This window comes from Osmerus mordax, chromosome 14, assembly GCF_038355195.1.
Source record: "Osmerus mordax isolate fOsmMor3 chromosome 14, fOsmMor3.pri, whole genome shotgun sequence".
Classification (NCBI taxonomy): domain Eukaryota; kingdom Metazoa; phylum Chordata; class Actinopteri; order Osmeriformes; family Osmeridae; genus Osmerus; species Osmerus mordax.
In genome coordinates this window covers 3,532,402-3,603,326 of record NC_090063.1, presented here as the reverse complement: position 1 = coordinate 3,603,326, position 70,925 = coordinate 3,532,402, and the positions used below count along the sequence as shown (strand labels likewise).

The following is a 70,925-nucleotide window of genomic DNA, read 5'->3' as shown; positions in this document are numbered from 1 at the left end:
GGACACTGACAATTCAAGGCGATGTTTATAGAACCTGGCTCGCACACAAACACACAAACACACAATCCCACCCCAACGCGCACACAATCTCCCTCTGTCATTATGGGGCCATTACAGCTTGCGCTGTGGTTTGGGGCCACATCTGAGTCATGATGTTGTGGATACACGGAGCAGTGCAGGGAGGGATCCTGCCTCTCTCAGGCTCTGTCATTACAGCCGCTAGCAGGAAACGCCCTGCTCCCAACCAAACCAGGAACGACCAAGAACAGATCTGTCTGCAGAAAACAAAGATCGCATCCACTCTATAGCCAGTGGACCTCATTTCAATCGAGTTGACCTATTATTTGGCTGTGACTATGTACAGTTTCTAACATATACTGCGTACTGGAGTCTGGGAAAGAATGTCTGCATCACATAATAACCACCATATGGGTCTTTCTGGACCAGTACTAGAGAGGTTTAAATCTTACCTTACTAGGAAAAATGTTGTTGTTGGACCTTGCCCTTTTTCATTTAAGAAAAACATAGCAACGGTCAGACTATTCCTCCGACAAGCGGACGCAGAAAGGCTTATGCAGTCGCCTTGACAACCGCAGTAGCCTCCTCCCTGGTCTCCCCCAAAATGAGTATTAAAACAACAGTACGTTTAAAATGCGTCGTCAAGGGTTTTGACTTGCACAAATAAAAAGACACCTCGTTACCCCAGCACTCCTTACACTACGCTGGCTACCTGTGCATTTAGACCCTTATGTGTCTAGTAAAACCCTCCATTGCCTCTGTTCTAGTGATTCTGAAAGTGTCTGAAAGTAGGTGAAGCAGTAGTCTACCGTTATACGGCCCTAGGCTTTGGAACATCCTTCCAGGCAGTATTAGACTGGCAGAAATGTCTTAAAATACACTTATTTAAACTACTCTTCATTTATCCTGCTCTGCCGTTTAATGTTGTTAACGTTACTGATAGTGTTTGTATTGTCTGTTAACATTGTACTGTTTTACTTGTATATTATTGTTGGTCTGTTTGTACTTGGATGTTTACTCGATTTTTATGTGCAGTTCTAATCTCTGTACCAAAATGTGGCGATTTTGTGTCATTAGGTTGCTAAGGAGACCACACAAAATACAAGACATAGTAGAGCACAGTATACAGTACATCCAGTTCCGCGCGTCAACTGAAACCAAGCCTCTCCTAACCTGTACACAGTGAGCTACAGACTAACTAACCTCATTTAACCAGCCAATTATTACGAGAAGCTCTTAATAGATTAGGGTTGGACGACGGTAGTTCTCCAGAAACTGGTTTGGGGATCCATGACAAAGGTCTACTCTGCTGTCACACCCAGTCAAGACGAGGACTAAGTGAACCAAAAGTAAGCCTCTAGGTCGCACCTCAATAATTAACTGACCGGGGGACCCATTTCAGTTTTGATTGCTATATGAGGTACTTTCTGCTAATAGAAGGGCTAATGCTGTTTGTCACTGTGGTCACTATTACTACAGTCAACAAGTAAACCCATCCCAAATGTTCTCTTTCTTTCTTGGGTTGAGTCTTAGAAGAGTTGCTGTTATTTAGAAAGTCTCAAACCCTTGCTGAGATGGTTTGTTGTTCAACTGCAGCACCTGGTATCTATTAACACCTGTCAGGAAGAGAAATAAAGAGGTGCATTTCCACGTTATTATCTATCGTGGAAATGCAGTAATGTGGAACCCCCATGTGGAATAATGTTGCTGCCTTCCGGATTAGTGCTACCCATACACTCACAGGCATGCATAGACCCAGTTATGCACAAGTACAGTTTACATGTGTTGCACTGACCTCTTATGGTGAGTATGATGCACTGCAGGCAATTTGACCAAATATGATACAAGTTGCTGCCATGCCTCGAAGCAGCAAAGGATGTTAGTTAGGTAAGGTCATTTCTGTGTAGATAAACACCGCGTTACAAAAGACTATATGTAATAGACCTGCCTTCTATTTCTGTTTCTCCCTCTCTCTCTCTCTCTCTCTCTCTCTCTCTCTCTCTCTCTCTCTCTCTCCTCTCTCTCTCTCTCTCTCTCTCTCTCTCTCTCTCTCTCTCTCTCCGTAGAACTGCCTGATCCGGGTGACGTTACGAGGCCGGGAAGCGGTGGTGACAGACTTCGGCCTCGCCAGAGAGGTGGTGACCGAACTTCCTGCCAACAGTCCTGAAAGGAAGATGTCTCTGGTTGGCTCTGCTTTTTGGATGGCCCCAGAGATGCTGCGAGGTGAACCGTACGACCGCAAGGTAAACGGCCCTGACCCCTGACCCTAACCCACAGCCAGTGTTTTAACTGTGTCAGAGGTCAGAGTTGATGGTGAGGGTGCGAGGGTCGGGGAGTAACCCTAGCAACACAGAACCCCCCCAAGGTAAAAAAAAGTCCAACATTAATCCTTTTAATGAGGCCGTCTAGATGATGTTCAATGGCATTTTCCATCTAATCCATTCATTAACTTAGTGGAATTGTCAATGTAATTAGCCTACTGAATCGAAATGAATTAACCCCCCTTACTTGCATCCACCACTCTTAATTGACTTGAAGTTGATAAGATTGGCTTCTCACCTCCAGGTGGATGTTTTTTCCTTCGGGATCATGCTGTGTGAGATCCTGGGCCGAATCCCAGCGGATCCAGAGATTCTTCCCAGAACAAAGGTAAGACACACAAACTAGTCGAAGAATGGATCGATTCTGAGATCCTAGCAGAGCCTAAAAGGTCCTCGCGTGCACCGAGTCTCACTCAAGAAGTGCTGATCTGGACTCAATCTGGCCTCCTTTGCTACAGTTATGTATACAGACAGGGAGCTGATCTTAGATCTGTTTCTCTGGGTCACCGAATGAGCCTCGTGAGCTCCACTCCACGCCCCGACCGTGATCTCACGCTGGAAGCTATCACTCGAGGGGAGAGGAGCCGAGTGGAGCAGTTGATTCGTTTACATTCTTCCCAGTTTAGACGTTACACTGACCGTAATTCCGCATAATTCGCCCATTAGAGGGGCTAATAGAGCTGGTGACACTGCAGTTATTGGCTCGGCGTTGACAGGGACGTTCAGCCCCCTACCCACCCCCACAACAACCCTGGGAACACCATCAGAGCGGGGGGGTGTGGGGGGGGGGGGGATGACTCCACGGACGAAGGTCATTGAGGATTCAACTAGATTTATGTGATTACAGTAAAGTAAACAATAAGTGTTTAGTGCAACGGCCATGATTATAACATTAGTCTATATACAGTGGTTGGTTCTCTATCCTGTGTTGTTGTCGCACTAAAACAGTTGGTCTTCACAGCTGTGGTGTTTATTAATGCATGTGTGTGTGTCTTATCAGGACTATGGTCTGGATGTTGAGGCCTTCAGTGAGATGGTTGAGGGCTGTCCACAACGCATCCTGGAGCTGTCGGCCAGCTGCTGTTTGGTAAGCAGGAGCCTGTGAGAGAGACTCAAGAGAAAGAGAGAGAGCAGAAGAGGATGAGAGAAAAAGAGAAACGATAGAGGGAGAGAGAGAACCAAAGAGAACGAGAAAGAAAGAGGGCGTACGTACCAATACTATCAGGCACCATCGTGTTAAAGAGAACGTGTGAAAATAGTAAAATAACATAACAAGTACAAGAACCGAGAGGCCAAGCAAGTAGCCACAGTTGAGAGTCTCAGGGAATGATAGCTGGACTGTACTGGGGGGGGGGGTCTGTTTCAATTGTACGCTCTCCACGGTTAACGACCCCTGTCCTTGTCACTATCCCTGCTCACCAGATGGACGCCTTCCGGAGACCCTCATTCTCAGAGCTGCTGGACGACCTGGAGGACATCGCCGAGACCCTCGACCCCCCCGACTCGGACCTGACGACGGGGTGAAGGGGTCCCAACGGTACGCCGGCCCCCTCACCACCCCCGCCACCACAGCCGCCACCACCCTCCCCAACCCAAACCCTATTCCTCCTCCTCCCCCTAACTAGAGGACAATGTGGACTAGCGTACGCACAGAGGAGAGAGAGAGAGAGAGAGAGAGAGAGAGAGATATAGACAGAGAGAGAGAGAGAGAGAGTGGGGGGCCGGCCATCATCTGGTCTTCACAGGAGAAGCCACATCCTCTTCGTACACACACCAGAAGGGAAACACAGTGTCACACCACAGGTCTCTCGCGGAGCCGTGTCCGTGAGAGCAGCCGTGTTTCTCGGAGACAAGGGACACAAAAACGGACGTCGGGACGTTCTGTTCACCTTCCCTTTCCGTCTTTCCACAGTCCAAACCCAATTAAGGTGGGGCTGTCTGGAAACGTACCCGGGCGGAAGAGAAACCGTGACCAAAACGTTCCCTCAAGGACAATTCCTTTTCCTTAAATGGTACGCTTTTAATTCCGCTTGAAGACGATGACGACTTCTTTAAATGTACTTTAAATGTAACTTTAAATGTAAATATTGAATAGGACCGTTTTTTTCCTTCCTTTAATCCATTTCTTTGTTCTTTTTCCAAGTGGCCTCCTATTCTTAGATGACGTAAACGTAATGTTAAGGGATTATACGGTCAGCAAGATCAAATAAGAAGGAGCTACTAGCTGGCTGCAAGCGTCTCCAGGGAGACAACGTGCAAGAGATACTGTACTTTGCACTAGTATTGACTGTTACCTGGTAGAATAATATACTGTATGTAAGACAAAAGAAGTGTTCCACTATGTGGCTTAAGGACCAAACTACTCTCATTCCCCTCTGCCTTTCATTATTTCTCTCTCACTCATTCTATTTTTTCGGGGGGGGGGGGACGATGACGACATAACAGCCTTCATGTTTTTTATGAGCAGAGAGGAAGGGTGGATGTGCGACACCAGGGGAGAGCGGAGAAAGGATGGGCCCGTGCTCCTTCTTCTTCTCCTCCTCTCACCCCTCTCTCAGGATAGGGGATGATGGCCTACTGTAGAACGAGAACTTGAAACTCAGCGAGACTTCAACAGTCATATAATGTGACAGTCTTTTTTGTCTTGTCAGGTTTGTACAGTTACTGTCCTGTCCCCCCAACGGGGAAGGATATATGTTGTTTACCATATCCCGTCCATACAGGGCTATTCGTGTATATTTTGTGAATCTGTTGGATGTCTTGTGCAATGGGTAAATAGGATTTTGCTTACTTAAGAAATATCAATAGATTTCTATGGACAATTTGAAATGACTTAATAAAATGTGTAGATTCACTCACTCTGCATTGGCTTTGAGAGTGGCCTTTGGCTGGACTGTGTGTATGTTGTTTTCACGCAATAGGGATGTAGTCATACTGAATCCATGGTCTTGTACTCTACTTGCCTGATGTCCTTGACAGCACAAAGCTTTCTAAGAATTAAAAGGTCCCTCCAAACACACACACAAACTCCCCCACACACTGGTGCTTTAGAAGGTTCTACAAGGTCCTGAACCAGCTGCCTCAGGACAGGGTCTCTCACTCAGTTTCTCTCTCTCTTTTTTTCTTTCTCCCTCTTTCTCTCTCTCTCTCTCTCTCTCTTGAGCCGACGAAACGCATTAGTATTCGGCATGTACAGTTCCAAGCGCATGGTTTCGTAATTGCAGCCTGTAGGAGCTGGATTTACCGCCCTGTTGACAGCGTACGCCACAAGACTGACGTCCACCACCACCGTGCACCAAATGCAGTGTAACAGGAAGGTGGGGGGGTGGGGGGGGGGGGGGGGGGGGGTGTCTGTCCGCAAATTGATGAACGTAGATAAAAAATCCATAAGGAGCCGAGGGGAACCAGGGCAGAGAGTGATGAACTGTTGGGATCGTCAACGACGGTCACGAGTGCGACTGGACGGGGATGCTGAGGAATGGACCAAGGTGGATTCTCGGGAGGGCTCAGATGTGATGAAGTGTGGAGGTGGGGATAAACCAGTACAGGACACATGGTGCAGTGGAACCAAGAACGAAATTGGATGGTGGTCGTCCAGGAGGAAGGGATGAAGAGCAAGGAATGGGAGAACCGAGGCTGAGGATGATGAGGAGGATGATGATGATGAGGAGGAGGAGGGGGAGGATGATGAGGAGGAGGAGGATGATGAGGAGGAGAAGTAGGATGATGATGATGAGGGAAATGGTTTGGGGGCGGGTCTATGACCCTTCCCCCAGTTTCAGCGATAAGACCTAGAGAGATGTATCCTGGACGAGCACAACCTGGGCATTGACACACACCTGTAATATATAGTTTATACCTCCTCAATCCAGCTCTTGTTATATCTACTCTCACAAAACGTGGATGCCAATCGAATGAACATTCAGAGCCACGTCTGTAAGACTGTAAAACTCAGAGATTAGATATAGGCAGGGAAACGATTCAAAGGACAGACCGCGTTTGTCAGATCAGTTGTGCTACAATTGCTAAACAACAACATCATACTCTCCCAGAGGGGTCGTGTACGAAAGCTGATTTGGCCACACAAAGCTGATGTTGTGTGTACTGAGATCAAAGGCTATTTCGGGTCCAGCATTGTAGATCACCTCCCTGTGGCTATGCTCACACACAGACGACTGCGAAACCCCTGCATCAGCACCAAGGAAGTGCTGATTGTAAGGCTCGCCTTTACTCCTCATCCACACTTAATTGTTTACCAGGGGCTGGCTGGCAAAATAGAGAGAGAGAGGCAGAGAGAGAGAGAGAGAGAGAGAGAGAGAGAGAGAGAGAGAAAAGAAAACCAAATGCAAACAAACAATGGAGAGAAAAGCCCAGATCAGCATTCTTAGAACTGCACACTTTGATACTTCTGCAGGTGTGCTTTTTTTCCAGCCTAATTCTCTTGTTCCTCTCCTCTTTTCTCCTCCCATCCTGCCCTTCTGGGTTCTCCTCATTTGGAGAAATGGCAGTTTTGGCCTCCAAAGAAAAACAGGAAGCTGACCAAGCAGTCAAGGGAGGGATGGAAGGAGGGAGGAAGGGAGGGAGGGAGGGATGAAGGAGCAGAAAGACTGAGTGAAAGCGAAAATGATCAGTGGAGGGACTCGTTTGTAGTGCAGGTAGCGAGTTCATTTTACAAAGTGTGAAATATGAAACATTATCGTTCAAGTGTTTTCAATGTTTTAATAAATGTTTTTTGTATTTATGTATGTACTCTGTTCAAACCTCTGACGTTCTGGATGTTAAGGGGGGAAGGACCTGGAAGAGATGCCGGTGTTACAGTGAAATTAGTCAATGTGCCTTGTTCTTTGGCATACATTATTGATTCCAATCCCCTTAAGTGCTCCACGATGAAGAAAACAGTCACTCAGTTAGACCTTGTTTAAAAAACAAAACTATTCATTCCATCCTGTGTAGCTGCCAGGTACACAAAAAGACAGTACATAGGCATAAAGCATCAGAAATAAGTTTGAAAGAAGATTGACGTTGATGAAAAATGACAAGTTCCAGACAGTAGCCTACGTTTTAGAGAGCTTCATTTATTTCTGAGTAACTAATAAAGAATAAAGACTATTAACCTGTTTAGTTGTTTTGCATCACCAACGCCCAGTAATTAGGCCTATTTAATTTATTGATGTTTACTATACCTACAATGTCTCAAAAAGACATGCATCACAGCATCCATATTGTATTTTTAGGAGGAGGAAGGCAGAAGCAGTATGAAGACAGGAGAGGAAGTACGGGGGGGAATGTCCCTGTACTTACTGTAAGTCGCTATGGATAAGAGCGTCTGCTAAATGTAAATGTAATGTAACAGGGACCTCCGAGGCAAGGTCTGAAAAAGGCTTAAGCGATAACATTTTGTCTGCTGTAAACAGAGATGGCAGTGTTTGAGTATTTGTGAATATGCAAATCAGTGCTTTGAAATCGTACACGTTAAATGTTCAATCTGTGACAAAACCTTATTAAATGTTTAGCCTTTTTATTTTGTCGAGTCCAGTTCTGATACTGAACTATATTTTTGGGAGTTACTGGTTATGGTGTTATCTGAATGCTTGTGTTGTACATCATGCAGGATCATCAAATGGTTGAGACAGGCAGACAAAGAAAGAGAGAGACAGGAGCAGACCAAAAGGTAAGAGAGATGTGAAAATAATAAATTCTATCAAATATTTAGCATGACAGGGACTGGCCTTGAGAGGGGATGAGGATGAAAATAGTCATTTGTATCAGCTCTTGAACGACAAAGATGTCCTTTCAAAGGGTTGCAGAGGCACCAGAAAGAAAACATTAGTCCAGAGATCCTGAATGAAACTCTGTCCACAACAGTATTGGTTGTGGAATAGCTGACACAATCGTGAATCTACGCATTCTTCAGTATGTAATTATCATTGATGGAACACAAGACATATCTGGACAAGAACAAGAAAGCATATGGCTGCGTTATATTGACAATGACCTGATTCCCCATGAAGAATTCATTGATTTGTACGGTGTCTCAGATACAACAGGAACGAGTCTGGCTGAAGTTGCTAAGGATGTGCTGCTGAGATTAAATTGACCAATCCATGGTTTACGAGGTCAAACTTATTCTGGGGCACAGGCGCTGATAAAACAAGAGCAGCCACCAGCACTACGTTCACTGTGGTGCCCACTGTACTGATTTAATAGCACAGGAAGCTTGCTTAGCCTCCGTTTTAATCAGAGGCTCCTTAGATTGGGTCCACCAGTTAGGAGTCCTGTTATCTCACTCAGGGAAGTTTAAAGCGATTCATGCAGCGATTGAACATGCAGAGAATACATCTTAGTCCAAACACCAAAATCACACTACAAAATAACACCAAAATCCCCCTCTACACTGCTATCAGACGTCTATTCCAATTTTAGCCAATTGTGTTTGTGAATGATGAAACTAATCTATCTCTTATCTACCGCCTTGCAAAAACAGAAAGGATTTGTTAGAGGGCCATATAATGTGTTTTGAATGTAAGCATGATTCAGTTCAATTCCAAATCTTTGTGTTTGACGACACCCACGGGACTCACTGAGGAAAAGCACGGCCTAGGGGCACATTGTAGGGGAGAATGTTGGCACAGCATTTCCTTTTCTTCACTGGGATTTTTTTCTGGGATTCACTTCATGTTTTCTCACTTGGAAGGGTATCTAATTCATGTGTTTTTTCCCCATCAGAAAGGAACCTCAAGTTTATCCTATTGTAAGGGCACCTATATTGCACCACATCACATTTTATCCACAGGTGGGGCACATCATTCGACACCATGTTTTCTCACCAGTAGGAGTACCTTATACAGCAGTGCATCACATTTTCTGTACTGGAAAGGGAACCCTTTGGGACACTTTCATCAAGGGGAGGTATAAAGGGCATTTCATCACCGCACCCTTTCCACTGAAAGGGCATTTCCTCGCACATAGGGGCACCCAGAGGGCACTGCATCACATTTTATTGCACATTGGGCCATCTTTGAGGCCACTGTTATCATGTTTAATCTACCATTGGGGCATCCAAGAGGGCACTTGATTTTCCGTTTTTGTCTAACGCGGGGGCACCAGGGGGGCGATTGCCACTTAAATCCCTTTTAACTCATGGACTCTGGAACTGCTAACAACGTTTACATAAGTTTGCAGACAACAAAAGCCAGACGGGGGACTGAAGTGACTTTGACCTTGACGGATCAAGGCTACATCAAAACTAACGTTTTTCTGCTAAAGCCGTTTGTCTTCCCGTTGGCCTGACTGGTGAGCCGAAGAGGAGAGATTTATCGTTCTATTCATTCCCTTTCACAAAATGCTGAGTCAGATTCCCACCTCCAAGGCAAAGAGGAAAGGTTTACATCAGCCTAAATTTCAAGCTTTTGTTGAGCTTCTGTTGCCGTCACAGGACGGTAACTTCTTTTAGCTTTCCTCTGATTTACAAAGTAGTAGCCTACCAGGCTACAAAAGGTCTACAAGGCATCCACTCTCACAGCAACAAACTCATGAGGATCAGCAGAATAATCTGCTTTAATTTAGCTCCAGCTCGTTTTGAAACTTCTCTTCCAGAAGACTTGCAGTCTACAGAACAAGATTGGCAAGAATTGTAAATGCCATAATCATTATTATTTTTGAATCAAACCGGTCATAAAGTAAGCAAAGTCCAGTTCTGCAGGTTTTCAAAGGGTTAATAATCAGTATTGGTGAAGGTGGGTTAGAGAGTGAAGGAAAGGCACAGAGAAAGAGAGCGTGAGAGAGCAAAAGAACGAAGGGCGGATGTGTATTACTTGACCATTAAAGGTGGAGTTGTTCAGATTAGGGACGTATTGTGTCCCTGCGACGGGGAGATAAGGACACCTGAGAACAGGAAGTGAGAGAGGGGTAAGCACATCATCTCTTATCTCTCCCTCCTCGACATTGCAGACAGTGGACACCGATGAAGCGATGGAGCAATGGAGAAGATCGTCTGGCTTCAAAGCAGCTCTATTTACAAAGATGTCTTTATTCTTTCATTTCAAAAGGTGGTAGCAAACCTATCGGTCTGCATCAATGCTATCCGTCTCTATATGGGGGGGGGGGGGGGGGGGGGGGTTGCATGGTGTGTGTGTGTACATTATGTAGACTTTGCCTTTCAAGCAAGCACTTTTATTCAACTGACCTGTTTTCTGATCCAGAGCAGGATATGACATGGTGTTACTGGAATTCATCATTCCCTCAATAAACTCATTAGGAGCTGGTGGATTCAGAGAGTGGCATGGGATATGTAGTTTTAAGTAGCACAAGCATGCTTCCTCATTCAAAGTATGTGTTTCTTATTTGCTTTGTTACTACAAGACATGAAGAAATACAAAAATGCACACTTTATATTTCCTTTACAACAAAACTCTTTTACTGGAAAATTACGTTTTTTTTTGTTGTTGTTTTTTTTACAATTTGCTTGGATCAGTGTTACATTAGATTATTTGAATTGGTACAGTGATTTGTTTAATATTCTCCACAGTGGAGCCAGCCCTTGACTTGGCCAGCATAACTCAAAATGCAGTTTCTCCTTATAGAATAATATTAAAGTTCATAGAAATGATCTCTTACCAGTATTTACTTTGATGGTGGTCATTTGAAACAGATCAAAATCACCAGTAGAGATACAGCATGTACAGTATTTGACTATTTATATGTCTACAGTCATCTACCTCAGTAAAACACATTGACAAAGCTCAAGGATCAGACAATGGCTACATCACTCCCCTCCCCCATGTCGTAAATGGTTCTCATTATGAAATAAGTATGGATTGGTTCTACTGACAAATAAGCACTTAAAACGGCAATGGACTCCAATGGCACTAAATCATTGTGGTGTGCCTTTCTTATAGCTCTCCACAACACTTAGCCCATCAGAATGTAAGAAATATGTGACTAGGAGGGCTGTGAGGCCATTGGGGGCTGGACCTATCAGTCGTTATCCAAATGAGCCCTTTGGTAGCTGAACACCAGCCAGTTTTGCTAGTCTTGCAGTGGAAGTAGGAAGGCATGGTACAGAGGGAATGCAAAATGGCCTCATCCTCCTTCTTTCCTTCCTCCCTTCCTTCCTTCCTTCCTTCCCTCCTTCCTTCCTTCCCTCCTTCCTTCCTTCCTTCCTTCCTTCCTAATGCAGATCAAATGGCTCAACTGGCATCACCGATTATTAAAGGAGAACCATACTTATTCAGTCAAGTTGGATCAGAGACTGAAGAGAGGACAAAAGAAAGGCTATATTATAGTTCTACAAGAAAGTGTCTATGCAGCAGACTAAGCCCCCAAAATGAAGAAAAAAGGACCGAAGAGGCAGAAAAAAGCTGAACTCTTTGCTGTTGGTGTAACTATGGGACAGGCTTCAGTAAAAAGGTGATGGACAAACAACCAATTGTTCCCACTTGCCTTTGCAAGAATTCTGCAAGCTCTTGAAACTGCAATATGCTAGGTCAACCAAAGCCATCTCTGGTTGAAGAGCTCTTGAGTGTTATAGTCACTTGGCAAATCAATCTTTTCCTGTCATTTTTGAAGTGTTTCCCTTCCTGTTCTTTCCTCTGTCAGTTTAACAGCCATGCAAAATGGGTCCCATGGCAGAGCATGACCTTGTCAATGAAACGACTGACCCAAGTGAATTCACACATCCTTCCTCTGTGCATGTAGTCAGTGTCCTACACCAACACACCAAAGGCTCAAATATCTCAAACAAATTAGCAAATGAGTTGCCCTCCAAAACATTTATTTACATCCTTTCTGCCAGTATATCATTTTTATTTTTTCACATTAGTTTAGAAAGTAACAGTACAGTCATAAAGAATGATGTCACACAAGGTATCAGATGGTGGGGGAGGGGGGGGGGAGAGAAGAGATACAAGGTGGGAAGTTTGTGACTTTAATTAGATTCACCAACGTGACCCCATGTAGAGAGACTCGGTGGACTTCTGGCTCCACTTGCCTCGACTGCTGAGTCAGAGTCGCGGTTACATAAAGAGCTCAGAATGACTCAGCCTTCCGCCGGAGTAGCACATGCGCTTGATGACAGACTGTACGTCGGCAGAAAGGGGCGAGGTCATGGGAAGCTTGCCGGGGCAGGACCGCGCTTCTGCTATTGCTACGTCCCAGCGGGGAGGTGAGACAACCTCCAAAGTACAGTTTTATAGAAAGGAACGATACACAGGTCAACATCCACGCAAAATCATACGACAATGCAAAAAGAAGCACCCTTTTCTACACTTGCAGATGGGTTAATGCAGTGTGTGTGTGTCTGTGTGTGTGTGTGTAGCTTGGTTTCGACCGGCACTGCGGCTGCGTTGTTGCTGTTTCTTCTCTGTCAGCTGAGCAGCTGCTGGTTTTCGTTCTTCCCCTGAATGTCCTCTGGTTGTCTGGCCAAGTGTGCCAGTGTTCCTGAATGTGTCAGAGAATGGGATACCGACGCACACACACACACAAACGTGCGAACACACAGTCCCGTTCACCCGTCCTGACGCAAAAACACGCTCAAAGACACCGGCGTGAACGAATGCACACACACACTCACGCGCATGCACACACACTCCCCCTCAGTGCTTTATGGGACTGATCCTCTCTGACACCTAGCAAGAGCCACAGATGGCTCCTTAATGGGCAAGATCTCTGGCAGATCGAATTCATTGACCTGGCTTTCTGACTGGATCGCAGCCCAGTGGAGGAAAAGCTTCTGGACTCTGAGCTCGTTTGGCTGTCTTGGGGGCTGCAAGGCTGTCTAGCCGATGGTGAGAGCTGTCAACAGTTCTGACAGGGGCCATCTTATGTGCTCTCCCTGATGGAGACGGCTGGAGACTTAAAAAAAAAAAAAGGCTGGAGACTTAAAAAAAAAAGGGACTTGGCCAAAGAAGCTGGCGTTGACACAGGATGTGACACATGTGGAAGTGTGTGTGTGTGCCAGTGAGTGCCAAATAGCGCTTAGAGGTGACAAATGGTTCGGCTTAGCAAGATGAAGAGGCACCAAAAAAAAAAAAGACAAAATGGAGCACACACGCTTTCTTTTTCACTCTCTCTTTCATAGTCATAACTCAACGGTTACGCCCGTTACAGCTCATTTGGATCCGAAGAAAGTGGTTGAAGTGGCTTCAAATGTCAGATGTCAGATGATCCAATCATCCCAAATAATGTGGATGAGGATTACAATATCCGATAAAGACCAAAACAAACACAGATTACTATTTCATGGCTAAAACCTGAGTTATTCAAAAGGGTTCATACAGTATGAAACACTCCAACAATACGTTTAGAAAATGAACAATGTAACGTATTCTCCTTTTTGAGTATTTGCATGACTTATTGAGCGGGACTAGATATTTATGTGATGTATGCGTACACATCTATATATGGATTTTATTTATGCTTCTCCATGAAAGATTTTAGGAGAGAGGTCCGATCAAATCGCAGAACCCACAACAGGGAGAGTTCAGACAACCTACAGGTCATCATCCTCAGAATGTGCGTCGCAGACACGAATGGTGAGTACCGTATCTCTCAATTTCCATCAAAAGAACAGAGATCTAAGTCGCTCTGGATAAGAGCGTCTGCTAAATGACTAAATGTAGATCATTTATTTGTCCCTCTGTTTCCCCCCTCGCTCCTTTTTGAGAGAATTCTTTCGACATCCACTGCGCTTCTGTTTTCTCTCCTTTTCACCTTTGACCTGTGTGCCTGGCATAGGAAGTGAAAAGGGAGCAGATTCAATCGACAATGAAGTGGACACGCTTAGTGCCTTCACAGTCAGCATGTCACCCCTCCCTCCTCCTCCTCCTCCCTTTTTCCTGTCTGTCTTCTCCTTCTCCTCTTCATCCTCGCTGTCCTCCCTCTCTCCAGTTAGATGATGGGTCTTTACATTGGGGTTTGTTGAGAGATGGTGTTCGAGCGGCCGGGTCCCCTCCCCCCTCCCCAGGCCCAGTCTCCACAACCCACAGAAGCGGCCCAGAACCAGCCCTGGGGGTGGGGGAGGTGGGGGCGGGAGGTCCCTCACAGGTCCTCGTAGTCCAGGAGTTTGGAGTGCTGCCGGGTCTTCCAGAGGCGGTAGAGACGGAAGTCAAAATACTTCTCAATCATCTCTTTGCCTACATGGGGGGGGGGGGGGGGGGGGGGGGGGGGGGGGAATGAAGAGATGATGAAATTGTGGACAAATAGACTGTATTGCTGGTCTAGCTGCTCATTAGGAGAAAGCGAGATAAGGGAGGTGGGCATGATAGCAAAGGAAAGAGAGGAGGAACAACAAGTGTGTCCTGTAGCCAGTGTTGGGGAGTAACGGAATACATGTTGTACTGGCGTTACGTATTCACTATACAAATGATGACTAACTGTGTTCCGTTACAGTTTACAATTTAAATAGTTGGTATTTAGAATACAGTTACATTGTTGAAATCTATGGATTACATTACGATACTTATCGGTTTCACGAGTTTATTCACTCTCGAATTAAATTAAGGCATCTCCATGCGTTTCCCAGAACTTCGATCTGGTGGTTTCTACACTGTACGAACACAACTACATCTATCGCTCCCGTGTCAATGCCTCTCGTTCTTTCCTTCTGCAATGCTATTGGCTAAGCCAATGCATGGCCATCACATGCACGCGGGATGAAAACTCAGGTACCACGGTTGGCCAAAGCATGCCTCTCATCCACTCTCAAGTAGTTCTTAAGAGACACGTACGAGGGATCTCCTTACGAGCATGTTCGGGAAACGCACGTAAGAAATAACGATGGTTCGTTATTTTGCTAGTAGAGAACCCTCGTAACAACTAAGATCCATCGTTATCGGGAAACGCAGTTTAGTAAGCAGGATGGCCGCATTCCTACACTCGCAATTCAATGTGGAAGTAATCCAAGTATTCAATATACGTTACTCAGATTGAGTAACGGAACACGTTACAAAATACATTTTTGGGCATGTATTCTGTATTCCGTAACGAAATACGTTTTGTAAGTATCCTTCCCAACACTGCCTGTAGCTAAAGTAGGGGAGAGGAGAAGGCGAGAGGTCAGAAGAGGCAATAAAAAAGACAACTAGGTAATGGAGAGGGGAAGAAAAGAGATAGGGGACCAAGAGATTGAATGGGAGGACGAGCGCAACGAAGGCGTTACTATCAGGAAGGGAAACAAAATGGAAAAGCGGAAGGGGAATGAGACAGGGAGGTGGGGGGGTGGAGGGCACTGAAGATAATGACATTTTTAATTGAGAAGACAAGCAAAGGAAAAAACAAAGCTGAAGACGGAGCACAAGCCGGACAAGCATCATGTGTGTGTGTGTGTATTAATAGGCTGAAAGACTCACCCTGTGCGGACAGCTCAAGGGGAGACGCAAAGTCAATGGAGTAAGGCCTCATCAGGTTCTTCAGTTTCTGGAACAGCTGTTGGACAACGATAAGAACGCACACCAATTAATCTCTCTGTCTCTTTCACACACACACACACACACACACCGATTAATATGCAGGCGTGGCATCATCACCCAGCAGACTATCATCAGGGAAGGCTGGGCACCCGGTAAGACCCGCCCGTCACCCTTTGCACGCACACACACACACCAACGCACACAGACACACACTGATACACATACAAAGCTTTCTGGCTTATGGTACTTTATAGCCGAAACAAATTGTGCATTCATCCCAGATGGGTGACGGGGAAGGCAAATGAGAAGAAAAGGCAACTGGAGAGAGAGAGAGACATAGATAGAGGGAGAGAGAGAGAGGCATAGATAGAGGGAGAGAGAAAAGATTTTGTCAGGCAGCCAGCGACTGCTACTCTCCATCGACCTCTCTCCATCTCCTACTTCACATCCTCCTTCTCTCTAGTCCACACAATACTCCTCTCAACCCCCCCACCCCCCTTTGGAAACCCAAGCTCAGGGCCATCCAGAGAATCAGCTCATCTGTAATTTAGAAGAATCTGGAACGCTGGTTTGACGACTCTCATTTAGAGACTCTCACTTAATGTTTTATTGAAGCTCTTTTTGATTAAAAGTGCCGGTTTTTCTCCATAGAGAACACAGCAGACGGTCTCCCTCAGGACTTCGAACCTTCTAGGTTGGGTTTTTGGACCTGTCAGTGTCATGGCACATCAACGATGTAGGAACCTGGAGAGAAGGTTCAAGGACAGAGTTCAAGGCCCAGGAAATGCTAAGGCTGAGTCAAGGCAGTTAGCAACAACAAAAAAGAAAGGTGAACTGGGTACCAATTCCTGAGAATTGTCACGATGATGATGACAATGATGATGATGCTGAATATGAGGATGACGATAAGGAAGTTAATGACGATGATAAAGATGAAGGTGACTGTGGCGATGAGGACAACAAGGATAAGTACGTCACAGCGATGATGATGACGGTAACGATGACGAAGATGACGATAAGGATAATACTGCTGCTAGTGGTGACGACGACGATGATGATGATGAAACTGCCATTCAGCATGGTGTATGGCTAGGCTGTCCAGCCGGCCAGGGCTGGAGGACAGCTCAGGAGGCTGGAGTGGTACGGCTGTTTAATCTGGTCCAGCAGGACTGTGTTTACTGGGGCATGCGCCGAGTCGAACCCAGGAACGCTGGGAGTGGGCGGGGGAGAATCGTCCCGGTTTACACACCAAGGACGATGCTAATGTCGAGGCGACAGGAGAGGAGAGAGGGGGTTTATGTGGGTGGGGGGGTCTAAGGTTCCAAAAGGTTATCCTGCAGCTTGTCTGCACCTAGCCCCCCCCCAGCCCACCCACCCCCCACCCTCACACACAGTACAGGTACAGTACAACTTGCTTCATGGCCCCAAGGGAGCACTTCAGCTTACATAACCACGACAACCAGTTTGACAGACACGACAGGAGGCCAGCTAACACAATCAGGTGAGAAATCATCCCTCCGTGCATGTGACGGGGAGACATTCGGGGGAGAGAGAAACTTAGAGAGAGAGAGAGAAATAGAGACAGAGAAAGGGAGAAAGAAACGGGGAGAGATAAAGGCGGAGAGAGAGAGACAGAGATAAAAGGAGAGAAAGAAATGGGGAGAGAGAGAGAACGGGAGAGAGATGTGAGACTGAGAGAGATGTGTACTTTATGCAAATCAGTGTGTGTGTGTGGGTGGGTGTGCGTCTGAGTGCAGCGTACCATCCCGTCCCCTGTTACACTCACAGGGCTCCAGTGCACAGAGTCCAAAAAACATGACTCAGGGTGACATCATCAGCTCACAGGTAAGAGATGTTAAGAGACAGAGAGAGAGACAGAGAGACAGAGAGAGAGACAGAGAGAGAGAGAGGGTAATGTAGTGAAATGACAGACAGAGCAAGAGAGATAGAGAGACCAAGGACTGTGAAAGGGAAAGAGAAAGAAAGAGGAGATGGAAAGGAGAGAGATAAGGCAGACAGAGAAAAGGGGAGAGAAAGAGAGAGACGGAAAGAGAGAGAGCAAGAGATGGAAGCATGATTTTACAGAGAGGGACCTGATGAGAGTAGACAAATGTGTTTTCCATAGTAAGATAAGTCCATTAACTTGCATTATAGTATGTGTGTGGGTGTGTACCTTCTCTCCATTGGGGTTGCCGAGGACATAGCATCCCATGATGTGGATGAGGTTGGGCTCTGGATTCACTTTGCTCATAAACCGACTCAGCCTTCTCCAGAACCTGCACACACGGGAGGGTAGGGGGGTGATAGAGGGGAGAGTGTGTGTGTGGGGCGAGGGGGGGGGGTTAGCAACAGGCTGCAGAATCCAGAACAGTGGAAGAGAAATTACGTAGAAACCAACCACATGCCAGAGTTGGACTGAGAAGAGCCTGTGTAACACAGTATAACAGCACAGTTGCAGAGTGAGAGCAGACGGAGGTGTACGGTATGGACAGTGGAGGTGTACAGTATGGACAGTGGCGATGGAGGTGTACAGTATGGACAGTGGAGGTGGAGGTGGACAGTATGGACAGTGGAGGTGTACAGTATGGACAGTGAAGGTGGATGTGTACAGTATAGACAATGGAGGTGTACAGTATGGACAGTGAAGGTGGATGTGTACAGTATAGACAGTGGAGGTGTACAGTATGGACAGTGGAGGTGGAGGTGTACAGTATGGACAGTGGAGGTGTACAGTATGGACAGTGAAGGTGGACGTATACAGTATAGACAGTGGAGGTGTACAGTATGGACAGTGGAGGTGGAGGTGTACAGTATGGACAGTGGAGGTGTACACTATGGACAGTGAAGGTGGACGTATACAGTATAGACAGTGGAGGTGTACAGTATGGACAGTGGAGGTGGAGGTGTACAGTATGGACAGTGGAGGTGTACAGTATGGACAGTGAAGGTGGACGTATACAGTATAGACAGTGGAGGTGTACAGTATGGACAGTAAAGGTGGACGTGTACAGAATAGACAGTGGAGGTGTACAGTATGGACAGTGAAGGTGGACGTGTACAGTATAGACAGTGGAGGTGTACAGTATGGACAGTGGAGGTGTACAGTATGGACAGTGAAGGTGGATGTGTACAGTATAGACAGTGGAAGTGTACAGTATGGACAGTGGAGGTGTACAGTATGCACAGTGGAGGTGTACAGTATGCACAGTGGAGGTGTACAGTATAGACAGTGGAGGTGTACAGTATGGACAGTGGAGGTGGACAGTATGGACAGTGGAGGTGTACAGTATAGACGGTGGAGGTGTACAGTATGGACAGTGAAGGTGGATGTGTACAGTATAGACAGTGGAGATGTACAGTATAGACAGTGGAGGTGTACAGTATGGACAGTGTGATGCTGCCGTGACTCACTGGCTCATGTCCTCCTCTTTCTCCACCTTGGCAAAAGTGGCCACTTTATTTTTCAGCAGGTACAGATGCCCCGGGCCTCCCTGAGACACACACACGTGCACAGACACACACATTTACATGTATTCATTTAGCTGACACTTTTATCCAAAGCGACTTCCAAGAGAGAGCTTTAAAATAGTGCATAGGTCAATGATCATAAACAACGAGCCCCAAAACAGTGTGGGTAGCCAAACGTGAAGCATACATTGTGAAAAGCAAATAAGTGCCAATGGGAAAAAACATAAGAGCATGTAGTTAAACAAGTTACAATTAAACAGCATGAACCTCAAAAAGTGCAAGAGTGTACCTGTAGGAAAGCAAGCAACAATAATCGAATTCACAGAGAGTACAAGAAGTTAAATTAGTCACACACACACACACACACACACACACACACACACACACACACACACACACACACACACACACACACACACACACACACACACACACACACACACACACACACACACACACACACACACACACACAAACACTTAAGCCTTACAGCTTTCTCAGTCCAGGGTCATATCCATTAAGAATAATTCACACTTTACAATAAAGGCCCACTCAAATCAAACTCGAAAGGTACAATTATCCACTCCAGCTTCAAAAGTCCTTAATTAAACCCTGGCTCTCCTCCGGGAACTTACATCATCTACTACAAAAGCACCTTGGAGAATCTAAACCATAGTGCATTATATATGATGTGAGGTTAGCTCAACACTGGCTCCTCCTCCTCTCACTGACTTCATGTGTTGTTTTTTTCAAGGGAGCAACTTCCCAAAGATGGCTACAGTGGGGTTTCATGTCCGCAAACTCAAAAGGAAACACATGAATAAACTAGAGAGGGTACAATTTCTGGGGAAATTGTAGGGTGTGCTTGCTTGCGTCGGTTGCACAGGGTTCCGTTTTTGAATGACATTTTTAAGACTGATATTTCTGTATATTTTATATAAAAATGCATACTTATTATTTATAAAGATTACATAGATTTAAAAGCATTTTTTTTTTTTGCTGCTCATTTACAACTGAAAATACGAGTCAAGTGTAGAATGAAATAGATGTCTTCTCATTTCCCCTGCAAGAGGCTGCCTCATCGTTGAATCAAAACGAATAAATTTGTCAGACCGGTGTAAAAATTGACCTAATCTCTATGATTTAAACGTCATTTTAAGTTTTTACCTTCTCGTGATATTTTCAGGTAGCCTGACGTTGTCATACTCATAATTCTAGTCAGAATATGAGTCTGAGAACTCTCCGTTGGGCTGTGACTATGGGGCGTGTTTCAAACGAACCTGGAAAACAAATGCCTCTTCGCTCAATTGGATAGATCTACAACCAATCAGAGCAAAGTAGTAGTTGTGTCCCATCTTCTTCGCGACCATCGGGGCCAGCTGAAAAATTAAACTTTTACCGAATCCCGTAGGAAGGACGGCAAAAACATATTTTCCATCGACAAATGCCTTGATTGCGTTTCTCTGTTCCTCTTTCAAAATTAATGCGCTGTCGATGTCTTCTAAAACAGACTCGATGGCAGAATCATAACATCCCAGATCTCCAGCGGTAGCCATGTTTGTTCAAAACGAATTCAACTTAAGCGCTCTTTTGTGACGTGAGTGATTACGTTACTGTTGATCATCTGTCTATCATCGTATAAAGCCCGCCCTGGCAATTTCATTGGTCCGCCCAGATTCTGGTTTTCTGTAGTTGTCCCCAATACGAGACCCTCCAGACCCAACTTCCTGACCAAATTTTTTTGTGGGCGGGACGAAGTTGGGCTGGCAGCCAGGCAAATTTTCAGGCATTTGGCCTACTCATAGTGCATTCATTCATTAATAAAGAACCCCCTTTGAAGATTATTCTACGACGTTACCCGGCAGTAGAAGATGGAATCGCGATTCAAACAGTACAGTACCATCTGCTAACTGAAAATATGCCCCCCAAAACGTAAATAAGCTTGACATTTATTTAGTGGAAAATCGCTCATTCATAAAATGCTCACTGGTAGCGATCATTGTCAGTAACAACGCAAAATGGATATAGCCCTGTGTGGAAAAGCTGCCCCGGTAAATTGTACTACTACGGTACAGTACTAGACTACTGCTGTGTTCGTCTTGGTAGCGATTGCGTTGGTTGAATTGGATTTAACGTTCCGTTGTACGGTCTAGGCTGAAATTAATTATTTTCATGAACAGATTGACAACGTTTAGGCTGTGGCAATGAAGTTCAGGTTAGTAGTTAGATAGACTTTTGATTTAAGTAAGGGGAGTGCCGAACATGTTCTGTCGCCGTTTGACTTCCTAAACAGCTGTGTAGATGTTTTTGTAGTGTCTCGCGTAGGCTACAGCGTTGCAGTGAGCTACAGTACACTGGTTTGAAACCACAGGTAATGGTAATTTCAACAACAAATCGTTTACTAATGTCAGAATAAATCCTACAACGAAAATGTATATGTGAGGAATGTTTATTTTAACGATTGAAAACAGATAACGCTACATCATAGACCACTGTAGTATGTGTTGCCCGGGAAACACAGGCTAATGTCATGATGCTAATACTTCAGTGAAATAGTAGACTACTGTTTCCGAAAGTAGATGTACTTCCTTAATAATATCAGCTTATATTTTACATTACACATCACAATTGTGTGTCATATCACAAAGTAAAATGAGTAAATAGTTATCACCATGGCCTCTTTGCTTGTGGCGTTTCTGCAGCTGCCTTGCAGTAAAGCTATAGTTAGCCTAGCTGTCCCCCAAGTTAACAGATGCTAAACGAATTTTCTGCCAAAGGTAGTCACGCGTGTTTTCGTGACGTTAGTGACGGGACTGCCCTTACTGGGACTGCCCTTACTTGCACTGCCCTTACTGGCAACACCAAGGGTGACCGAGCTTACTCTGTTGTTGCTCCAACTCTCTGGAACCGTCTTCCCTTAGACCAAGAATGCAGAGTCAGGATAGTTTTAAGAAACGATTGAAAACCCACTTGTTCCAAAATCACTTTGTTTTTGTAATGATGTTTGCCTTCTGTGTAGTTTGTACTGTTTGGTATTGCATTTTATGATTTTATCATTCTATGCTGCATATTGTATAAACTGAAAGTTTACTCCCATTTTATTTTATTTTCAATGTTCTTATTGTAACCCTGGTTTTGAAATGCGGTTTATAAATTATATTTTACTTACTATAATTAAGTCAAAACCACGAGAGGGTGTGGTATGTCTCCAAATAACCCATGTGTTGTGCTGCGGTCATTGTCCACCAGCACAGCCCATGGGTTCTTTGGTGATATACCACACCCCCTGAGTGCTTTATTGTTTTTATACATGGTTACATAAACAGGAAATAAATAGATGATGTACTGTATATTTAAATTATATTTCATTGTATTTCATCCCTTAGATTATAATTTACAGTATGTCTATTTCCTAACTCCCTCTCTTTCTATTGATCTTTCCCTCTCCATCTCTCTCCCCCTCTCCATCTCCCTCTCTCGCCATTTCTCTCTCTCACCTGACAGAAGATGAGCATCCTCCAGATCTTGCTGCCTCTCCTGTAAGCAGTGAGCTTCTTCTCTATCTCCTCTGTGAAAGAAGAGGGAAAGGTGAGAGGTTGATGAGAAAAGAGAGAGGAGGGGAAAGGGAGGGAGAGAGAAAGCAAGAGGGAGGGCAAGGGAGAGGGAGGGAGCAAACACAGAGAGATGAATGAGAGATAACGAGAAAGAAAGATCACGGAGAAAAGAGAGAGGACAAGACCATATACTAGAAGACAGAGAGGCTGAGATTGACGTGAGAAGAGAAAGAGAGAGGAAAAGATAAAGAAGCAGACGGAAAGAGGAAGGAAGGGATGAGTTTGAAAGAGAAGGTCGGTGAAAACAAATGCAGGGCTTGAGAGAGACAGGTAAAGGGACAGAAAATGAAGCCTGATGAAAAACACTGCGCAGCAGACAAGCACCGTAATACAAAAGGGAATTGCTCTACGTAAGAGTGAGGCAGCGATCAACAGCAAACTGACCAGACAGGAGCAGACACAGAGGGAGGAGAGTGGAGGAACACGGACAGACTGACAGACAGTGAAGTGGTAAGACAGACCGATGGACAGACAGACAGATGGACACACAGTGAACCAGTCAGACAGACAAATGCAGACAGACAGACAGAGAGGCAGACAGACGGACACACAGTGAAGCAGACAGACTAACCAATGTAGACTGAACAACAGCCCGATAGACACAGACAGGTAAAGACAGACTGACACACTGCACAGCAGGGCTCGAAATTGCAAACATTTTGGTCGCATATGCTCCCGAAATTATAACCGTGCGACCTCAAAATATATTTGGGAGCATTTGTGAGTGCAGATAATTGCTACAATTATTCATTGTTAATTTATTTACGAAACGCTCGATAATTAGCCTACTGCACAATGACCGGTCCACCATTCTATTCAACATTGCATAACCATTAAACTTCTTAACTTATTACAGATTTCAGATTAGCCGTCAATCACTCCTTGTCACGGCGCTCGTTGTCACGTGAAAGGGAGCTGACTAGCGCGCACAAATTGAAGAGCTGAAAAGACAATATGAACATTTCCGGTCGGTGGTCCTAAATGTTGCTACCAATGCAACCAAGTAAAAAAAGTTCATTTCGAGCCCTGCACAGTATACCCTTTTACGAACCCTAACCCTTGTGCTGCCTTCGGGTCACATGACCAAAAGGTTCATAACGAACCACCGTGAGTTTACCCAATTTTGCCCAATACAAAAACAAATAAAAATCATTTTCTTTTAACCTTTGCAATGTGGGGGGTCTGAGACAGCCCAACGGTTAAAAGGCAATGGTTGACTTTGTTTTTGTATGTGGTAAATTTGTCGCAATACGACGGTGGGTCACAATGACTGATGGGTCAGAATGACCCGAAGATAACACATCGGGAGAACAACAAACGGGTGGAAAGAAAGTGAGACGGAGGTGGAGGTGGAGAAAATAGTTAGAAAAAAGGGAGACGATACAGGGGAGAGACCCAGACCCACCAAGATCAACAGGCTAACCCAAACAGACAGGAGGGATGGAGGCACGTAAACAGACAGATAAACCCAAGCTGACAGCCTGACTCCCATGGCCGAGGTACCTACCCAGGATATCATCAAACGTTGCGTGCTCATGGTCCTGGACACACAGAGATCAATCAAAATGAGGTTCATTGGATAGTACAGCAAAACATTGCTCACACTGTCTTCAACCCAGCCAAGGGGTTAGTTCTCGTACAGTATAGTAACAGGTGTATGTGTAGTGGAGGTGCGCGGGTGAATGCCTGAAATGTGTGTGTGTGTCCATATGTCGGTGTGATGTTCGTCAGCGTACGTGTGTGTGCATGCGTGAGTGTGTGCATGCGGGTGTGGGACTCACGTAGAGGATGGGGATGATGGACGGGTCATCCCTGCGGATGATGGTGGGAACGTACTCTGCCTTGGGGACTTTGGAGGAGATCAGCTAAAGGTGAAGAATGGAAGGAAGAGAGGAAGGGAGGAACCACGGAGGGAGGGAGGGAACGAGAGAGGGGGTGGGAAGGGAGAGAACGATGGGAGAGACACATTCACCTCAGTCCCCAGAGTGCTCCATCTCAACTAATGCCTGCAAGGCAGTGAACCAACGTCCATGTATTATTTACACGGCTTCATTCAGTGAGCAGCCGGCATCAGTCTTACAGTAGGCTGGCCGTGGCATGGAGAAATGACTCCACCCGCTATCAGTCAAGCCCGTTGTTGTTCTCTCACCATGATCTTAGGAGGGATGAAGTCGTCCCCCTCGCAGGCCAGCCTCTCCATCTCCCGCTCCTCCTCCCAGTCCATGTCGTCGCACCCCCCCTCGTCCAAGGTCCCGCACGAGGCCTGCAGCTCCCCGCCTGCGACCCCCCCGGGGGAGAGAGTGGAGGAAGAACACGGTTAGAGAGAGAGAAAGAAGGGGAGTAGGGAAAGAGAGCGCAAACGAAGAGAGAGAGAGGAGAATATTGTTAAAAAGAGAAAGGGGAGAGAGAGAGAGAGAGAGAGAGAGAGAGAGAGAGAGAGAGAGAGAGAGAGAGAGACCTTTAGGAGTGGACAAAGTGAAAAGGGTGAGGCGACGATGAAAGAACAGATAAAGGAATAAGACAGCCTCAAGAGAGAAACAGAATGCACAGAGCAGAGCGGTGAGGGAAGGAGTGAGAGAAGAAAAACTGCGTGTGTGTGGGGGGGGGGGGGGAGGGGAGGGGAGGGAGGAGGGGTGACAAGCAAGATCAACGGCTCGCGTCAGTCATCCAGAGAGGCAAAACAGGGCAGCCGTCAGAGAGAACAGCAGTGACTTAAAGGGGAGGAGTGGTTTCCTAGTCATCAACATCAGCTCTCCTTCACACTCGCATAGATGCACTGGCTCAATGCAGATGGGGCCAACAGAAACAAAAACACAGTTAAAAACACACTGGCGACGACACAGAGACGTAAAACACATGCAGACACTGACTAACATACAGTGTACACACACGCACACACACCCACTCACCCACGCAAACCTGCTGCACGCACTCCGTTTCAGACAGATACTCACAGAGAGAGAGAAAGAGCACCACAGAGCGTTTGACAGACCCACGGCCATTGGGGGACAGACAGACAGGGTCAGAGTCAATAGCAGAGACAGCTAATCACGGTGTGTTTGTGTTTGTGTGTGTGTGTGTGTGTGTGTGTGTGCGTGCAAGAGAGAGAGATATTGAGTGAAGCAGAGAGACAGGAAAAAGTGTGGAGATTTTGAGAATATGCATAAGAATGAGTTTGAGTGTGTGCTTTTTTGTATGTGTATGCATCTGTGTGTGTGTGTGTTGACTCACTGTCTCTGGGGTCATGAGGAGAGTCAGCCTTGACAGGGGTAGGGTCACTCCAGGAGCGGTTGAAACTCTTCGCTCTACGCTCGGCAAATGCTATAGTGCAGGTGGGGAGAGAGTGTCACACACTCACACCCCGCACACACACACAAACATACCCTGAACATTCACACGCAGATACTGTACACACACACACCTTGAACACACGTACACAACCTAAACATTCCTATGCACATACGTACTGCACACACACCCTGAACACACACATACACAACCTGAACATTCATACCCACACACTGTACACACACACACACACACCCTGAACACACATACACAACCTGTACATTCACAAGCAAATACACACCACAAACAACAACCGAAACAACCGAAAAACCCACAACCTGAACATCCAAATACCCTGAACACACACACCCTAAACACACACACAGACGCACACTCACAGAATAAACCGAGACACCGTCACCCCTTTCTTGAATGCACACAGGAAGTGTTGATGGTAGGAGGTGTGTCCAGTCTTCCTCACACCCACACAGATCAAAACGATCCTATGCTCTCCATGTCGTTAGCATAATGATGTCAACGTGACATTCAGCAGGTATAGACAACCCACACGTAAAACACACACACACACACCACTTCTCATCCCTTCATTAAACCGATGCTGTTTCACGCGTACACTTTCACAACATGTGCACAGGGGCATGCAGAAAACAGAGTGACAGTAAACACACACACATCACACAGGGGAACATGCGTTCTACACACACATGCAAAAACACCAAAACGATGATGTGGGCGGACATAACACAAAAGTGTCGGATAAACACACGCAAACACACACATCAGTGACTCACTCTGTGCCTTCATTCTCCTGCTGCCCACCATCCTAAGATGCTTCCGGAAGTTTCTGTGGGCAGAAAGGTAGAAGAAGGGAAGGCGAACCATGAAAGAGAAGTGTCCACATTTTTTTTTTTTACGTGACACAACAAAGCTAAGGTTGAGAAGACAGGAACAATAAGACGACAAAGACAAAAATATTTATTGCTCGATGAGTTGCAGGCAAATACATTCTCAGTACCAACAAACAACAGTACTGTGCTATCCTCCTATACTTACTTTGGACACTATGAAAACTCAGCCAGACAATAATTGATGCTGGCCCAACATACTGATGATGACCCTATGATGACCCTGACCCTAACAGAATCGCAATAGTAAAAGCATTTATTAACTGGCTTCAACAGTGTTTCAGTATTCAACAGGATTACCTCTGAGAGACCACTCTCTAATTGTCATTATTACTGTGTAACATTCTCTGTTACGCTTCCTGTCTTCCACGTTTTGCACATCTGCTGTTCTGTAGCCTCGAATTGTTCTTTTGGAGAAGATGAACACAAGTCCTGCCTGTTCGTGTAGCCGCTCTACGCCTCCACATGTGTCTTTCTTCTTCCTTAAGAAAGGCATCCGGCCAGCTAATGATGTCCTCTGTGTGGTGCGTGTGTGTGTGGTGTGGTGTGTGTGTGGTGTGGTGTGTGTGGTGTGGTGCGTGCGTGGATGGACAAACGTGAGACCACAGGAGGCCACAGAAACAGTGTGTCCTTATTTCACCTGAGACACCATGTAGGGAATCTGTCAGTTTATAGTTAAGCAACACCAAATTATAATAATTATAATTGGAATTCAGAACCCTGTGCTATTTTCTTTTTCTTCACTTCATCAAAGTAATCAATAGCTGTATAATTTAATCAATTTCTTACCCAAAACCTTTGAATACAATTCATTTTACTGTCCAAACACTGTAAATTCAATGCTAAACCGTTGATCCAAACCTAGCTCTTCTTTAATGGCTGACTAGGCCTAGTTATTAGCTCAGTGAGTCTTCTGACATGAGTATGTGAGGCATGAGAATGAAGAAGAGAACAGAAAACCCCCCACCTCACCTCCCCCCGCTTCTGTCCTTTTTACCCACGTGTCCATAGAGGATAGAGGAGAGACAAACCCAGGCTTGGTAATGAGGGGATGAAAAGAGAGAAACCACCCTGACGCCCACTCGGCCTGTTGGAGATGAGTCACAGGCTCTCCCCCTCCGTCTCCCTCCTCCTTCCCCTGCTAGCCATCTCTCTCCTCCCTCTTTCCTCCCACGTACATCTCATTAACTCTTTTTCCTTTCGTTGTTCAGCATCTCTCGTTCTTCTCCCAGCATCACATACTTCCTCGCTCCGTTGTCCCCCGTCTCCATTGTCGGTGGACTACACCTCTCTTTTGCTTTCCTCTTCTTCCCTTTTCTCCCCCTCCCTCTGACATCGTCTCTCTCATTTCGTTCTGTGGTTCTTTCCGATGGCTCTCCTGCTCTAGTGCTGAAAGCATGCTTTCTCCCTCTCTGTCTCTCTTCTGCAATTCATCCCTTGTGTTCTCCGATAGAGGATTCATGTTTGCTGGAGGCTTCTCCAACGTTGTCCTCTCTTTCTCTCTCTTTCCCCATCTATTCCCCTCTCTCTTGTGCTTCCTCCTCTCTCTCTCTCTCTCTCTCTTTCTCTCTCTCTATCTTTCATCCCCTTCTCCCTCTCTTGTCAGAATCTGCCAGACAGCCCAAATCGTTCTATTGTTCCTCCATTAATCAGACTTGCTCTGTGTCACTGTGACCTTCTACTGCAGCACTGAGCACCGTGAGTCCGCCCGCTTGCTCGTTGAGCCCCAGTCTCTGACGATCTCAGCCCTCACCTACCCAGCCAGACCCCGAAGGGGAGTCACACCCACACTGACCATCCCAGTAACTAGCTCTAGCCACATTAGCGCAGAGCTTCACAAGTAGCTTCACCAACCATTAGCATCCCCCCAACCATTAGCATGAGCTTGCTATCTGCTAAAACCTCACATATGGTCCATCGTCAGCCCTTGCACCCCTAGTAAATCAAATGCTCACTGCAGTAAGATGATACCAAGATGTCAGCAACACCAGGCCAGTGAAGATGCATTGCACGTACACCAACCATCTGCCCTCAATGCAACAATACAACTTTAAGGGAGGCAAACTTCTTCACACTTTCAGGGTTTACTTTCTTATTTAAAGCCAACAGTTGAACTGACATTCTCCTGGGGGGGGGGGGGCAGTGTCTTGCCTGTTACATTTGAGAGGGTTTGGGGCCAGGGACAATAGTAGTGAGGGAAAGCCAACACTAGCGGTAGCACATCTAGCACACAACCCTGTGGCTAGGGACACGGTACCTCTGGATGACATCCGCAGATTCCTGATCCCTCTCTCTTCTCTTTTTCTGCACAAATCCCCGGAAAGCCCTGCCAGGACGTGGCACAGAATTAAAGGATGAGGGGAAAGAATGGCGGGCTTAGCATGAGGAGGGTGCAGAGCGTGACGCGCGGCCCGCTAGCTACCATAGTTAGCTGCCAGCCCGGGGTGTTAGCGCTACAGCTAGCTCTGCTGGTTTTAGCTGGCTCTGTTGGTGATGTGGGGGCGGGGGTGGGGGATAGCATTGGATGGACATCAGAGGGTAGCATGATTGGACAGGCCTTTTAAGGTTGGTTTGATGGGTTTAGTTTAGGTTAGCATCAGGTTAGAGGGTAAGACGACAGAAGTTAGGCCTAGCTACAGGGTTTTGTTTGAATTTGTTCTTATTATTATTTTTCTTACTATTGTCAAGGGGGGTATTTCAGAAAGCAGGGTTAACATACTCTGAGTTCAAACCACAACTGGGTTGACTGACTCTGAGACAGCGCTGAATTTTCAAGGTTGTTTTTTTATAAATCACAACCTTTGCGTGGGAAGTGGCGTACGCACATTTTCAGCCCCTTTCGTGCGTACACCACGTTTGGCCCCTGGTCAAGACGGATGTATCCCTTGCGCCAAAACAGACGACACGACTCGTTTTTAATGTCTTCTAGATAATATAGTGGTGACGACTTGCAAACAAACTTTTAATGTCCAAGGTGGATACAGCTATATATATGTGGGGTCAGATGGCTGAGCGGTTAGGGAATCGGGCTAGTAATCTGAAGGTTGCCAGTTCGATTCCTGGCTGTGCAAAATGACGTTGTGTCCTTGGGCAAGACACTTCACCCAACTTGCCTCGGGGGAATGTCCCTGTACTTACTGTAAGTCGCTCTGGATAAGAGCGTCTGCTAAATGACTAAATGTAAATGTAAATATATACAGCTCAAATAAGCCTCTTTCTGTCATTTCCACGCATGAAAACAGCAGTTCTAATGCACGCTTCTGTGCATGCGGTATCCACCAGATACTTCAGCGTTGTAACAAGAAAGTTTGTTGTGCGCACCAGAAAGTATCTCGTGCGCACCAGATTTTTTCTCTCCCTATGTCCCTTTAGGGGCTCCGTAGATAACACTTTTCATCATGGCAACACAAGGAAAAAAATACAAAAACTGCCCATTTCACCCCAGTGGAATAAAAAAAAATATGACTGCCGAACATGCCAAATATGAACCGATATTTCATTTTAAAAAGCAATACCACTGCAGCAGCAAAATAAGTTGAGTTTTTAAAATGTGTGTATGTGTGCGTGCGCAAATTTTATATATTATTTAGGTGCAACAGGATAGCTTCACGGAGTATGTTACCGTAGTAACTGAGTCAGAGAAATGCTGAGCTGGCTCTTTGAAACCCTAAACCAAGAGTTTCCATCAACTTTTAGTTAACTAACTCTAAGTATTCAATAAACCCGCTTTCTGAAACACCCCCATTGTTCTCATGTCCTGTTTGTAGTCCTGCTTTCAGTGTGGTCTGGCTCAGACACAGGGCTCCTGGGCACTCTTATTTGCTTGATGGCAAAGCCTGCATTAGGGCAGAGCAGGGTTGAGCTGCTGACAGCGTTTGGACCAGCAAACACACAGCTGTTAGTCTGAGGCGGACACCGCCAATGAGAAGGATGAGTCATTGTATGTTGTTTTTGTGTCAGGTAATGTTTGAACGTAACACCCACAGTCAGGATGATAGGGGTTGGCTGTTTGACGACAAACACACATACAGTACACCCCTGCCTGTGCTTCCCGATTCGCTCAGCGGTTACAGTAGACAGTCTGCTTTCCATGTAACTTCAAACACCCAGCCTTGACAGGGGGTTAGGGTCCAAGGGTTAGGAATTAGGTCAGTAGTAAGCTTCTAGTGGAATGGAGTGAATACTCACGATATCCTGTGGTGGCCATCGACGGTTCGCGTGAAACAGAGGGAGAGAGGGAAAATGTTCAAACAGGGATCAGTGAGTTAGAGAGCCAGAGAGAGAGAGAGAGGAGAGAGAGAACTAGAGGGAGAGCCAGATAAAAAAGAGAGTACATGAGGCCGTGAGGAAGAATCAGAAAGAGGAGGCAGAGAGAGGCAGACAATTAGAGCATGGAGAGTGAAGATGTCAGTGTGTCCCCAGAGAGGCAGGTGTTACAAGCAGCAGGATGTCCTTTACCAACATCTGTCTCCCAAAGGTCACTCTGACCATGTGTATTACTCCCTATGGACTAAAGGTGTGTGTGTGTCTCTCTCTTTCTTTTCCTCCATGTCGTTGCATGTGTGTGTGTGTGTGAGAGAGAGAGAGAACGTAGGAGAGAGAGAGTAGGTGAGAGCGAGAGAAAGAGAGTAGGAGAGAGAGAGATAGTCGGAGAGAGAGAAAATTGAGTTTGTGTGACGCATTTGCGATGCATGTTAACGTTTGTGCATGGTACTCACGCCTGCATGGTTGTCGTGGCGGTCTGGAAACTGAACATGTTTTCCTTTGGAAACCAGTTGCTGTCTTCTGGGGACGGATAGAACATTGAATTGACGTTAAAGCAGTGTCGATGAACAGTTAGAGCAGTATATTAAGTAGAAGATAGAGTTGATGCAGCACGACCAACAACAGCACCATTCCACATATCCACTCCACAGAGGGAGAGAGGAAGAGGGGGAGACACAGAGGGAGAGACGGAGAGACTAACTAGTCAGAAATACAGACCACGTCACATCCAGCCTTCGTCACCAACCCAGCCCCCTCCCGCCCTCCCCACAACACCGACCCTCACCCCTTGGATTTCGGCGCCTCTCCCTCACTGCGGCCTCTCCCCCCTCACCTCTCTCTAGCCCAGTCATCCGGTCCACACTCCACATCCGTTCTAGGCGCTTGTGCTGCTTGCCTGCCTCGCGGGTGGAGCTTTCCAGATCCAGAGAGCCCTGGCTGCGTGACGGGGCCCCCCCACAGGAGTCGCATGCCAGGCCGCCGCACTCCTCGCCCTTGCCCCCTTCGCCCCAGCCCCGGATGTTGTGGGCACTCACTGAGCTCTGCAGCGGGGGCTGGGAAAGGTGGTGGTGGTGTCCATGGTGACCGCCGCCCACGCTCAGAGTGTGATGGTTGCTCCCACCGCTGGCCCCGCCCCCTCCTCCACCCCCGCTGCCGGAGCTCCCCCCCGCATGGTGGTGGTTACCGGCGTGGTAATGGTTGCCATGGTGATGGTTGCCGCTTCCAGCACCCCCACTTCCATGGTGGTGGCGGAGGTGGTGCTGGGTGGGGGAGGAGGAGGATGGGGAGGTTGAGGGCTGGACCAGGGTGCTCGGGTGGTGGGGGTCCCGCGAAGACGAGGGAACCCCCTTCAGGACATCCAGCTCCAGGCTCTCCTTGCTGCCCCGGCCACTTCCCAGCATGCCGTGCTCTCCGGTGATGGTGTAGACGCGTGCAGGCTGCAGGGCGCACTCCACGCACTTCTGCTGGTCCTCCTCGGCCGAGAAACTCCGCTCGAGGGAGAGCCGGACGGGCTTGCCTGAGGAAATGCCGGAGGTGGTGGTGGTGATGGAGGGGGGCGGTGGCTGGAGCAGACCCAGCGAAGAATTCACCAGGCTGGGATCGGATGTGGTCGGAGAGCCCCTGAGGTGGAGGTGGGGATGGAGATTGTTGTTTGGAGGACAGCTGCCCTCGAGGGACTCAGAGTCTGGACCCACCAAGGTATCAGTGAGTAGGTGAGCTGCAGGGGGGGGGGAAGAGAGAAAGAGGTTATAGAAGAAGAGAGAGGAAAGAGGAGGGAGAGAGAGAGAGAGAGAGAGGGGAAAAAAGAAGAGCGTGGGAAAGATGGACAAAGGAATAAAGTAGTGACATTTCAAATTAGGATGAGTTTGAGGTCAAGAAGGAAATGATCCACTGGAACCAAAATGAACAGGAATGGAGGGATGACAGGGGCGCTGACCTGATCCGTTTCGGTTTTCAGGGTGTGTGTGGGACAGGTACTCTCCAAATGCTCGGGCTGCTCTGTAGGGACACACACACATGACACACACGCACATTAACACATGGGTGGAGGGATCGAAAGTGTGAGATAATGAGCAAAGGAGTGAGAGAGGACACGGGAGTGAGACACACACAGGCCAAAAGAGAGAGAGAGAGAGGGAGAGAGAGAGAGAGAAAGGGAGGCAAAGACGAGGGGAAGGGAGGGATTAAGAAAATGGAAGAGAGAAAGAAAAAACGAAACAGGAAAAGAGAGGGATAAGGGGTCGGGAGGGATTAGAAAGAAGGGGGAATTGTACACTTAATTGCCTGCTTTTGTAGGATGGTACCACCCACAGATTAAGATGTAGCTGTATTATCTCTAAACTCCAGACGGGCTGAGAGAGAGGGAGTGGAAGAGGAGGGGAGGGGTAGAGGGGAGGGGGAGAGAAGGGGGGGAGAGAGATTCGTAGAGGTAGAGTGAGATACAGAGATGGAGAGACAGGGAGGGAGGGACAGAGCAATGGGCAGAGGAAGGCACACGAAAAGCCGGAAAGAGAGCAGGAGATGGAGAAACGAAGGATGCTGTAAAAAAAGGCTCAGGTGGAATTAATCTCATGACCTCAGACTTCCTGTGCTGACAGAAAGTTGACACACACCCCTCTCTCTGTGGCAAACAGGGTGTGTGCTTGTGTGTGTGTGTGTGTATACGTAACGTAATGTGAGTCAGAGAAGTAATGTGTTTGTTTCCATGCCCGTGCGTGTGCGCATATCTACTAAGGGAAAGACCTACTGACAGAAGCACAGCTGAAAATAGAGAAGCTGTGTGTGTGTGTGTGTGTGTGCGTGTGTCATGTGTAAAGTACTGCCTCACCGCTTTACATTCACGCTCGACTACACTTCAAACACGCACATCCGCGTGCTCACAGCACGATGACACTCGGCGCCATCTCACATGCTGGGACTCGATCGAAAGCAAAAAGATGCGTTTCAGAGACCAGCCTGAGATCGGAGAACAGCTACTATTAAACTGTCTGTTTTCATTAGCAGGTGAAGAAAGGAGAGAGAGCTACTCGATATCAGAGTCGGAGTGAAATAGATGACGCAGAAACAGCAGGGGGGGCTGCAACAAAAACAATGGATGACAGATGAGTCAGACGGTTTAGAGTTTGAGTGTGAGTGTGTGTCGGGGGGGGGGGACACAAGAAGAGGGAAACTAGGAGAGGAGACAAGCACAGACAAGACGAGAGAGACAAGGAGAGGAGCCAAGGTGAGAGAGACGAGGTGAGAGAGACGAGGTGAAGGAGACAAGGAGAGAGAGCCACAGCAAAGGAGAGGCAGACCACTACGGGAGACAAGGAGAGGAGAGGATGGGAGGGAGACGACGGAGGAGTCAGGTAAGGCGCCGCTCTCTCCCGTCTGACTGACAGGACTACAGAGAGACGCGAGCCCAGTTGATGTGCAGCACAACAAACAGACGGCGTGAGGTGCGTGCCCGTGCAGAAAAACGGATTGTGGTGGTTCGCGGTGGAGACAGAGACACGTTTGAGACACTAATCTTAGAAAAGATGACGGGAGGCTTTTATCTTAGCTGCATAACCACCCATGCAGTGCACATCTGTGTGAGTGTGCAGGGGTGTGTGTGTGTGTGGGGGGGGGGGGGGGGTGAAGGGGTGCCGGTGTGTGTGCTGCATGTGTGTGAGATATGTGCGAGGTGTGTGTGTGGGGGGTGGGCTGTGTGTGTGTGTGTCTGTGAAGAACAAAAAAAGAGATGCATCCCTGGCCCAGCTTCTGACAGAGGAGGATTAGACCAAGGGATGATCCTCCTGTAAGAAAACGACATCACTTCCTGTCGGCCCCCTCAAGCTTGGGATAAGACCCACGCCATCTCACATAAATATACACACAGAAGAGCTGTGGGTCTATGTATAAATGTACTCCTTATCCCTGACAGCACTGTTAATTATTAAAGCAAGCACAGCCACAAACTGAGCAGGAGACTCCTTAAGAGAACCCTGAGCCTGAGATTCCTGCCTGTCTGCCTGTCTGTCTTTCTGCCTGTCTTTCTTTCTTTCTGCCTGCCTGTCTACCTGTCTGTATTCCTGCCTGTCTGCCTGTCTGTCTGTCTTTCTGCCTGCCTGTCTTTCTTCTACCTGCCTTCCTGTCTACCTGTTTGTATTTCTGCCTGCCTGCCTTCCTGTCTGTCAGTTTGCCTAACCACCTGCCTTTCTATCTGTCTACCTACCTGTCTCTCTCTTCTTCCTTTCATCATACATTTACGTTTAGTCATTTAGCCGACACAAAATACAGAGATTTTCTCTTTAGTGACCCCTATGGTGCTGCAGATGACATAATGCTTTTAGATGTTCCGTGCCAGTGCCGTTGTGTGTGTGTGTGTGTATCCCTCCAATTTGAGGTTGTCACAGGAGGGGCTCGACATGGGCACAGCCTTCTGTGAACATCCAAACATAATCTGCATACCGTACGCCACTGCAATCCTGTCACTGCACCTTGGCTTTACAGAGGCAGTCTATCTCCCTGACTATACCCAGAATGTGTGTGTGTGCATAAAATAGAAAGAGAGACAGTGTGAGACTGTGTGTCTGTGTGAGAGAGAGAGAGAGAGAGAGAGAGAGAGAGAGAGAGAGAGAGAGAGAGAGAGAGAGAGAGAGAGAGAGAGAGAGAGAGAGAGAGAGAGAGAGAGAGAGAGAGAGAGAGAGAGAGAGAGAGAGAGAGAGCTGTAATCTAGCCGGTCAGATTGTACAGACCTGGTACAGATTAAACTGGTGTGGTGGAAGGGGCTCTCCTTCTGAGGCTCCCAGACTTTTTCATTTTTCTCTTTTTTATTATTCAAAGGCAAGAGGCTTTCATTAAAATCAACAAAAAGCACACCACACACACACACGGTGGCCTGGGAGACCGTCATCCATAAACCATGAGTGTAAACAGAGGAGGAGGAAAGGCAGAGAGAGAGAGAGAGAGAGAGAGAGAGAGAGAGAGAGACATAGTAAAGAGAGAGAGATTAAATGTGTGCTTTTTTTTAGGAGGGGGGGGTGTGAAAAGGGGTGAGAGAAAAATAAGGAGAGACGCAGAGAGAGGAAGAGACGTGCTCTCAGACGTGAGACGAGGAGAGAGGAAGGCCAGGAGAGCCAATGTGAATTTGGAGGAGGGAGGAGAGAAAGGATGAGGGGAGCGAGGCTGGGAGGGAACGGCCACGACAGAGAGGAAGTGGAGTGTGGAGAGGTAGAAAGAGGGAAATTACAGAAAGAGAGCAAGAACCGGCCGACCGCAGAGACGGGGGAAGTGGAGAACAGTGGGGAGAGGGGAGAGAGATGGAGAAGACAACCGACTGTGCCTGCAGACACACACTAACAGAGAAACACACACACGCACATCCAAGTTAATTGTCACTGTTCTGGGGTTAAGAGATATGTTCAGTACCTGGGTTTGAACAGGTGATAACAGAGAACATTCCGCCGTGTACATGTACTTTGCCAGCCTCCCTGATAAGACAACATGACACAACCACACAGCCCGGCACAGCTCTCTGGTGTAGTTGACATCTGTGACTGGTGTTGCTTGAGGAAAGATCTATGGCTGTGAAGTGTCAGAGGCACTGCCCCACCAAGAACACAGGGGGCGCTACATTGTCAGTCAAGAATTAGTTGGCTGACAACTCCCATTCTCTCTCTTTCGACTCGTTCTTTTGTCTCTCCGTCATGTCAAGGATTGTGTGAGTCTTAACTTACACTTAGATCTCAGGTCAGGTGGCTGAGTGGTTAGGGAATCGGGCTGGTAATCAGAAGGTTGCCAGTTCGATTCCCGCCGTGTCAAATGACGTTGTGTCCTTGGGAAAGGCACTTCACCCTACTTGCCTCGGGGGGAATGTCCCTGTACTTACTGTAAGTCGCTCTGGAGAAGAGCATCTGCTAAATGTAGATCTTAACATTACTTCTTGAAATAATTCTATGGTCAGACATGATTCTCCATATTACTGCACAGAAACAGACCTCTTCTCTGGCACCACCTCCAGCTGGTTCTAACGTGACAGGTCCCATTAAGGTGCTTGGCTTCTTCTCCCAACCATAAACAACGACCTGGAGAGAAATGGTTCAAATGGTTGGCCAATCAAATCCCCCCACGGCTGCGCTAACTGAATCATTTTTCTTTATGATTTCTTCCCTTTAGCTCAGCTCTTCGAAGTCACAGGGCTGATGGCCTCTTGAGAGTGCTTCTGGACCGGAGGGCAGTAAGCGATTGTGGACTCACGTAAGAGGCGTATTATGGAGCACAGGGGGTCAGCGCTTCCGATCGGCGCAGCCGTTAAAACGTCCCCTCGAGTGACACTCGTGGCGCCCTTGCCACCACCGCCGCCACTCCTGACGCATGGCACATACTCACACACACTGACACGTACACTTGCATAACACCCGTCCAGAGCACTGGAGAGGGGCTTCGTGGCTGAAGTGTCACACAGTCATTTGTATCATCTCTGGCAATCAACGCAATTACAGCAAGCACCCTCACAGGTTCAAACAAAGAGAGAAAGAGAGAGAGATGTTTTACAGTTCAGCAGCATCTCAGGCTAGTTGATAAAAACGTTTAGAACCGTAAATGTACCATGTATAAAAGACATACGAATGTAAAGGTAACAGAGTGATGTAACAGTTGTTAGTGAATGGCTGACCAGGGGCCAAGCACCTTTGGTCAACTGAATCTACTTGCATTGCAAGTAGATTCAGTAAAAGATGTGGCAGAGCAAGCTTTTAATTTATCGTGAAATCTCTCTTCCTTTCCTTTTCTGGATGCTTCTGTCCTGTGGCCTACAGCCGATGTTCATTCTCTCTCTCTCTCCTTTACAGAAGCACGTTTGTCTTCTCCTCCAAGTCTCGCTGTTCTCAGGTACAAGGCTGCAGGTCAAGCTCGATTTCAATCTCTATCTTCTTTTTTCTCCCTAGTTCTCTGCCGCCTGAGGGCTCAGTGTGACCCGTTTTATAATCAGGATAGGTGCAAACACACACACACACACTAAACAAGATGGCCAAGTTCTCATTTGCATCTCACTCTGCGTCAGTCTATCTCACTCTCTCCAATCAACACATCAGAAAAGCTAGACACTTAACCGAGCGAGAGAAGATTGATTGGCTGCGAGGAACCATACGAACCTAACAACCTCGAAACCAAGACCGATCTGTTGAGAACCTTAAGCACATTCCTCCAGAACACCCCCACATCCAGCTTGTCTGAGTCGGTACAGAGCATAATGCTGCTCTGCTACTGGGCTGTATGTGTGTTTGGGGGCGGACAGTAAAACATACAGTTCAACTGCACTATATGTTACGTTACTGAGTGATGACTCAGCCACACTCATACCTCTGTGTGTGTGTGTGTATCCCACACCGGGTGTCTGATTAGTCCCCTTCCGGCGCTCTTTAGCAAGGTTAAGCCCCTTCAGGGTGACCTAGCATTTTCAGACACCAAATCAGCTGGTGGATGAGTCAGACGGCAGAGAGAGAGAGAGAGACCTCCCCCTCGCAGTTGTGGACGAGCCCAGCCGACCTCATCCATCAGACAGACACCCAGGCCGGGGAGCAGTGAGCTTGGCCATATGGTGGGGCAAACGCTGCACATCCACACGCGGGGTCCATTTCTCCTGGGCATGCCTGGCCGGGTGCTCAGTGTCTGGCAGCGTCTGAGGTGAAACTGAGGGGGTGGGGGGAGCGGGGGTGGGCACTTACCTACACAGCCCTGAACTGTGGTGCAGGAGGGTAGACATAACTCTAGACTGTGGGGTTGGCGGGGGGGGGGGGGGGGGGGGGGGGGTTAGGGGGGTTAGGGGGGGGTCATTAGTGAGGTCATCGGGGGGCATTTATGGAGCTAAAAGGTTAGGTGAATGTTAAGGAGTACGTGTAGATTGTATTGCTTTAGGGGGTACAAGAAAGAGCCGTACTTCCTACGGATCTGGTCAAGCAGAGCAGGAGGGAGTGAGAGAGAGACAGAGACAGACAAAGAGAGAGAGAGAGAGAGAGAGAGAGGAGAGAGAGAGAGAGAGAGAGAGAGCGAGAGAGGAGAGAGGAGAGAGAGAGGAGAGAGAGAGAGAGAGAGAGAGAGAGAGACAGCAGGTAAAGCAGAGATGGGGACTGAGCTCCTGAGAGAGCACTGCAGACATGCAGTTCAGACATTACTAGCCGCTCTTAGAGCGGCAGAGCCCAGTCTGCCCTTCAGACAGTCGACAGAAGAGCAGAAATGGGAGGAGAGGAGGGCAGGATTGGAGGATTTTGTGTTTGTGTGAAGGACTGTGTGTGATGAAGAAGACAGGAATGTGTGCTCCTATAAAAGGGCATAGCAGGACAATGTGTGTGAGTGTGTGTGTGTGTGTGTGTGTGTGTTTAAAGCACCCAAAGACCTTGACATTTTAAACGTTTAAAACACGAAACAAGCTGTCTCAGAATACAAATCATCTATTACATAGTCCACACGACACAGAATTCTGTAGAGTGTGTGAGGTGTGCGCTTGCATGTTTGTGTTATTATTAGTGTATGTCTGTGTGAGTGTGTGTGGTTCTCTTGCATGCAGGTGAGTCAGGTGGCTGAGCGGTGAGGGAATCGGGCTAGTAATCCGAAGGTTGCCAGTTCGCTTCACGGTCATGCCAACTGACGTTGTGTCCTTGGGCAAGGCACTTCACCCTACATGCCTCGGGGAGAATGTCCCTGTACTTACTGTAAGTCGCTCTGGATAAGAGCGTCTGCTAAATGACTAAATGTAAATGTAAATGTAAATGTATGAGGTCATCAGTAGGGGACAGGCAGATGTTGACAGTATGTTATGTGATGTCAAGGGTCATGCTGACTGAAGCCAGATTAGATAGGATGAGGGTTCAGCCTCAACCTGAGACTGTAGAAGCCTGTTAGCTCTGTTGTATCAGAAGGGAGGCATACAGTGTATGTGTGTGTGTGTGTGTGTGAGTGTGTGTGTGTGTGTGTGTGTGTGTGTGTGTGTGTGTGTGTGAGTGTGTGTGTGTGTGTGAGAGTGTGTGTGTGTGTGCGTGTGTGTGCGTGTGACGTTCCCAGGGTCTCCTCTCTCATCATAGCCCTTTGTGTGTTCAGCACGTAGCGCAGCCTGACATGAACACGCAAAGTGGTACACGCACACACACACACGCACTGAAGCAGAGGCACATACACACCTGATGACGTAACAACATTCCTTTACACATCTAACTCTGGACATCAAGGTCGTTTCAGTGACCTTAATTGAAAAAATGGTTAGATGATCTCAAATAATCAATTATCTGTCAATCGCTTCCTATTGTTACTTCTGAACGCTTTATAACGGTGTGGGTTTCAACGGCAGCATGCGAGCAGACCACGTCGTTCCCTGAAATCCATAAAAGACTGCGGTTCGGTTTTCGGCTATTCGGTTCTGGTTCAGATCTGTGTGCATGTCTCCAAACGGACTGAGGAAAAAACTGGAGATTTACAACACGTGTTTACAGTGACATGTGAAAGCACGTTTAGACGCGGCGGAATTGTTAACCAGTCCTAAAGCCCCAACACCTGCCAGAGAGACGTGAGTGTGCTTGCGTTCCTGAGTTTATTGGCATTCTGATGCCCTCTCTCTCCGGCGCGGTAACTCACCGTGACTGCTGATCACCGAAGGCGAGTCAATTGCGTCTGATTGATAAATGAATAGTAAGATCATTTGTCCGCCGGGGGCGGGAGTGCTACTGAGACAGGCTGTCCGTTGGAAGGTCAAAAGCACATAATTACAAGCGCCTTTGTTACGGAAGAGTGGGCATCAGCGTGATAGCCTATACTGGGTTCAACACTAAAAACGTTTTTTTCCCCGTTTTTTGAGCGATAGTCTCCTTTCAGAATGCGTCTGCGTCGCATTACAACATTGTCCTGGCTACCACCAGGCATTTAATTTGACTAACAATGCTCACATCTATATGTTGTGTCGTTCTGTGAGGTAGCCTATATATACCCCATCCGAACCACCACACGTTGGTTCAATGTTTTCAGCATTAAAGTGGCTTGGTTAAACTCAGCTGGGAGCACGCACCTGTGTGCGTGCTCCCAGTGTCAAGCCACAATACACGGGAATAACAACCATTTAGGACACCTGCGGCAGTAAATGCCGTCGCTATTTATGAAATCCGGTCATGTCGCCCTGGCTGGCGGGAGACACAGCGACGGGCGCAGGTTGCAGATGCTCCCGGTGAACATCACGGGACGACAGATGTGGTGGGATTAATAGGTGACAGCGGCGATTTTATATGTTCATACGCGTTGTTAGCTAGCATCAACGCATAATAACTTATCTTTGCCATAACAAAAATTGCAGCACGGGTCCATACTCAGTGTTTGATTATGTTTGGTAACTTGACAGACAAAACGAAAATCAGCGCAGATGCCATGCAATCTGCGCAAAACATGCTATGTCGATCGATGATCGGTCTGGATCGGGTACACTTACCTAACTTTTGCTGCCACGGAAGATATCGCATCGTTTCTCAAAGTCTTCCTTTTAGACACGGCAGTTCCCATGCTGGCATGGACACAACGCGTGCAGAAAACGGCTCATTCCAGAGATCCTCAACACGGAAAAAATGCGGCGAGAAAACACGAGAAGCTTGCAAAAAATCCACGAAAAGCCCCGGGTCTGGGCACTCCACTGTTGCTAAAGTGTTTTGAGGTCCGCAGAGATCTATTGTTGAAAAAAGAATGCTTGAGAGCTTGGTGGACTACTTGGTGAGATTTGAGTCGCCTCCTCGCCCTGCTGTCTTCAGGGTACTTGCGTAAGGTTAAAGCTGGCTATCAATGTGCAGAAAATTTCACTCAGACACGCGCCACTGTCTCTCTCTCTCTCTCTCTCTCTCTCTCTCTCTCTCTCTCTCTCTCTCTCTCTCTCTCTCTCTCTCTCTCTCTCTCTCTCTCTCATTGATCTCCACCAAGGGAAATGGAATGGGGAGGGGTTTAGACTCGTGGTGTCATCATCATAAGGGGTGTCATGTGTGTATGTGTCTAGCTGTGCCTGTGTGTTTGTGTATGCCTGTGGGGAGGGGCTGGGGAGGCAGGAAACCCACAGAACCATATAAGGAGCCCATGCACCCACACTCCTCGCACCCCCTTCATCTTGGTGAATTCCCACCGGGGGCCACAGGTGATTGAGCCGACCTCAAACATTCAGGATTTGACAGGTAGGCAACATCTTACCATTTGAGGGAACACGTTGATGGCATCACCGGGCACAAAACAAGCCAAATAGACAGTTTAGACTGTATCAAGTCATCCTGTGGTACATTCTGTCGTCCATCTGCATAGAGATACTCTCAGACAGAAATCCATACTAAACAGATATACATGTTAAATGTGTGGCTTCGATGCTGTCGGCTGGCCCCACGAATCGTTAACTCACAGGGCCGTGAGCGTGCAGAGCTCAGCATGATGGGAGACATTGCACTCAACACCCAGCAGACACCGGTAAACAGAGACAGGCAGACAAAGCAGCAAGTAATGGGACCATCAGCTTTCAAACACCACATTGATCAATCCATCAATTCACAAATCAATCGCAGCTGGATCGTACTTGGGCTTCTTTCATTTGTGCGCGTGTGTGTGGGGTGTGTGTGTGTGTGTCTGAGTGGACGAAAGACGCAGACACCCATGCACTCCCACGACACAAACGCACATGACAAAAAAGGGGATCAATAAATAAAATCCCCCCCCCACACTCCTCCCCAGAGTCTTCTGCTTGGGCCTGGAGGCAGTTAAGCAGTAAATAGTTTTAGACAGTAGTGAGGAGACCGGCTGCGTGTGGACAGACTGCAGATGAAGGAAGGGGGGGGGGTGAATGGAAGGGAGGACAGGTTGCCGTGGCACCACGCACTGAAGAGAGGAGAGGCGCTACAGATGACGGAGGGGAGATGGAGGGATGAGTGAAGAGAGGAGCAGCGTGGCTCCTCACACTAAAGAAGAGTGCAGCAGGGGAACTGTTGCCAGATAGAAGCCACAATAGGAGGTCTTCGTTCCAGGAAGAGGGAAAAAAGAAAAGAGCAGAGAGCAGAGAGAATTTGTGTGTGTGTTTCTGTGTGTGTTTGTGTGTGTGTGTGTGTGGTGGGGGGGACTACAAATATTTTCCTACACAGAAAAGCAAATAAAAATGGAGGACACAATGAAGAAGGGAATACCTAAGAAGTGAGAAAACAAGCTGAAAAAAAATGAAGGAGGTAAACACTAAGCTTCGCCAAGACCTCCCATCTATAAATTATGTGTCTTTCCTTTCTCTTTTGAGCTTATGAAGCACTTACTGATTGACGAAACAACTGATCAATACTATGCTGATTACAGAATCAAAACAAACAGGAGATCCACTCTTATTCATCTGGACTAGTCCTGATTGTCCTACTAATTCATCAGTAAGAGACCTCTTATTGACTTCTGAAATAAAAAATGGAGCTGCTCTCTGTGCTCTCTGTGTCATTGAAAAATAATTATGGCTCCTTTAAGTCAGGTGGCTGAGCGGTTAGGGAAGCGGGCTAGTAATCTAAAGGTTGCCAGTTCGATTCCCGGCTGTGCCAAATGACGGGTTGTGTCCTTGGGCAAGGCACTTCACCTACTTGCCTCGGGGAGAATGTCCCTGTACTTACTGCAAGTCGCTCTGGATAAGAGCGTCTGCTAAATGACTAAATGTTTAAAGCTTCCCACTTAGAGCCAGAGATGGCGCTCTCCAGGGTCCTGAAACAGCAGGGCCTGCACTAGTAGCTATCCATGGTTCTGAAAGAGAACACGTTTTGGGGCCAAGCATTATTCTCTGTGCTTCTGAGAAATAGCTGATTCGATCAGACTAGATGGGAACAGCTGCTAGGAGGGGCTCCAGGCTATTAGAGGTTTGAGAGCTTACCTTGAGGAATTAGGGAACGATAGGGTACAGTCTGGGAGACTCCACACTGGTATCACTGAAAGGTCCTGAGGGGGAGACAAATGAGACTGATATCTCAGACACTGCCAGGGGAGACACACAGGTGTGATAGCAGCATCCCCACAGTGCTTCTCGGATGGTGGTCTGGCAGCCGTGCTCGAGAATGTGACAGAGCCGACCTTGATGCTGGGGGACGGTTCAGCCAATCGCTGGTGCTGAATCTCACCCAGCAGAGTTCCTACACCGAGGTCACTGTGTCACACCTCACAACCCATCCGCTGACCTCTCCAGGGTCCAAATCAAGGTCAGGCACTCACACCTTCTGCCTCTGTGGCCCTCCTTGAAGTCCTTAGCAGAAAAGAGGTACGAGAAGATGTGCCTGTATAGAATTAAAGAGCATGAAAGCCAGAAAGCCGGAAATAAACAAACAAATCAAACTAATATACAACCACACCCTCCTGCTATTGTCATTTTACATAGGATTTTAAGATAAATGTAATTACAGTCGTGTGTTTTATAACTTCTGTTATTGTTGTTCACCTGTGTTTGTTACTGTTGTTTGGGCCTCTGTCTAAAGAAAGATCTCCACCCCTGTGGGCTCACTTTTTTTCGAATTTGAATTTGAAAAAGGGACATCAAGGAGATGAGAATGTGGTGCTTCAATTGGAGTGGGCTCAACATGAAAGGATACTAGATACTAGATACTGTATGTATGTGTATGACAGAGAGAGGAAGGTCCCATGGGAAAGGAAGAGATAAATGGCAGCAGTAAAAACGAAAGAAAGGGAGGGATGAGATAGAAATCAAGTGTGGCCGAGCAGGGGAGATGTTCCCTGACAGATGATGGATAGTGCAATCGGCCAACAGTAAGCGAGAAAGGGATTGTATATGTTTGTGTATGTGTGCGTATGCTGAGTGCATGGATTTTGTGCTTTGGGTACTTAGCTATGTGTACAGCTGGAGTGTATGGTATTGACATGAAGGAACGCCAACATGCAAATACAGACTCACACACACACTCACACCCACACACACACACCCACGCACCCACGCACCCATGCACCCATACACCCGCACACAAAACTGCCTGGTTCTCCTCCCCTCTCCTTTTCTCTCACTTCCCTCTCCCCTCTTCTCCTCTCCTTTCCCTCCCCTCTCACTCTCCTCTCACTTCCCCCCCTCTCCTCCGGGCAGGCGAGCCAAAGCCACCAGTGAAAGCAGAAAAAAAAAAACAACAAGGTCGGCCAGCACCGATCCATCCCATTCTCCTTTCTCTGCTCACATGCTCTGTGCCTCGCATCAATCTCCCTGGAACAAGGCTGCCGTGAATATAATTACACTGGCCCAGCATACTGTAGTTGATGAGCCACTGTGAGCACATCCTGAAGCAGGGTGATGATGCCCTGAATGAGCTGCCAATGGCAGATTTGATGTCAAACACACCCGTCCCCTCTCTCTCTTTCTCTCCCGCTCCGTTTCTCTCTCTCTCTCTTTAATTCTGAACGCCAATGTCTTTATGGGCACTGACTTTGTCAACATCGCTAGAGGGAGTTACTCTAAATCCATAGACTTTGTATTTTTAATGGGGCAAACAATGGAAATGTGACCTTTATGATGTCACATAAAAGTGGTCCTTGTGATTGAAAGACAAGGTCTCTCTCTCGCTCTCTCTCTGTCCATCTCCGTCTCTCCTTTCCTACAGAGCAGATGTCAGTCCTTATAACATGTGTTAAATCATGCAGACAAGCTGCCAATAGCTTGTAAATGAGCCATTTCATTTGAATGAGCCAATTTGACGGGATGCTAATATAAACACGATTTTGATATAGATTGAATATGTCACTTAGGGTTAAACTGTACCCAAACCCCATCATTGAGTAATAGAGATGGGGCGTGTGAAGCTGACAGCAATCCACTGTAGCATGTTATTATGGTATGGACGCCAATGCAGAAATGACCGACACACGTTTTGAAACGGTCTGAGCCCGGCCCCGCTTGAGAACAGCCCCTTTCATCATAATGACATCCTCCCTCTATTGGGATACATCCAGTATCCCAATGCCCCCTGCAACCACAGTTGCACAACCACAATGTTAGAGAACAACTGCAACCCCCCCCCACCCCCACCTTTGAATGCTGGACATGCTCCTCATGACCGGGCTAAACACCACAACAACCACCAACCCCCCCCCCCCCCCCCCCCCCCCCCCAACCCATCCTGGGAGGCCCAGCTCTGTGGCTTTCTCCTGGGTGACTAATCCTCCACCTCCCTAACCTCCGTCTCATCCTCCCACCCCCTCCGCCGCCACCATTGACCACATGCTTAAGTATGCAGATGTCAGGGTGTGTGGGAGGATAATTGCCATTCTCCCAGTTGACGGGAATCCCCTTCAGCGCCCACGCCTCCCCCCTGCGACATTTCCATGGTGTGACAGTGGTTGATGGCGGTGGGGGAATTCAGGTGGGGATGACGCACATTGATAAAGGTCTCCATCTTGCTTGTTATGGAATACCCGTAACTTGGGACTCATCTGGCTGCGGGCGAGCTGTCTGCAGTCACAATTCATCCTCGGACCCCTCCCCTCCCCCCCCTCTCCTCTCCCTCCCCTCTCCTCTCCCTCCCCTCTCCTCTCCCCGGAGGCTAGCTCCTCTGTTCCCTCATCGTGTGCGGCACCTCCTTCGATACCTTTTTCGGCTCCCCAGACAAGCTCTAGAACGCTATGAAAGCTCTAGAACGTTATGAAATTCCGTCTTTTGGGAGCTGTAACAAAACTCCAACAATAAGAGTTCACCCAAAACTCTTATTTCTGACAGATAAACACATTTATCCTTATTTATCTCCAAGATATAGTACTTTAGCTGGCACGGGGTTCAGATTTTAGAATAACAACTCAGTTTGAGTTCACCTTCATGTGTGAGTCCCCGACTACGACGTCAGCTCTGCCACTATATACAAAGGGACTTCTTCCAAGGCCCTTCTTCTCCATTAGTTCTCCAGAGTTTCCGCTGTGTCCTGTTGCACGACACTGGATTGCTGATAGTGATGAGATGATCCTTTATTCTACAAAAACACTACCTGGAGGCTTTGCAACTCTGGTGGGTGTGTGCGCGTGTGTGTGTGTGCTTCTCAACGTCTCTATCACAAAACCCAACAGAGAGCAGTCAGAGACGAGCTCCTTGACTTAACGACGGTTAAAAGAAAATGCTTCACTTTGTTTTTGTATGCGGTAAAGTTGTCGCAATACGACGGTGGGTCACAATGACTGATGGGTCAGAATGACCTGAAGAGAACACAAGGGTTAAGGTCAAATGCTTACACTCTTTGCCATACACACTCATGCACACACACACACACACACCATCTGTGTATGATGGGGCCTGGGGTTGGAGTGGTCAGTAAGCTGTGTCTGGCCCAGTGATGGACGGGACCCAGCAGGACAAGCACAGAGGTGGGGTGAGTACTATTGGGAGGAGGAGGGAGAGATGGGGGACTGCCGTTATTTCCTCGTATCCAGGTCCTATTGAAACGTGCCTCGAAAAGGAAAGTGCAGAACAGAAATCCCATTCAATGAACACTCTTTTGATCATTATTTCCATCTCCATGGCCAACCGAATTACATTTCTATTCACAAGATGGATGGAATAGCGATGGTGTCTTTTCTGTAAAGCCTTCTAAAAGCTATGACATCCTCTCGGCTGCGCATACATTTTCCTCTTTGTTACAAAGCCTGACGCCACGGTAGGACAAAAAAAAAATCCCTAGTCAGGTCAAAATTGATCTAAGTATTTAAAATGTCTGTTCTATGTTGACGCACCGCCATCAGTGCTTTCATGGGCCTTTAGACAATTCTGACTTCAAGCTCCAATTCACTCTTAATACCACGGAGCTTCCACATGGTAAAAGCCTGTGGCTTTAATTCATGTGTTTAACCTGGCTGGGATGCGACTGAGCAGGCAGGTCTGCGAACACTGATAAAGCCTGCGTGATCGCGGTGTGTGAATTTAGGGCTTCGCAAGCAGCATAACTCTGCTGCACCGAGGCCACTAGTGTCATTACTGCTCCCCAGCCTGCAGCCCAGGGACTTATAGCGTTTCAGACGACCATTAGATTACGTGTGTGTGTGTGTGTGTGTGTGTGTGTGTGTGTGGAGAGAGGGAGGCCTTTTTACTGTACGTGATGCCCATGTCTATCCCCACCTTGTCTCACCTTGGCTCTGCAGCACCACCACTCCAGTCATCCGTCCATCCCTCTCTCTCTCTCTCTCTCTCTCTCTCTCTCTCTCTCTCTCTCTCTCTCTCTCTCTCTCTCTCTCTCTCTCTCTCTCACTCTCTTTCTCTCTCTCTCCCCTCCCTCCCCCCAATCTGAATCGTTCCAAACGTCGGCAGCAGAGTGACGGATTCCCGCTCCTGTGTTTATTGGATTGTGCCGCTCGTCGGTTGGCTGGAGAGAAATGGCCTGATTCTCGGCGAGGTGAACGGGAGGGAAGAGGAACAGTCACGGGAGGGAGGGACAAAAAGAGAATGGAAGTGGGAGTAACGTAAAGAAGGGCGGGATGATTCAAATGAAATATCTGTTGTTCACGTTCATCCGTTCCTTGCGGCTGGTTCAAGTTTATCACCGAGTGTTCCGTCTTCAAGCCATCTCTCTCCCTCTGCCAGGGACTGACTGCTCTGTCGATCCTGCAGTGGCACTGTTCCATGAGTGTGACACCTTAGAGTAGTGTCACACCTTGTAAGGACAAGGTCATCCTATCAATGTTCGAGTCATCAAAACACGCACAACTACAGTAAGTATGCACTACTCCCAACCAGTTGTTCTGCAAGAACAACTGCTCTTCTACAATAGTTGAAGTTGAATAGTTGGGAGTGTTTGTAGATCTTCTCTAAACGTGGTGCCCTCTCTTGCTGAGATAGGTTATTGGATCCACAAATTGAACGAGGCTTGATGCCCAGTAAGTACAGATGGTGTTGGCCGGCTAGCTGGCTGGAAAATGTTGGTCTTCCAGATGCTGACAGATTACTTATTGAGACCTATCTGTTTGTCTTTAACCGATCGTGCCCTCAATGGGTCCATTCAATGTGTGTGTGTGTGTGTGTGTGTGTGTGTGTGTAGTAGGAGATGTTTGGACATTGGCCATTTGACTTTATATTCATACACACGCCTGAGGTAAAGCTTAACAGGATCTTTTTAGAACATTTTGTTTGATCCTGCGGGTTGAAAAGGCTCGTCTGCCCAATGCTGGTACTGGTATAGTGTGTTGGCCCTGCAGACATTGATAATGATCAGACCTGCTGACCTATAGAAGTAGAGAGGGGGTCACTTCGACGCTGACCCAGTTGGTCCGCAGCCACGCTGACACACGATGAATACGGAACACGGGCAGATGGAGGCGAAGCGAAATGGAGAGATGTGCAAAAGAGGAGTGGAGACAGGCAGACGGACAGATAGAATGGCAGGGGTGGTGACAGCCCACCCAGTGCAGAACAGATGTGCATGTACAGTGAAGGAAGAGAGAGGAGGGAAGAGAGTGATTAAAGAGTTGTCTCTGGGCTGTCAGGGAATGAGGTTGGGGAGGCCGCACAGGTGACAGGCTGTCTGGTCCACACACACACACACTATAGTCATAAATACACACTGTTAGCCATGGCATTTACACACAGTTCAAACACTGATGTGTCAATCAGAAAAGTCAAAATCATTGGAATAAAATATAATAGATTATTTAATTGATATACAGTAAGATGCATGAACAAACACATATCAAATCTTACTTAGTTACTTAACAATGACCTTTTGGGATTATTGTATTATATCAACATCTATATACCTACAGGTCTGCATTTCTATGTTCTGTTCTGTCTAAGCTTGGTGTGTGTATGTGTTCATCCTACTTACTTGTGATGACAAAAGGCCATGTGTGTATATATAAACTGGGTGCTTCACAAAGAGAGAAGGACTGTTTTTAGAAAGGGCTGCACCTCAGTGACGCACTTCTCCAAGACCACGCTCCCACCTCGTGCTCCCACTCGGCAGCACCAGACAGTAGAAATAGCCAACCAGGGGGCTGCATTTCGCAGCGCCATCAGACCTCTTGTTCTCGCAACTAAGTCGAGATCAGTCAGCAGCTTGGTTGCTTTTTAAAGATTTTTCCCCACCTCCTGCACCTTTTTTTTCCTTTCTATTTCCATCCTTCTTTCCCTCTTTTGCGTCTTTCCTTCTCCCTCGCCGTCTCTTTTCTTTCTATCTTTCTCACCCCTCTCTATCTCTCCTCATCTTTCATTACCTGATAATGTGCAAAGTTGTTATAGTTGGCACCAGTCGGTTCCACCCCCCTTCCCCTTCTGACAATCTCCGTCACAAGCCCAGAGAAGTTCCAACTAGTGTACAGTGACACCCATCATCTAAGTAACAGAAGGAAGGAGACAAACAAGAGACTGTCATGGAGACAGACCAGAGAGAGAAAGAAAAATGAGACACCACAGCTCAACAGATCCCATTATCTCTTTAGCCACCAAACATTTGCTGTCGCTAAATTGGTCTCAAACTCTTCTGAAATGATGGCTACCATACCAGTCAGAGATCGTCATGTCTCAACAGATAGCACTATCAAAGAGGGGCAGATTTGTTGTTGCTGTTTTTGGTTTTAGGATCAAAGACAGTTCATCAGTCTACCAAACCCAAACAGCCATTTTAAGAGCTCTGTGCTGAGTCACTTTGTCTTTGTGAGGTCAGCTTTGTTGTCCTCACTTCTAAGTACTTCTTTTTTTCATTAACTAACTGTCATCCCTCCCTCTTTCCCTGTTTCAGTCTCACCAACAGTTTCTCTCCAAATCTGAATTTCAAATCTGTTCCCATTTGAAATCCCATATTGCATCATTAGATCGTTGTTTCTTCTTCTTTTCTGGGATTGCCTAGGGTGAAATGACATGCCAGAGTAAAGAAATAACTCAAATAGGAAGGAATAGAGAATAAATAGATTTCATTCCACATCAGACTCTCCGACCTCCAGCTGAGATCTCCTTTCAACTAAAGACCAAAATAAAGGCATATTCAAACACAGTGAGCATAGATTCACAAACTCTCTTGAGAATGAACGTTTTTACTGCAAATCTTTGCTCAGTGGACACCAAATATAGGCCACAGGTGATATTTTCTTCTATAATTTTGTCCTAATGTAGAGACAAGCAAATGAGAAGAAACAGTCCGAGGAATTAGAGATGGTCGTTGAGGAAGACCCCATGATGACTGATGGGTGATCCCCGTGCGAGGCAGGTAGCATGTGCTTGACTGATGCAGACAGTTCAGGGGTCAAATTGTGACTGATGTAGGGCCAGGGGAACATATCTCCGAGGGCACTGTCTTCTGTTGGAAGGCTAACTCATTTATAGCTTGTGTGACCTGAGAGAGACTGAGAGAGACAGAGAGAGATGGAGCAACGCAGAGAGAAAGAACGAGGGAGGGAGAGAGACAAAGAGTAATATCATGAGAGGATTAGTCTTGTAGTCTGTCTTATAGATTTGTTGGTGGATATTTTGGCCCAAACATTATATATGGATATTTGGTGCTGGATATTTTTGACCAACAAGAACTATTCTAGGAATTAACCTAAATTCCAATCAGATTTATGGACGGCCATCATATAGCATAGGAGTAGATATGGGAGCGCAAAGTCAAGTGATAGCAGATTAGATAGTAAGTTTGTATTCAAGACCAATTGACATTTAACACAAATAGCAAAAGATCATTTTTCACAGGCCAACACAGCAGGTGACATTGCCTACAGTTTTTCCTTAGTTCTTCCAGAAGTTTGGATTATCAGATAGGTCAAATTCTTGGAGTGTGTTAAACAGCAGTCAGGAAAAATTTGAACATCTGCCGTCTCCCTGTGCGGCCCACATGGCTCCACCCCACTAGGATGCCACCCCCCGATGTTTCCGACTAACGATCGGATAATGACCGCGTGGGTCACACAGTGTTGGCACAGGTAGCCCCCCACCCCAACCTGGTGCTGCTGTCTGAAGGATGGGACCTGTTCAAGATATCAGCAGGTCTCCTGGGGCAACCAAAGTGTAATTACAGCCTCCCATTGTCGTAGGAGATGGGTAGTGAGTCATCATCCACAGAGAGCCCATTTCCTGACCTGAAACAGGCCACAAGGGACCTCAGAGATAAGGGCAGGGGGCTTGGGTGTGTGATTGAGATAAAGGGAGAGAGAGAAATAGACAGATAGAGATAGTGAGGGAGTGAGAGACAGAGGAAGGGATTGTGAGAAAGAGAGTGAGACAGAGAGGAAGGGATTATGAGAGAGAGGGAGTGAGAGAGAAAAAGGGATAGTGAGAGAGAGTGAGACAGAGAGAAAGGGATAGTGTGTGTGTGTGAGAGAGAGAGAGAGAGAGAGACAGAGAGAGAGAGAGAGAGAGAGAGAGAGAGAGAGAGAGAGAGAGAGAGAGAGAGAGAGAGAGAGAGAGAGAGAGAGAGAGAGGAGTGAATGTGAGATGGTGAGAGAGACAAAGACCGACTGGAGAGCATGCATGTCCGTGTGTGTGTTGGTGTGTGTGTGTGTGTGTGCGATATGCTTGATTAGATGAGGATTAGAGACCGCTGGGAGGGATGTGCAGCGTGTAGATGGGAGCTGATAAGGATCAAAAAACACAACTTCCCTCCATATCAGCTTGCCCTGATTTCAACCTGAGGAAAAGCTTCAACCCAGACATGTCTCCGTCCTTCACACCCTCACCCAGACGGAACGGCAAACCAAAAAAACTGAGATTAAGGCCATTGTGCACTACCTGAATTGACTCATCTCAGAGCCAAAACTGCTGACAAAATTTAAAAGCTGGTCACAAATCGATTGCGTTTTTGGCTAGGTCTTCGGTCAAGACTCAGAAAGGTACATCAAACATAGTTGGTACATTCACCCTAATCTTATCCAGAACATGTTTATCTACTGGCTCTTTTGAACAATAGAGAGGAATAGATATTCATGTCACGGAGAGACAGCTTGCGACAAGAACATCTACGGAGCCTGCGGACACTGTAATAAATTGGTGGATTCTGCTCTCAACGAGAAAACTCTAGACATCAATAATAGCCCTGCTGCCTGGCATAGCGCAATCAGACAGTGTCACAATACCAACTCCTTGTATCAAGTCAAGTGATTGGGGGAAAACAATGGTGTCATGTTTTTTCTTATTTTTTCTCTCTCTCTCCAGGGCAGAGACACAGAGAAGCTGGCTGTGTGTCGATTGGCAGACAAGTGATGTTGGAAAGGTAGTGGAAGCGGAGGAGGTTGCGGGGGGGGGGGGGGGGGGGAGGCAAGGGGCCAGCACGTGATGAGTGAGTCTCCCAGGGAGACTGCAAATAGCATGGGGCAAAGGCGAAGTCTTACCGTTAGGGCCACCGCAGTTGCATCAGTTTGGTGTTCATAAAACCACATTCCATAATCCCTCAGAGGAAGTCTGAGTCGGGGATAGGAAAGCTTTCCAACACCCGCTTGTAAAGACACGCACAGAAGTACACATACGTGCATCCACGCACAAAGAAATAACAACACAAAGACAGTTTGGGTCGAAACAAACCTAGTTAGGATATTGATTTCTGTCTGTCTCAACTCCCAGGAAATTAGTTGGTCTGTGACACAGGCCAGACAGAACTAATCACATTCAGAATATGGAGACTGATTGAATAAGGAAATGAACTACTGAATACAAAAATAATGAACATGACCTTTTTACACTAAAGAGCGTCAATACCATTATGCAAGGAATATGTGTGTGTGTGTGTCTGTGTGGTTCTATAGTGGGCTTTTAGGGCAACGAGTGTCCAACAATTATCTAGAGAACTGGGCACTGTGCAAAGTTGTCCTTTTGAAGGTTATCCTTTTGTCCGTTTCAGGACCCAAGGACATGCGGTGCTGCAGATGAGCGCTTTAAGATCCCTAAAAATAATTTGCCACCATTATTGAACAACTGATCTCACGCGACAGTGTGAAGTTGAAATGCTGCGTATTTCTCATTGTTGCTATCAACTGGAAATCCACAAATCCATTTTTCAGTGTATACTGTCATTTAGAAACAAATATGCTTCTCTTTTAACAGAGAACAAGTATCAAATTGAGACTACATACACAATGTTGGTGACAAGCTAGGTACTAAGCTAGGTATGTTTCCAGGCTGTGATATCAAAATATATTTGTGTACACCCTTCGACTGGTTAGCTCCTGCGATTCCAACACAGCAGTAGTCTAGTAGTTAGCTAGCTCATAGTACAATGTACTGGGTCAGTTTCTCCACGCTGGGCTCTAGACTGCGACCAAATTTACATTTATTCATTTAGCAGGCGCTTTTATCCAAAGCGACTTCCATCATCATAACAACAAGATAGCCCCAAACATTTCGGGTAGCCAAAACATGTGAAAAGCATACATTGTGAAAAACCAAATAAGTGCCAAAGGCCAGAACCACAAGAGCATCTAGTTAAACAAGTTACAATTAAACAACATGAACCTCAAAAGTGCACGAGTGTACCTGTAGAATAATATATTTCACAGCGAGTACAATAATCAGTTACAACTAACCAACAAGAGCAACAAGTCTCTCAATAACAGTCATTTGTGATCCTGGAGGAAACTAACATCAGGTCCAGTAAATCATCCCTAAGTACCGTTGTACTCCCGGAACAAGTGCGTCTTGAGCTTTTTCTTGAAGGTGGGGAGACAGTCAGTGTCTCTGATGGAGGTGGGGAGTTGATTCCATCATTTGGGAGCCAGACAGGAGAAGAGCTTGTCTTGGGACCGGGCGCTCTTGAGCGGTGGGACCACTAGACGGTTGTCAGAAGAAGACCGTAGGTGGCGGGTGGGGGTGTAAGGCTGGAGGAGAGACTTGATGTAGTCGGGTGCAGTCCCGTTCACCGCTGGGAAGGTCAGTACCAGGGTCTTGAATCTCATACGGGCCGTGATGGGAAGCCAGTGGAGGGAGATGAGGAGTGGGGTAACATGGGAGCGTCTGGATAGATTGAAGACCAGGCGGGCTGCTGTGTTCTGAATCCTCTGGAGAGGGCGGGTTGCGCATGCTGGGAGACCGGCGAGCAGCGAGTTGCAGTAGTCCAACTTGGAGAGGACAAGTGTTTGGACTAGCAGCTGGGTGGAATGCTCAGACAGGTATCTCCTGATCTTCCGGATGTTGTAGAGGGTGAATCTACACGACGGGAGACTGCAGCAATGTGGGATGTGAGGGACAGCTCCTCATTCATAGTTACCCCGAGGTTACCATGGATGACGCATTTTACTGACAATGATCGCTTCCAGTAAACCTTTTTTTAATGAGCCATTTTCCCCTAAATAAATGTCAAGCTTATTTACGTTTTTGGGGGCATATTTTCAGTTAGCAGATGGTACTGTTTGAATCATGATTCCATCTGAGATACTGAAGGTAACAAAGTTGTTAGAATAAGCTAAATAGCTTAATAAGAGACTTAATAGAAACTCATGTTCCACCATATCGAAGGCTTTATAGAAGTCTAAGAAGACAATGAAACTACCCTGTAAGATTAAATCTGAATAGTCAATAAGGTCTAACACCAATCGGATATTATTAGATATGTCCATTCCTCATGAAGCCAGATTGGGTCTCCTCAATAGCCCAACACTGCTTTCATTCTTTTTGCAAATATATTAGCTAATATTTTATAATCATTATTGAGCAGACAGATTACATGCCAATTATCGAGCAAAAGCAAGTCTTTCTTGGATTTAGGGATTAGTGTAATCAGACCTTGAGTCAAACTGGGAGGGAGAGCATTATTCGCAATGCTTTCAGAAAGATTCTAACAGAAAAGTGGCATTTTGTTGAGAAAAGGTTTTGTAAAACTCACTGGATATACCATCAGTCCCAGGAGACTTATTATTTTTAAGATGTTCAATAGAATAAATGATTTCTTCATCCATAATAGGGCCATCACACTGTTCCTTCTCAGCCTCCCCAAGTGATTTCACATCCCCCAGAGAGTCAAAGAACAGTGTTGAGGAAACCTCACAATACTTAAGAGTTATATAAATTACTGTAGAAGTTGCAACTAAAGTTAGAGATTAATTTGGAATCATATGTGACCATTAATATTCAATTGTTGAATAAAAATAAGATGAATTTTGTTCACCCTCCTCTATCCTCTTCTTCCTAGATCTGACAAAGGCTCCCTCTGCTCTGTTTGTCATCCAACTTATTTTGTAGCTTACATTGATCAGATTTGTTCTCCTCTGAGAGACTTTCAACAGGCTTTTGAACAAGAGAGGTGATCTGTGTAATTACACTTCTTCAGCTCTCCTTGTTTTGGAAACACTACTCCCATATTTTCTTAAATATTTTCCAACCTCATATTTGCAAAGCTCACAGTTATTACTGTATGAATTGTCAGTTATAGCTTTGTTTCAAAAATGTGTAATTAAATTGTGTATCTCCATCTTGACCACCTCATGTTTTAATACAGAGTTATTAAGCTTCCAGTAGGATGCTCTGCAAAGGCTATTGTCAGAGGCAAAAAGTTTAATGTTTCAATAACTCTATGATCAGTCAGGGGAGTGGCCAGGATGTACCTTGTTTATCAAAGCACCTAGACACCAGCCAAAAATCTATGCGTGATTGTCAGGAGCAAGTCTTATTACTCCATGTGAAAGACATGTCAGAAGGAAACTTTACTCTCCAAATATCTATTAAACCTGTCTGGACTGTCCCGGAGGCCATCTATCAATGAAATCATTCAGATAAATATTAAAATCCCCTCCTACAATAAGTAAAGCATTCGGGAACTTGGCTAGACAATGGAGAATACGCTTTTCTAAAGATTCCAGTAAGTGATAATTTTCAAGTTTGGAATTGTAACCATAAATGTTGGAAATAATTATGATAATGTTGTTACAGTTGATAACAAAGAAAATGACCAAAGGGTTCACAATCGGAGTGCAACATACTTCCATTTAAGTTATTCTTAGAGCAGGGTCGGACTGGGACCGAAAAACAGCCCGGGACATTGAAACACAGCATTTGCCGGGCGGGGTCAGCGGAGAGCTTTCAGCCTTCCAACGCATTTTCTGCAGGAAATGCACTTTCTAGTTCTACACGTCACTCTTAGTATTTTGAGTTGTAAATCAGCAGCAACAAATGTATCCTTTTAAATCTATGCAATCTTCGTATGAATTTTTATATAAAATATAGTTGTAAAAATGCCAGTAAAAAAACGGCCATTTGTACCCTCTCTTAATTATAATTCTTAATTTGACATTACCCTCTTATGGAAAGACATAACTAAATGCTAGTTTGATCAGGTTTCCCGGTTGTGCCATACGACGTTGTGTCCTTGGGCAAGGCACTTCACCCTACTTGCCTCGGGGGAATGTCCCTGTACTTACTGTAAGTCGCTCTGGATAAGAGCGTCTGCTAAATGACTAAATGTAAGTGTGGGTGAGGTACTGGGCTTATGAAGATATGAGAACTATGGGAGTGCAGTGCACACTTGATAGCAATGTACTATGCGACAAACATGTTAATGTAAAATCTTCCATTCCATTAGTGTCTTTTGATTAGTTAGCACGTGCATGTTTGTGTGTGTACAAATGTTATTATGTTCAGTTCTATATTCGTCCTTGTGCGTCAGAGAGGTGTTTAAACACCTGAGGCAAGCGTGACACACTTACCTGTTTAAGTCAGCTCTCTCCACAAGAGGTGTACATTAGGGAGAAAGAGAAGAGGGAGCGAGAGAATTTGAAAAGCGAACAACACAGCAAGGAGTTTTCATAGGACTTATTAGGGTCCGTTAAACATGCCCTTCAATAAATCAACTACCCCAGCGATTTGTGTCTGACCCTCTCTCCTTGTCCCTTTTCTCTGTTCGTTTTCCCATCAGATGCCATCCGTCTGGCCCCTTTACTGGCTGTCAAGGTTTGTCAGCATTACACTCCTTACTCACACTCCCCCCTCCCCATATTAACACACACACACACACACACAACTCTACAACACGGCTCTTCACTGTGATCTCTTCCTCTACGCCGTTTTATCTCGATGATCAATCTCCTGACCATCCTTTATGCAGCCCACCCTCCGAACGACCTCTCCCTCTCGCGCGCGCAAGACATTGATTCTGTCTACAGCAGACTCTTTTCGCCCTCTCTCTTCCCAACCTTTCAGTTGACCCAGATTCTTCCCTTGATGCTCATTAATTAATTAGCCGACAAAGGGTCCACCGCCCCAGGGGACTGTGGGAAAAAAACTTCACTAAGAACAGGTGGCCTGTATCCAGCGTGTGTTACATTTGTTAAACAACGCACACGCAGTGTTTTTCCTCAAAACACACCAACCTGGTTCATATCTACACTCTTTCATCCCCCCCCCCCCTCCCCACAGGATTTTAAGTCCACACCTCCTTCATAGCTCAAGGGTCTGTCTAACACCATGTTGCACAATGTCTCCCCCTATTGGAGAAAAAGACTACCATTCCTCCCCCCACGACCCGAACCAATGTAGCTCTCCTCCAAGAAGCCTCAATAGCAGACCGTAACCAAGCATAAACCTATTGTATGGGGACCGAGTTGTAGAAAGAAAATAGCTGAAACATGATCACTAAAAGTGGCTTATTAGTTAGTTTATTAGTTTTACACTGAGGTTATCAAAAACATGACAAATCGAACAATACTGTACATATGGACGCAAAAGTACATAATTACAAGATAATTGGCAAACAGGCGACGCCGGAAGTGTAACCGAACAGCAGTATTTGTTCAAGGCACTACAGCCGGGTGTTAGATGTAGACTGTAAAAAGTTTCAGTCACGTAAGGCTTTGAGAACACTCATCATAGTTTTGCATTCGTTACATAAAAGCACTTTCCATTTCCGTAATGAGCAACACTCTCGAGGATCGTCCATCTTGGGGCGGCAATCCACTCGGCCCTGCACGTTGGACACCGCACAAAACAATGAGTCAGACCAAAACATTGGCCGAAATCGCGCAATCAATCATCGATCGATCAATTTAATCAACTGGAAAATTCATATGCCACACTTAATACCTATTGGAGAATGGTTTAATTAACGCAAGCCTTTTTTCCTCTCCTCTTACAATAATCTAGATATATTGATCTCGTGCTCATCCACTGTTGTGTCCGGTTAAGGCTCGTCGTGATAGCATATTAACTGTGCTAGACACCGCTGGTGGGGTAGTGTACAAAAATGCATGATGCACACAATTAGACAAGATAAAGTCATCATAAGAATTACATGGGTGGGCTTCATAGTGGTTAGTATGCAAGCCTACACAGCAAATGCCACATACAAATAGAAAAGTCGAAAAGTCGAACACGCATATTAGTCAAATCACCTATTAGCATCAAGCTGGAAAAGATTGTCCAGCATGGTTTGTGAGAGGGAATAATACATAGCCTGTTTGGCTCAAGACAAGGGTGCAAGCCAGTTTGGAGGGTAGTGTGTGTTCCTGCCACCGTGTCTCATCAGTGTACGCCCGATACGATCCGCAGGGTACGGAGCGGAAACCCAGAGGGCTTTCGTGTTACTTCCTCCGTGTCGTTGGCACACGGGGCATGTCTGAACCATGTCTCCATGCCGACGCCCGTGACCAGGGAGTGGAACGCGATTTAACGCACACGGATGGTTTCATGCCAGTGTGCGCGTCTGTGTGTGTGTGTGTGAGGTAGCATCAGCCAGCCGTTATAGAAACACCGCCACAAACCCCTTAAAGTCTCCCACCTCAATGCAGACATCTCACAAAGTGTGATTCAGACTACAAAAAATAAGAACCCATCTGATTGCAATGCTTCTGCCTAAAAAAATACTAGGAAAATACGCAGCAAGAGGCAGATCTAAAGAACCAAGGGTGTGTGCAGGACGCCGTCCCCGTTTTTTTTTTGGGGGGGGGGTTGCGTAAAAGGCACCGTCCGTGTTTCGGGATTGCCGTCGCCTGCTAGAGGCTCGTATTGTTCTGGTGGACGTCGCCGCAACTCGGCCTGCGGATGCCTGCGGCCGGCGGCTCTGCCGTCTGCTCCGTCGTCACAGAGCTTCCTGGCTCGGAGGGAGGGGCTGCAGGTGGGCGGACGCGGGGGAGGAAGAGGGACCCCTGTCGGTCACGACGGGGGGAGGCTGGTGTCCCCTGCGGCTCTCCAGGTCCTCGTCCTGAGGGAGAGGACGGAGCGGGTGAGTCGTGGAATGGAGACAGTAGAGAAGGAGGAGAGAGAGAGAGAATGTGAGCGGAGGCGATAACGCCAAACAAACGGGGAAGAAACGACCCCGACCGGCGCCCGGGGCCGGGCGAGCTCCGCACCGTGTCTGCAGTCTCCTCCCCCGTAGTGTGCCCCCCGTAGTGACTGGACACCTCCAGGTCCGAGTAGGCGCTCTCCATCGCCTCGTCCTCGTAGTCAGTGTGGTAGTCTGACTCTTCTGGGGCGAGAGAACGAGGGAGGGAGGGGGGGGGGGGGGGGGAGTGAGATGAGAGAAAGATGAGTGGGGGGGGGGTGAGGGTGTGGAGAGAGGGAGTGGGTGTGTTGAAAGAGTGATGGAGGAGGGGGCATGCGTTGTAATCGCACGGAGTGAGGAATGGAGTGAGGGTGGTGGAGAGAGAGAGGGAGAGAAGCGCAAGACAGACGTCTGCTCAGACTCTCTCTCCTCATTCTCCTCCACTAGGAGAATGAGGAGAGAGAGTCTGAGTTATAGGAACCATATCGAAACGCCACAGTAGCATATTAATCATCATTTACCAAAACCACTTCCTGTGCTCTCAAACTGATCGTCACACTAATGGAACCTGACAGCATAAAGCGTGGTGTCTTAGTAAATCCAAACAATAGAAGAAGAAAGCGCACGCACGGAAGAGCCCAGAGCAGTAAAGACAAGATGAAAAAAAAAAAGATAATTTATCTCCAGTTCGGGGAGGAGGAGGGGCAGAATATCTCCACGCGGGGAAAGAGGGACGGGAAAGACAGAGTGCAAGAGACAGACTAGAGAGAAAGAAAATGGACAAACAAAGAGGCTAGAGGGAAAGAGATCAGAAGAGCAGTAGGCTGAGTGTATTCCTCCTCCAGCTGTGTTGGCTTAAGGAAGGTAAACAGCCAACGGCTAACAGCTAGCAACTGAGCGAGGCTACAGGCAGCCTCATGCTGCCTTCAACTGTTCCAGTTGCAAAGGAACCCTGGGGCCAGACGGGGGGGGGGGCTGTGAGACCGGCCGTGACCGGACCACAAGGAGAGGAGAGGTCGGCTACGTTGGTGAGTCTCACCGTCCACCAGGGCAGGTTTGACCTGTTCGATGCGTGACACGATCTCCGCCAGGTCCGTGAAGGAGGCATTGGGACAAGTCACCACCTGCAGGGACAGGGGGGACACGTTCAGTGGGCATCACGCACACAACCACAGAAACTCGGGGCTCTGTATAAAAAGGGAATGGCATCCGTGGATCGCCGACAGAGTCCTGTTCCGTTTCCTCCTGCCTCCCTACATTGTTGCTCTGTGTGTTGTGGAACTCCTCCTGGTGTCTGTCTTTCAGCATCTTCTCCACCACTCCACTACGTTTCCAAACGTCAAACACTGTCTTCCCGTGCTGGTAGCCCACCTCCTGCAGGACACACACACACACACACACACAAATACCCGCACACACACACACGACATCAAAAGGTCAAACGAAGACAGAGAGAGATAACGAAGCCGAGCAGGACAGCAACTCAGCCATCGGTCACGGGGGCCCACTCACCGCTATCTCGTCAAACTTGCCAAACTCCAGCGTGCGGTAGCGGTCGATGGGCGGCCGGATGTACTCGCAGTAGTCGCTGCTCTTCACCACCTCCAGCTGGCGGACGCAGCACACGTAGGCCAGGCGGGTCTGGATCTCGGCCATGTTCAACACCTGGGGGGGGGAGAGAGGGGAGAGGGTGCCATGACACCTGGGTCAGCGTGGTCTTAGGAGAAGCCCCCCGTGCACCGAACACAAAAGTACTTTCGTGTGTTCTCAGGTTCCACCAGGGGGCTAGTCCTGCGTGTTCGGCCCCACGCCGTCTCGCGGGAGGTGCTTTTCCCGCTCTCCCTTCGGCCGATCCCTTTCCTCCCCCTCCTCACCTTCACTTTCTCTGCCAGGGGGTTGAGGCGTTTCCATAGCAGCCACCAGCCGGACAGCGAGTCGCCGTAGTTGGTGAGGTTGGTCTCGTCCTGGCTGCCCACGTCGATGGCGATCACCACCTTGGCACCCATGGAGCGGGCCACATCGGCTAGAGGACGGAGGGGGAGGGGCTTAGTGTAAGTGACACCAAGTAGTCATTTGGGTTAGGGCACTCCGCGCGCGCCTGTGTGTGTGTCAGACCTGGCAGGTTGTTGATGTAGCCCCCGTCCATGAGCAGGTGTCCATCTTTGGGGTCGCAGAGGGGGGGAAGGTACCCCGACAAGGACATGCTCGCCCGCACATACCTCCACAGAGACCCTTGGGGGGGTAGAGAGATTAACAGAGCACAAAGACGTTGGAAAGACGGACAGGAAAGAGGAAAAGGGAGAGAGTGAGAGAAAAGGCTGGATGTGAAAACGAAGAGTGAGGATCAGACCAGATAGAGATGTGCAGTCAACTCCAGAATAATCAATGACGGAACTATTTTTCTCAGAATGAAATTACATCAACTAAAAAGGTTGGATGGTTCTCATTTTTCCAGTGTGACATTAAGCTAACTTACCAAAAGTTGATGCATTTAATTTGACTTCATTTACTTTCTACCCATCTTTACCAGGGGTGCCAATCATTCTAGAGTTGACTGTACACAGAGAGAGAGACGGTGTGTACCATCAGTGTGCACCCTCATGGAAGACGCAGTGATGTCCGTTGTGATGTTGAAGTAAGGGATCCACAGGTCCTGTACAGACATTCATGGACCAACATTAACGACACAGACAATATCTTCTGTATTTAGCAGGGCAAATAACCACGTCATTGTGACCCGTTTGTTACATCGAGTATGTCATATGCCATATACAAGGCTAAACAGCTGAACATGCACGCTAATAAACTGTGGCTCTCGATGATTCGGGAGTCGGTCTGAGGCCTCGAAGCCTGGTGTCTCTCACCTCGATCTGCTTGCCCTTGAAGACGTTGGCGATGCTGGAGTTGAAGGCGGCGCCCGAGAACATGGAGGTGATGGGGTAGGTCAGGTCAAGAACCTTCTTGAACACTGACGTCATCTCCTACAGGACACGCGCATGCACACAAACGTCACTTTCTACAGTACACACACACACGCCTAAAGGGCGCGCGCGCACGCACGCACACACGCACGCACGCACGCACACACACACACCTCTTCCAAGAGGACACACACATCCTATAGGACCACACAGGTGCGGTGCGGGTGTCTCACCATGGCCCACTCTCTGGCCCTCATCCTCATGCGGCTGTGACTGCGGTCCTCGGCGTACAGCGCCCCCATCAGGGAGCCGATGGACGTGCCCCCCACCAGGTCCACGGGGATGCCCGCCTCGCTGAGGGCACGCAGGATGCCCACCTGAGAGCAGCCCCTGTGAAGAGACACGACAGAGGGGGGGGGGGGCAGTTAGATTAGACAGGGAGACGGGTTAGGGATAAGTGAAGGCATGAGAGAGAGAGAGAGAGAGAGAGAGAGAGAGAGAGAGAGAGAGAGAGAGAGGTGAGAGAAATACAGAGGGGAAAAAAGAAAAGAAAGCAAAAGACGACAATATGAGATCCTATACATCACTTCGGTCTCTCCAGTGAAACGTCACCACACAAACACAAGGTGTGACACCAGCCTCTCTGTCCTTCGAGATGGAGGAATGTGATGGTGATGGAGTTCAGGACACACAACTGAGCATCCACATCCCTGCTCTCAAAGCAGGTGGTTTCAACTCGAAGGCCTGGTTCACATTATTGGGCATTTTCACAGACTATGCATGAACTTTTAAACGCGGTCGACTGTGTACGACAGAGTTTGAATGCTTTGTTTTCCACATAGCCGTGGGCGGGTTTTACCCGTCTGTGATACGGACGTAAGAGTTGAGAAAAGCTCAACTCTTGGGGCTGTACGGATGCGTATGACCAATCAAAGCACAGCCGTTTCACAACTCCTGCACAGTAGCCCATCAGTATGTAGAGCAATTGGTTTTAGCCCATCCTCTGCAGACAGGTCCTTAAACACACGCAATAATGTGAACCTACTGTAAGGCATACGTGTGTGTGTGTGTGTTTCCTAATTTGACAGCACACCACAGTTTGAAAAGACAAACACCACGACACAGTTATGTTTTAGGAAAGATACGATATAAGATATGCAACATTAAGCACAGGGAAACACGGCTAAAGCATGGGCAGAGTTAGAGTGGGAAGTGGAGGAGGAAGAGACGGGAGTAACCAACCTTCGGCCATCTTGAACACACACACACACACAGGATGGACGGAGAGGGAGAAGAGACAAATGAGAAGAACAAAATGAGGAAAAGAGAAGGTGGAAAAGTGAAGTGAGGTTTCTGTGCGCGCGTGGCAACGGGAGTTTAGAACACGCATTAGGACAAACCTCATTTTGACTACCACATTTGAAGCATCGAAACATCTCATCCGTCAAAGTGCAACCTTCCGCCTTCCCTCCAACATCGAAATACTTTCTAAGTCGGTTTCTTATACTTGCGCAATATCTGAACATCAGACCTAGAGATGGGAAGGGAAGGAGGTATTTCGGAGTCTTCCGGGGGAGCAGAATGTCGAAACCCCTGGCTATCGGGTGACGATGACTCTGCGCGGTGTCAGAGGTTACGGGGTTCAAAAGGTGAGAGGAGGCTACCTGGCCCCTCCCCCTCCGAGGATGAGGGCGATGGCGTTGCCGGTGAGAACGCGGGCCAGGCGGGAGAAGTCGGAGTGGCGGTCCGCCTCCTTCTGGAACACCCGCTGGTACATCTCTATCTGGAAAGGGGGGGGGGGGGAGGAGTAGCGGAGAGGAAGAACACATGGGAGAGACAGATAAGGAGGTCGAAGGTGAGGAAGGGGGCATATCAAAAATGAAGAATAATCAAAACACCCCGACTCCGCCTCATTCCGCGTGCGTGTTTGGGATCCTGACCTCGGCGCTCACCGCTCAAACGCCGTTCATGCACTCCAGGTTCTGAACTACCTACTGTGCACTATTTGACACAGCTTCGGACGAAAGCGTCCGCTAAAATGAATAGAGGCTGGATGTGAAACGCGTCTGCGTGTGTGTGTGTGTACCAGCTTGGGCAGGCTCCTCTTGGAGAAGACCCTGCGCGGGCAGGACAGGTGCAGGTGTCTGGAGATCCAGCTCCTCATGTTGAGCCACTCCACCGTGTCCTTGGGCGGGGGCCCGTCCTCCCTGTGCAGCAGCACCAGCTGCTTCTGGGCGCGCACCGCGCTGCCCTCCAGCATGCGCTCCAGCTGGGGGGCAAGAGGGGGGGGGGGGGGTCAGCAAGGTCGCGGTAGTAAGGGGCATACCCTCTGCTGTGGTTTCTGACGGCGTTCGAATCTAGGTTATTTACCGGAGGCCTGCAGGGTCTCAGAAGGTAGGGAAGAAAGGGGTAGAGAGAGAGGGAGGGAAAGAAGGAGCGAGAGATGAGGCCGAAGGATCTCATCAACGCTCATGCCGTGCTTAAACACATATGGATCCATCTCGACAGGGCCGTCTTTGGATGAGTTTTTTTTCACATGATTGCTTCTTTATCATTCTCTTACCCGCCTACTTGAGTTTAAACGCCGTTCTTAGTCGTTCAGCCCATTAAGCTCGTTCAAGCACAGAGCAAACCTAATGATCCAGACAGACTTATCACACGTCGAACACCTTGGTCCTCCTCCGCTGCGCTAATACACCAACCTCTCCTTTGAATGACCTGGGCTGTTTACTGCTGCCATTTTTGGTAGAAGCTGTCAGGTGAGGCAGAGGCTGTCGTGTGAGGTGAGGCAGAAGCTCTTCATCTACTGCTGTCTCTGAGGTCTTACTTCTATACACAACAGCTGCTGAAATGCACTTAAGAGGCAGCAAGCAATACCCTTATAACTTCAGAAGGACACATACCACTGAGTCCACAGGGTTTAGGGTATATGCACTCATTCAGAGATCCTCTGAGCATTCGGGGGAGCAGTCTATTTTGTAAAGGCCCAGTAAAGTGGCCCTCCCACATTCTGTTTTAAGGAGTCACAAACACAAACTCATCTTTTTTCGTCTTCCATCAATGCTCCCTATCCCTCCTCCAGCTCCATACACCCCCCCCCCCCCCATAAATTCTCCTCCCCCTTCCAAAGCTCCTCCCACCTCCCCTCCTCACCTCGCCCACGGCCGGGTCCTGCTCGCCCAGGCCCACGATGATGATGCTGTCGGCCTGGCGGATGCAGCGCTGCGTCCAGGGCGTGAGGGTGGAGTCGGTCTGGTAGAGCACGATGCGGTGAATGTCCTCCTGCTGGCCCAGCCAACTGGACAGGCGGTACTCATGAACACTTGAGGGAGGGAGGGATTATGAGATAGAAAAAAAAAAATAGAAAAAAAAAAGAGGAACACGAGAGAGAGAGACAGACAAGGAGACGAGAGAGGAAAAAGCGAGGGAGGAACCAACAGAAGGGTGTGAAGGGAGGGAGGAACAGAGAGGGGAGGGTGAGGACAGCGACACAGAGAACAAGTTAAAGGAAGGTGCCGTCAGACGCGTCATCACTTCCGAGGAGGTTAGCGGAGGCGAGGTCGTCACTTCTCCTGCCATTGCCTAGCTACCTGTCCAGCGCGGCGGCTCCGAGGCGCTGTTTGATGATGTCACTCGTCAGGAGGAGAGTAGGACCTGTGAAGGATGTCACAGCGAGTCACACACACACACCCCCACAAACCTCAATAGATTGAAGGAATGACGCAGGCCACAGGACAGATTCTCAGCACCCGCGATGCAGAGGACAATATATCCAGCCAAGGTCAGAGGCTATGGAGATCATTAATTCCGGTTTCAGTTGTGGGTATAAATCATATGGCCAGACATCGAGGTATATCAAATAAAAAATATTTATATAAAAAAAAAAAAAAAAAAAAAACTGACCACCAGTCTATCAAGACAGCTGGAAGATGGCGGGTCAGCTCTTTAGACAACCTTGAAATGAAAGTGATAGAGAGGGTGTGTGTTTGTGCACATACACACTGTGTGCTAGGTATTTGTGTGATCATTGTTTTGTGGCGACCTAGGAGCCAGGACACAGCAGATAGCAGAGCAACACTGCAGGCAGGGCTCCAGGCCAGCTCTGGGACAGGGGATCCAGGCAGGCAGGGCTCCAGGCCAGCTCTGGGACAGGGGATCCAGGCAGGCAGGGCTCCAGGCCAGCTCTGGGACAGGGGATCCAGGCAGGCAGGGCTCCAGGCCAGCTCTGGGACAGGGGATCCAGGCCGGACTGCAATTACCGGCTCCCCAGTCAGCTAACTAGGAGCTCAGCTACGCGTTGTCGGTTGATTGAAGAGCAGCACAGTATAACAGTTGTCCAGCACAAGACTTGGAGGGCATGTATGAATTCTATCCTGTTCTGTTCTCTGTTACCAGGCCTAGATCTATCCCAGCAGAATAATCCCCTCGTTTGAGGACAAACTTGTAGTTAACCCGGTTTTTGAAGCCTTTTTGTTAATAACTGCCCTTCCGTGGGCTTACCCTGTTCCTGGTTGTGTGTCTCTCCTAGGATGTGCGAGGTCAAATCCCTATGTGTCTGTTTGTAAATGTTCAGTATTTGTGTGTTCATATCACTGTCATATAATGCCGATTTGGTCATGCAAACATCTAAAGGGGAACACTCCGGGTATTTGATCTTTTTCGTGACATATCAGGTGACATATCAGGTGGGATATTGAAAGGTTCACCATGGAGTACGCGGCGCAAATTACGGGCGCGTCTGGAAGTGTCAAATTACCTCTCAACAGCGACTTAATGCAGCAATTGAAAAAAACCCACTTTGAATAAAGGTCAATCAAGCACATTCACTTGTAGCGCCATCTGTGTCAGTCGCAGGGGTTTCTTTTGCGTAAAACACTCCAAGCCGTTTGCAAGGGGAAGGCATACATCACTCGTGTCTACTGTGTGCAATTACCTTGCACGTGAATATTTCAACATTCCAGAATTGATCGCTTCCCGTCTTCCAGCTCTGAACGGTGGGCTGAGAGGAGACGGTAAACATCCATCCAAGACCTGCCTCATCACGCCACACTGTACGTCGCCCTCCTCCGAGATGTTACGCATCAACCAACGCTGTCAACACCCCAAGGTGCGCGAGAGAGAACATTTGGCTCCACGCAAACGCCTTTCAAATCGGGCGAGGGGGCACGACAATAGTCGTTCCTCTGCGGAATGATGCGTTCTGTACAATACTGGCAGGCCTGAATGCCAATCGCAACTGTACAAAAGGAGACGCTGCAGGGCCGTGGCAATGTGATTGGAGAGCTCTTCGTCCAGAGCTGGAAGACAGGAATTGGGTCGGTGGGGAAACGACCAGCGCATAATATCCACATCATGGCATACAGGGACCATTTGGCCAAAATGCTGCTGCCTACTTGGTAAGTGAATGCCCATGGAAGTCATGATTAGAAAAGCACGTGGGAAACACTGTGGGCACAGTACATACCTCAGGTACTAGATGTCCCTGCCGCCATCGCTACAGGCTCCATTCGAGGTCATTGAACCTGGCTTTGCATTGCTTAGGTGTTCTTGAGACTCCAGGCTAAGATGCACTGACAAGCCGATTGTCAAATCCTCTTATATTAGTTCTACACTTAGCCATCCATGGGGTGTCTGCATACATTACGCATATATATATATATATATATATATATATATGTCAGGGAACTTTCATCTAAGCCTTGTGAATTTAGTTCCTTCCACTGCGTTGTTACCCGAAATGTTTTACACGACTCCTGTTTGAACCGGCCATCGCTTGCTTGTTTAGAGGCACTTGCCAAATGACCAAACTATTTATATGATTCCACCTGATGTAGCCGGTCTCACCGACATCCATATAAATTGTGTAAACAAGATACTAAATGTTTACCCAGAGTGCTAGACTGGGCCCTTGAGTGTTTGACAATAGCTGTATCAACGTTTCAGCCTGTGTGTGTGTGTGTGTGCGCGCGTGTGTGTACCGATGGCGATGAGCGCGTGCTGCAGCTCCAGGGTGAAGGCGGTTAAGGGGACTTCCTCAGACACGGGCAGAACTGTGACGGTGGACAGGTTGGAGGCCGGGTTCCCTGCATCCCACTTACTGCCTGGTGTGTGTAGGGCTAGGCTACGGGCTGGAGACACACACGTTACAAAGTGACCATTTTTTTCAGTACAAACTTGAAATGAAAAACCAAGACCCAGGCGCACACCTGTCAGAGGGCCGTTGACTTGCTGAAGGATTTTCTGCCCAAGGAGGTGGATCAATCTCGTGACCACCTGAATAAAAAAAAATACAATAAATAAATACAGTTTGCATCTTTTAAAATGTCTTGATCTGTGTGTGTGTGTGTGTGTGTGTGTACCTGAGGGAACTTCCTCTTGATGGAGCTGAGCGCTCCCTCCGGGAGCTTGGCCAGTTCAGAGTCTCGTACAGCGTGCACGGTAGTCGCCCTGTTCTGATGGGTCAACGCCTCCACCTGGGCGGGCACACGTTACACAACCAGTGTCAGATTGGTTGACCACTGCCAATCATTGACCTACCTGCTCAGCACACAACATGTAATACTAATAACTGGACATTATTCAACATGCACAGAAACGGGGGTTTGATCTTTTCAGAGATTGTTAAGGATATATTCCGGCTTTCACTTACAAAATGACAAGTTCGAATCTTTAGGGGGAAAAAGAGACCCTAAAAACAATGTGTTCCCTCCCCGAGAAACACGGCTCAAGTGTGACACAACTGACAAAAGCGCGTCAAGACTAACCAGCCTGGTCATCATTTGTACCTGTCCTGTCCCCTTGGAGTCTTCTCCTGGGTGTCTATTTCAGGCAGCCATGGCAGCCGTAGAACTAGCGACCTTTCTTATCAGAGCGATCAGCTCTCTAATGAGCCGCAGCTGCTGACGCACACAGGCTAATCCTGTCTCCAAGCACCCGTCGCCCTGACGAGCCTCTCGCCGCCCGTCCCCACGGACACCGTAGCTACGGCTCCCCCGCTCACCAGCCCGTAACCATGGCATCGGCTCGGCCCCGGGTATTCTTAGCAGCGTGGTCGGAGAGGTGGGCGTACGTCGGATGACGGGGCGGGCGATTAGGCGTGGCGGCGGAGGGGGGGGTTAACTAACACAGATTGATCCTTCGGTGGTCTACACACACACACACACTTCTGGAGACAGGGCTGGAAATAGCCTAGACTGTGGGCTTAAGCATGATCCTGGGGCTACAGTGAGCACTGATGAACAGGGGTTTGCTTTCCTCAACGATCGATAACCAAACTAGAGATTCTAAGATTCTGGAAAAGTCAGACTTGGTTTGTTTTTCCCGACGACCACTGCACCTCCACAACTCCTAACACAGGCTTCGAGCGAGCGAGCGAGAGAGCGAGAGAGAGAGAGGGGGGGGGGGGGGGGAGGGGGGGGGGGGGGGAGGGAGTGGAGGTTTGCTTTGAAGTCTCAAAGCGAGAGAGGGAGACGTGACGTGTGACCCTCGACCCTTACCACCCCTATGAGGTCACCGCGGCCGTACTCTCCGGTCAGCTCCTTCTTGCCGTCCTCCTTCAGGATGACGGAGCGCAGGCGACCGCT

General features: G+C 47.6%; 3 protein-coding genes across 6 annotated transcripts in view; 1 reads left to right on the top strand and 2 right to left on the bottom strand.

Moving 5' to 3' along the window:
* Positions 1-4,750, top strand: part of zgc:113162 (uncharacterized protein LOC553743 homolog) — a 17,486-nt gene extending 12,736 nt beyond the window's left edge. For both annotated transcript variants that reach the window (XM_067250614.1, XM_067250615.1), the window contains 4 exons: positions 2,085-2,261; positions 2,584-2,667; positions 3,340-3,426; positions 3,762-4,750. In XM_067250614.1, the coding sequence (XP_067106715.1) occupies positions 2,085-2,261; positions 2,584-2,667; positions 3,340-3,426; positions 3,762-3,863 (450 nt within the window). In that variant the 3' untranslated portion in view covers positions 3,864-4,750. The remainder of the gene's footprint in view (positions 1-2,084; positions 2,262-2,583; positions 2,668-3,339; positions 3,427-3,761) is intronic.
* A 9,625-nt stretch (positions 4,751-14,375) lies between these two features.
* Positions 14,376-41,810, bottom strand: nsmfa (NMDA receptor synaptonuclear signaling and neuronal migration factor a). Its single transcript, XM_067250908.1, has 16 exons — positions 41,740-41,810; positions 33,244-33,305; positions 32,140-33,024; positions 31,760-31,826; positions 31,230-31,235; positions 29,299-29,367; positions 26,928-26,980; positions 26,059-26,148; positions 24,977-25,104; positions 24,609-24,692; positions 24,335-24,368; positions 22,711-22,781; positions 19,157-19,236; positions 17,919-18,021; positions 15,686-15,761; positions 14,376-14,470 (listed from the first exon to the last, which is right to left on the bottom strand). Exons 1-16 carry the CDS (start codon positions 41,808-41,810, stop codon positions 14,376-14,378), a joined length of 1,974 nt encoding a protein of 657 aa, XP_067107009.1.
* Positions 41,811-58,798: 16,988 nt separating this feature from the next.
* Positions 58,799-70,925, bottom strand: part of pnpla7a (patatin-like phospholipase domain containing 7a) — a 21,201-nt gene continuing 9,074 nt past the window's right edge. The window contains exons 19-36 of one of the 3 annotated variants that reach the window (XM_067250075.1): positions 70,839-70,925; positions 69,702-69,815; positions 69,549-69,615; positions 69,321-69,470; positions 66,933-66,996; positions 66,496-66,664; positions 65,429-65,611; positions 65,007-65,125; positions 63,576-63,732; positions 63,286-63,402; positions 63,005-63,074; positions 62,537-62,653; positions 62,296-62,444; positions 61,934-62,086; positions 61,679-61,795; positions 61,461-61,545; positions 60,510-60,625; positions 58,799-60,361 (exon numbers count right to left, since the gene is read on the bottom strand). The exon at positions 70,839-70,925 is cut by the window's right edge and continues 37 nt beyond it. In XM_067250075.1, coding sequence (XP_067106176.1) covers positions 60,239-60,361; positions 60,510-60,625; positions 61,461-61,545; positions 61,679-61,795; positions 61,934-62,086; positions 62,296-62,444; positions 62,537-62,653; positions 63,005-63,074; positions 63,286-63,402; positions 63,576-63,732; positions 65,007-65,125; positions 65,429-65,611; positions 66,496-66,664; positions 66,933-66,996; positions 69,321-69,470; positions 69,549-69,615; positions 69,702-69,815; positions 70,839-70,925 — 2,157 coding nt within the window. In that variant the 3' untranslated portion in view covers positions 58,799-60,238. The remainder of the gene's footprint in view (positions 60,362-60,509; positions 60,626-61,460; positions 61,546-61,678; positions 61,796-61,933; positions 62,087-62,295; positions 62,445-62,536; positions 62,654-63,004; positions 63,075-63,285; positions 63,403-63,575; positions 63,733-65,006; positions 65,126-65,428; positions 65,612-66,495; positions 66,665-66,932; positions 66,997-69,320; positions 69,471-69,548; positions 69,616-69,701; positions 69,816-70,838) is intronic. The other 2 variants (XM_067250076.1, XM_067250077.1) reach the window with 2 other exon arrangements.

Coding starts and splice junctions, on each gene's coding strand:
- nsmfa (XM_067250908.1), bottom strand. CDS start 41,810: ATGGGAACTGCCGTGTCTAAAAGGAAGACTTTGAGAAACGATGCGATA. Junction 33,306..41,739: donor TCCGTGGCAGCAAAAGTTAG/GTAAGTGTACCC, acceptor GTGTCCCTACAG/AGCAGCCCGAGCATTTGGAG. Junction 14,471..15,685: donor CCTTGAGCTGTCCGCACAGG/GTGAGTCTTTCA, acceptor CCCCCCATGTAG/GCAAAGAGATGATTGAGAAG.